At 49.2% G+C, this 53,605-nt stretch overlaps 3 protein-coding genes across 11 annotated transcripts; 1 reads left to right on the plus strand and 2 right to left on the minus strand.

Annotated features, from left to right (window-relative positions):
• Positions 1-9,645: 9,645 nt before the first annotated feature.
• On the minus strand, positions 9,646-28,567 carry Lrrc74b (leucine rich repeat containing 74B). Its single transcript, XM_052740043.1, has 9 exons — positions 28,432-28,567; positions 27,632-27,774; positions 27,202-27,334; positions 26,186-26,392; positions 21,115-21,224; positions 20,148-20,263; positions 16,309-16,387; positions 14,383-14,478; positions 9,646-11,243 (listed from the first exon to the last, which is right to left on the minus strand). Exons 1-9 carry the CDS (start codon positions 28,565-28,567, stop codon positions 11,067-11,069), a joined length of 1,197 nt encoding a protein of 398 aa, XP_052596003.1. The 3' UTR covers positions 9,646-11,066.
• Positions 28,568-28,950: 383 nt separating this feature from the next.
• P2rx6 (purinergic receptor P2X 6) lies at positions 28,951-38,832 on the plus strand. Of its 6 annotated transcripts, XM_052740054.1 has the most exons (12): positions 28,951-29,535; positions 30,133-30,283; positions 32,258-32,329; positions 34,660-34,735; positions 34,926-35,023; positions 35,101-35,177; positions 35,258-35,399; positions 35,486-35,595; positions 38,129-38,222; positions 38,292-38,357; positions 38,497-38,574; positions 38,686-38,832. In XM_052740054.1, the coding sequence occupies exons 1-12, from the start codon at positions 29,396-29,398 to the stop codon at positions 38,719-38,721; spliced, it is 1,140 nt and encodes a 379-aa protein (XP_052596014.1). In that variant the 5' UTR covers positions 28,951-29,395; the 3' UTR covers positions 38,722-38,832. The 6 variants fall into 6 exon arrangements, 5 of the variants coding, with proteins under 5 accessions (XP_052596014.1, XP_052596013.1, XP_052596012.1 ...); XM_052740053.1 differs by having other exon boundaries at positions 38,129-38,357; XM_052740052.1 differs by having other exon boundaries at positions 38,497-38,795.
• A 1,772-nt stretch (positions 38,833-40,604) lies between these two features.
• On the minus strand, positions 40,605-44,438 carry Slc7a4 (solute carrier family 7 member 4). 4 transcript variants are annotated; one of them, XM_052740049.1, is made up of 5 exons: positions 44,318-44,438; positions 42,595-43,614; positions 41,587-42,227; positions 41,184-41,292; positions 40,605-41,086 (listed from the first exon to the last, which is right to left on the minus strand). In XM_052740049.1, exons 2-5 carry the CDS (start codon positions 43,574-43,576, stop codon positions 40,911-40,913), a joined length of 1,908 nt encoding a protein of 635 aa, XP_052596009.1. In that variant the 5' UTR covers positions 43,577-43,614; positions 44,318-44,438; the 3' UTR covers positions 40,605-40,910. The 4 variants fall into 4 exon arrangements, with proteins under 4 accessions (XP_052596009.1, XP_052596008.1, XP_052596007.1 ...); XM_052740048.1 differs by having other exon boundaries at positions 42,595-43,617; positions 44,318-44,424; XM_052740047.1 differs by lacking the exon at positions 44,318-44,438 and adding an exon at positions 44,118-44,311.
• Positions 44,439-53,605: the final 9,167 nt, after the last annotated feature.

A 53,605-nucleotide genomic window follows, 5' to 3' on the forward strand; every position in this document is an offset into this window, starting at 1 on the left:
GCTGTGGCTTGCTCCTTTATCTCTCTGATCTTTCACATTTACGCTGATATCTGACTCCGAGTTTTTGTTATTAAGATCAATTAGGATTTGCGATACTTTATCCTGGTATATAGATAAGGTATATTGTATATATAAAGAAAATGGAGTAGAAATGCACTGATGTGTGGGGAAAAAAAACTATAATAGTAAACTCAGACAAAGAATATATTGGAATCAAAAGAGGACCAACCCTTGGGAATGTGCCCAGGTAGAGACCTTCCCTCTTGAGCAGACAGCAGTTAACAAGAGCTGGGAAGACAGCCAGGCTGGCACACACAGGAGCAGGGAGAGGGCACCAGGAATGTTCTCCGGGAGCAGTGCTACCAGCTTTCTGGGTTCCATAGTCCTTGGATACATAGATGCCTATGGTCCCTGTGCCCCTTCGCTAGCCCTCCCATAAGACCAAGAGGAAATGCTTCATTCTTAAATTCATGAAAATGCTTCATTCTTAAATTCAAAACAATGCATTTATTCCGATTCCCTTGTTCAGTTAGAAGGAACAAGAATCCTCTCTGCATGCCTGTTGGCCTCACTGTCACCCAACATTGCCTGTCTAACAAGAGCTGTGACACACCTTGACTATGCACAGAACACTCCTTGCTCTCTAAGGAAAAAACAGCTGTGGGGGGAAAGAGGGCTTTAGCTTCCTAGTCTTCCATGCAGTTTTAATATTGTGCCCCATTTTTATAATTTAAGATACCCTATTTTTTCCTTTTTTGAAACAGGGTTATCATTGTCCAGGCTAGCATCAAACTCACTATGTAGCCAAAGGTGACCTTGAACTCCTGATCTACCTGCCTTTAGCTCCCTAGTTGTGGGATTACAGATACATGCCACCATGTCCAGCTAAAATTTCAAATATTTTTAAACATGGAAAGTAGTGCTTCTCTAAGTCCACATTGAAACTGACAAAGAATGTGAGGAGAGATGGCTCAGTGGTTAAGGGTACTAGAGCTGCTTTTGCAGAGGACCTGGGGTCTGCTCCTTGCACCCATGTGGTAGCTCACAACCATCTGTAACTCCAGTTCCAGGGCATCCAACACCCTCTTCTGAACTTCATGGAACCGGGCCAATACACATATACATAAACATCAAAACAAAAAACATTTCAAGCCGGGCGGCGGTGATACATGCCTTTGATCCCAGCACTTGGGAGGCAGAGCCAAGAGGATCTCTGTGAGTTCAAGGCCAGCCTGGTCTACAGAGCAAGATCCAAGACAGGCACCAAAACTACACAGTGAAACCCTTTCTCAAAAAACCAAAACAGAAAAACGAAAAACGAAACAAAACAAAAACATTTCAAACAAAGAACTTGGGACACAGAGATTAACAGGGTTCATTTGCTACTTAAAGACTATTTCTTCGGGGACAAGATAAGCTGCAATTATGTTTCCTCATAAGTGAGATTTTTTTACCTGCTCACAGGATCATACATTCACCTCAGAGAAAACCTTGGCCAGGTACCAATGTCTAGCATTTTCCACATCACTTGCCAACAGAAGCTGCCTTGAAGTCTTCACCTTCCCAGTGTCTCACTGAGAAAATTCATTTTCTCAAATCCACAGGCTTGGTAATTATAGACCAGAAGGTCTCAAGTGCAAGTGCTTCATGCCTCAGCCCCAAATGCTGGGATTCTATGTGTGGACCACCACACCCAACTCCTGCCTACAACCTCTTTAGGGGTGTGATTTTCATATGTAGAGACTTACTGTATCCATTCAGCTGGAATCTGCTTGTTTTATACTTTTCTGTTAAGCTCAACTTAAAAAATATGTCACCCGGTCTAAAACAACAACAACAAAAATATGTCTTTCATCTACCAGTGGTGGTGCACACCTTTAATCCCACCCAGCACTTGGGAGGCAGAGGCAGGTGGATCTCTGAGTTTGAGGCCAGCCTGGTCTACAGATCAAGTTCCAGGACAGCCAATGCTACACAGAGAAACCCTGTCTCCTCTCACCCCCCAAAAAACAAAAAGAAAAAGGAAAAATGGTAAATCTCTCTGGTGAACAATAGAGTAATGGGGAAATGAAACCATAGCTGAACTCACACCATCCATGGACTCTTTCCCCATCACTCACTTCTGTGTGCCTGGGACTGTCTCCAACTGATGGGCTAATGAAGAACTGGCCAATAGCGAGGCAGGAGAAAGGATAGGCGGGGCTGGCAGGCAGGAGGATATATAGAAGGAGAAATCTGGGAGAAAGATCTAGGAATGAGAGAGCAGGAGGAGGACTCCAGGGGCCAGCCACCCAGCTACACAGCCACACAGCCACACAGCCACCCACAGAGTAAGAGTAAGATTTACAGAAATAAGAAAACGGGAAAAGTCCAGAGGCAAAAGATAGTTGGAATAAGTTAAGAAAAGCTGACTAGGCCTGGTAGTGGTGGCACATACCTTTAATCCCAGCACTCAGGAAGTAGAGGCAGGTGAATCTCTGAGTTTAAGGCCAGCCTGGTCTACAGAGTAAGTTCCAGGACAGGCTCCAAAAGCTACATAAAGAAACCCTGTCTTGAAAAAACAATCAAAACAAAAAAAGCTGGCAGGGTTTTTTTGAAACTAAGAAACTAAGCCAAGCTAAGGCAGGGCAATCATAATTAAGAATAAGCCTCCGTGTGTGAATTTATTTGGGAGTTGGGTGGTGAGCCCCCCAAAAAGAAACAACAATGGTCATGGACTCTAACCTTCTGCAGAGGTAAGCCCCAATAAACTCTTTTTTCTATAAGTTACCTTGTTCATTATTGTTACACAATAATAGAAAAAGAGCCAAGACACCGTGTGACACATAAACCACACATGCAACTCGTCGGGTTTGTTTTTTTGAGAAAGGGTCTTGCTATGTAGCTCAGGCTGGCCGCAAACACATTATCTTCCCATATCAGCGTCCCAAATCCTGGGATCACAGGCAGAAGCCACCTCATCTAGTACACAAAAGCAGTTTATGGCTTACGGTTGTCAAGTCAGCTCAGCTCCCTGACACATACAGGTCATTCCACAGGAACACAGTTTCTACTCACTCCTACACCAAAGGGAAGCATTTAAAACTCCCACACACACGGGCAAAGACCGAGGATGTAACTCGGTTCATAAAATGTGTGACTCATGCAGAAAGCCTGGCATTTGGTCCCCAGCAGCACAAGATTGGGCATGGTGGCACAGGCCTGTAATCCCAGAACTGAGGAGGTAGAAGCAGGAAGACCATAAGTTCAGTCATCCTCAGGGCCAGAGAGATGGCTCAGCATCTAAGAGTGCCGACTTCCAAGCCTGACATGAGTTCTATCCTTGGCACCCACATTGCAGAGCTAGAGAATCGACTCCCAAAAGTTGTCCTCTCTTCTGACCCACATGCACACCGTGGCACACTGCTCATACACGCAGATACATAGATAGATAGATACATACATACATACATACATAATAGATAGATAGGTACATACATACATACATACATGATAGATAAATAGGTACATACATACATACATGATAGGTAGATAGATAGATAGATAGATAGATAGATAGATACATACATACATACATACATACATGATAGATAAATAGGTACATAGATAGATAGATAGATAGATACATACATACATACATACATACATGATAGATAAATAGGTACATAGATAGATAGATAGATAGATACATACATACATACATACATACATACATACATACATACATGATAGATAAATAGGTACATAGATAGATAGATAGATAGATAGATAGATAGATAGATAGATGATGGATAGATATAACCAAATCATCCTTAGCTACATAGCCAATTAGAGACCAGCATGGGCAACATAATACCATGTATCAAAAAAGAAAATACCATAAAGTGAGACTGTTCAGTTATTCTGTTTGTTTGTTTGTTTGTTTAGACAGGGTTTTTCTGTGTAGCCCTGGCAGAACTGAGAAAAGGTACCAAGCCAGGTGGCTAAACATATATAAGAATTATGGGTTAATTTAAGCATAAGAGCTAGTCAGTAAGAAGCCTGAGCTAATGGCTGTGCAGTTATAATTAATATAAGCCTCTGTGTGTTTACTTGGGGGATGTGAGTGGGAGACATTTGTCCCAACCACTGGCCAGCCGGGACACAGGAAAACTTCCAAACTATAGTTGCCCAAATGCCTATGGTTTCTACTCCTGTTACAATGCCATCTGCTTCCAAACATGCACCTGCAGCCTCATGGGGTGTGCCCTATGATCAGTTGACCGAGGAAGAGAAGACTAGGGCCTGGTTTACTGACAGTTCTGTACATCATGAAAGCACTACCCAGAAGTGGACAGCTGCAGCATTACAGCCCTTTGTGAGACAACCCTGAAAGACACTGGCAAAGGGAAATCTTCACATGGTCATGCATTTTGCTTAGAAGAAGAAATGGCCAGATATGTGACTGTTCACTGATTCATGGGTTTTAGCCAACAGACTGGTCAGGGGCTTGGAAAGAGCATGATTGGAAAATTGGTGAGGAAGATTTTTGGAGAAGTATGTGGCTAGATCCTTTCTAAAGGGGTGAAGTATGTGAAGATACTTGTGTCCCATGTAAATGCTCATCAAAAGGTGACTTCAGCTGTGCCCTGCCTGCAGGGCTTCGACAGGTTCTCGACCACCCTAAGGACGGAATGATAGGGACAGGAGATACAAGGAAATACACCAAGTCTAGATTCTGATCAAGGTGCAACTTTATTTTTCTCCAAGAAAGTTTATATAGTTCCTGCAGGGTGGGGGGAGCAAGAAGCTGTCATCTGCATAAGGTGGGGCAAGCTAACAGGATGTTTGTATAGGATGTTTACAAGGTGAAAGGGTCAAGGGCTCTGCCTCAATGTCCTGTTGCTAGGCAACCTGACTGTAAGATGATCTAGTTGCCTGTCCTTAGAGATTCTGTCCTTGTCCCTGACACAGCTGAGGAGGAGTTCATTAATCAAGTAGGTGGGATGACCCGTTCTGTGGACAGTCAGTTTCTTTCCCCAGTCATCCCTGTCACTGACCAATGGGCCCATGAACAAAGTGGCCATGGTGGCAGAGATGGGGTTATGCCTGGGCTCAACAACATGGACTTCCACTCAGCAAAACCAATCTGACTGTTCTGCTGCTGAGTATCAGTCTGCCAGAGATCAACACAGTCCTTAATATGGCACCATTCCCCAGAGTGACCTGCCAGCAGTCTGTGGCAGACTACATTGGACCACTTCCTTTGTGGGAAGGGCAATGCTTTGTCCTTACTGGAGTAGATACTTATTCTGGTTATGGATTTGCCCTTCTACATAATGCTTCTGCCAAATCACCACCCATGTGCCAGTGGTCATGTCAGAGGAGCAGCGATGGCAATTGCCTTCAGGGGATCGGCCCTCCAGGAAACAAAACCGTGGTCAGTAATCTCGGACAGGCAAGGCCCTGAGAGCCTCGGCCCAGAATGTCTCTTGCTACTGTTGTGTCTGTGCGGGTTTGCTGCTGCCATTTTTCTCTGGTATCTGGCACGGTGTGAATGGGTGTGGGGAGATCCTCACTGTCCTTAATGCAATATGATCATCTCTTGGAAATAACCCATTCTACTGGGAATTTTTACCTGTGGATTATTATGAAGATGATTTCCTCATAAGCTGTAATGTTTAACCAAAGCAATGATTTTATACAATAATAGTGTCAATTAAAATAGGATTTTGAGGCCAGGCAGCGGTGGTGCATGCCTTTAATCCCAGCACTCGGGAGGCAGAGCCAGACAGATCTCTGTGAGTTTGAGGCCTGCCTGGTCTACAGAGCAAGATCCAGGACAGGCACCAAAAATACATGGGGAAACCCTGTCTTGAAAAACTAAAACCAAAAAAGAAAAACAACTGAATCCCAGAAGCCCAGCTAACTTAAATTATTTTAATCTTAATGTTGGGAGATGTGTTCACAGGTTTCAGAGTGCATCATAGCTGAAACAAAGCTTTGAAAATAACTTAAAGTTAGACTAAGATTTTTTGTTTGTTTGTTTTTTTGTTGTTTTTATTTTGTTTTTTCGAGACAGGGTTTCTCTGTGTAGCTTTGCGCCTTTCCTGGATCTCGCGCTGTAGACCAGGCTGGCCTCGAACTCACAGACATCTGCCTGCCTCTGCCTCCCGAGTGCTGGGATTAAAGGCGAGCGCCACCACCGCCCGGCAGACTAAGATGTTTTTGCCCAATAGCTTTGAGGTAAAAAAACCCAAGAAGACAATCTGAAGTTTTAGAAAGACATGTAGCTGAGTGAGGGACTCATTAAGGTCAGGGATCAAAAACAAAGCAGTCCAATTATTATTAGCTGATGTGCCTTTCTCGTTAGGATAGGATGATGTTAATTCCTTCTACCCATTTCTACTCTCAGCTTCCTGATCATAAAAAACTGTTAATTAGTGGGTGTGTACCCTAAAGATTTAAAGTAGAGCTGACTGACTGTTTTTATATATAAAAGTTTAGATTTGTGATTCTTCAAAGATTTCTTATAAGACTGCCTTTTGAGATAAATAATAAAATGATTGGTCCTTTCTTTGTAACTGCAATATGCAGCCTGCCAGCAAAAGAACTGGCTGAGAAAAATGCCTTGCTTGCTCACACTCTGTTAATGTATAACAAGTTGCTTGGACATGACTGTATGTGGGTTCTTGGGACAACTTGTTTTTCACCTGTAATACCTAAAATGTTTAATCATGTAAGGGGTATGGAAAACGTGCTGTTTTTACTTGTATTCATTGTAATCATTCACTTGAAAGATAGAATGTAACCACATTATAATTTTTATATTGCTTGAAAGATTCTACTGGGGTATATAAGATGTAAGGGAAAAAATAAAGTGAGTTAGAAGAAAGACATCAAGAATGACAGAAGGAAACACCAAGAAAATTGTAGAGGAAAAAAATAAGAGGAAGAAGAACAAAGACGAAGACAGAAGGAAACCATCAAGAGAGAGAGTGTGTCTTTCCCCTTACTCCCTCAGATAAAAAAGTCTTAGCTCACCGACTCCATGGATCCCCATCAGCCCTGCACTGCGGGAGGCTGATCCTCATGGCAGCTGTACTTGTAGAATGTCTTATTCATAGACATGATTCCACACAGCAGTGCTTCTGACCAATGAGCTCACTTCACAGCTCATGGAATCCAGTGGTCTTACCACGTCCCCCACCATCCTGAAGCAGCTGGCCTAATAGAACAGTGGAAGGGCCTTTTGAAAACACAGTTACAGCACCAATTAGATGGTAGCAGCCTGGAGAGCTGGGGCAGGCTCTCCTTAAGGCACTATATGCTTTGAATCAGCATCCAATATATGGTACAGTTTCTCCCCTAGCCAAGATCCACAGGTCCAAGAATCAAGGGGTGGAAGAGGAAATGGTTCCACTCACTATCACCCTTAGTGACCCACTAGGAACATTTTTTGCTTCCTGTTCCTGAAACCTTAAGTTCTGCTGGCCTAGAAGTTTTAGTTCTAGATGGAGAAGCTCTCCTGTCAGGAGACACAGCAAACATTCCATTGGATTGGAAGCTGACTTCCCCTGGCCACTGTGGGCTTCTGATGCCCTTAAGCCAACAGGCTAAGAAAGACACACCAATATTAAGAGGGGTGACTGATCCAGATTACCAAGGGGAAATTGGATTGCTTCCCCCAATGGAGGAGGATAGATTATGTCTGCAGTGCAGGAGATCCTTTAGGGTCTCTTGGTGCTACCATGTCCTGTGATTAAAGTGAATGGGAAACTACAACAGCCTGATCCAGGAAGGATGACAAAGGGCACAGACCCTTCAGGAATGAAGGTATGGTTTCCTCCAGGAAAAGTCAAGACCTGCTGAGGATGGAGGAAATGCAGAATGGGTAGTGGAAGAAGGTGGTTAGAAATACCAGCTAAGGCCACGTGACCATTTGCAGAGACAAATTAAAACTTACATGAGTATTTCTGTCATATTTTGTATGTGTTTGTACAGATATCTGTGTCTTCTTTCCTTGATTTCTTTATCATGTAATGTAACATCAATTGAGATAATATCAGTGGCTATCATATTTAAGTTATAAAACACTGAGAGACTGTCCCTCAAGGAACATTGCCACCTATTCTAAAATATATAATGCGTTTGTGGCTATACATGGAATAGTTATAGTATGTTAGGCATAATTATGTTTTCATTTGGAAATTAAGTATGACACAAGGAGATATGAGTGTGTGTCAAGTTGACAAGGAGTAGACTTGTAATGGCTAATCTTGGTTGCCATCTTGACTACATCTGATATCAACTAAAACTCAAGCAGATGGGCACACCCATGGGGGTGTTTTCCTTGACTGGATCATTTGAGGTGGGAAGACTCACCCTTGGATCAATTGAAGTTGGAAGAACTACTGTAAATGTAGAGCACCCCACAGAAAAGGACTGGGAAGAAGAAGGAAGGGTTTGCTTTTTTGCCTGCTTGACCTCACTCACTCTTTTTTTTTTTTTTTGGTTTTTCGAGACAGGGTTTCTCTGTGTAGCTTTGCGCCTTTCCTGGAACTCGCTTTGGAGACCAGGCTGGCCTCGAACTCACAGAGATCCGCCTGGCTCTGCCTCCCGAGTGCTGGGATTAAAGGCGTGTGCCACCACCGCCCGGCGACCTCACTCACTCTTACTGGCAAGATCCTCTATCTCGTTCCTGAGGCGTTCCTTTGCTAATGTTAGAACTGACTTCTTTGGGATTCTAATGTAGATTGAAGATGGCAGCTGTCTAGGACTTCTCTGGGACTCCAGCCACAGATGGAACTGCTGAGACATCTAGTCTCAGTCCCCTTTGGCCTTTCCATCAGACTTGGTTGGACTATTTGGGCCGTATCCTGTAAGCTACTGTAAATTATCTCATATATATATATATATATATTTCAGTCTATCAGTTCTGTTCCTTTAGAGAACCCTAACACAGGAAAGATTAGGATCTGTGGCCTTGGGGCAGGTGTGTCACTGGGGCAGGCTTTGAGGTTTCAGAAGACTCCAATTCCTAGTGCTGTCTCTGCCTGTGGTTGTGGATCAAGATGTGAACTTTCGGCTTTCCTTCATTCACTCATCATGGACTCTAACCCTCTGAAACCATAAACCAAATTAAATGCTTTTCTTTATTTTCATTACTTTTTAAATTTTTTGATGTGTATAGGTATTTTTGCCTGCCTGTATGTCTATGTACCACATGCATGCAGTGCCCCTTGGGGGCCAGAAGAGGGTGTTGGTTCCCCTGGGACTGAAGTTAAGAGATAGTTGTAAACTGCCATGTGGGTGCTGGGAATTGAACCCTTGTCTTCTGGAAGAGTATTCAGTGCTCTAAGCTGCTGTGCCATCTCTCCAGCCCCAAACAGTTTCTTTTATATGTTGCCTTGTTCATGGTGATTTATCACACCAATAAAAAAGTAACAAACAGAAACCCATATCCTATAGCTGTCAATCCTGGATTCTCTATACCCTAGAGTAGAGTAGCTGTCAATCATCCTGGATTCTCCATACCCTAGAGTCTACCATGTGTGTGGATTGGTATAATCTGGACATTTCACAGAAAGAGAATCATACAATACATGATCTTTGACTAACGTCTCAGCATGTTTAAAGTTCCATCCATGCAGGGACTGTTTTCCTTCAAAAGCAACTTTATTGTGATGTAACTTACTCATTCTTTCAAAGCGATGCATTGACTAGAATGACTTCTACAATATTCACAGTTGTATAACAATCACCCATAATCAACTTTATAACATTAATCACCCCAAAAATTTATTCTGTTGTGGTCAAATAGTATTCCACTGTGTGTGTATACCAATTGTATTTATCCACTGGTATCTTTTGGACATTCTGGATATTATGAATGATGTCGCTAAGAACAGTTTGAGGTGTTTTTAAAATTATCCTCATCACATTTTTTATTAATGTGTGCAGAGGGGCACATTGCCACAGCATATGTGTGGAGGTCATAGGACAACTTGTGGGGACCCATTCTTTCCTTCCACCATGTGGGGTCTGGAGAGCAAGCTCTGCTCATCACTTGGCAGCAAGAATCTTTACCTTCTGAGCTATCACCCTGGCTTCCACTCACAAGTTTTTGTGTGATGTGTTATCACTTCTCTTGAAAACATTCATATTTTAATACATGGTAATTCTGATGAACCTTTTAAGGAACTACCAGAAAACCACATGATTCTGATATTCCCACACAACATTAATTATGTTTATCATCATGAATTGTCCATGTTCTTGGATTACTGGCTCTGAACATTAGCAGAGTTCCAAATCTTAGTTTTTGGGCATTTTGCTTGTTTCCAGTTTTCATCATTACAAATAGCTGGCTTTAGTGAATGTCTTCAGACATGAGTGTTTCTTTTATGCAGGGCTGTGCTGTGTATCCCAGTCTGGTCTTAAGTCACTATGCTCTCTCTGACTCAGTCTTCCAAGGGCCAGAATCATAGGCATGTGCTACCAGCTCTATAGATACCTTTTTTATTTTTCTTTTTTGAGACAGAGTCTTATGTAGCCCAGGCTGGCCTCAAACTGGACTATATTGTGGAGGATGGCCTGGAACTTTTGTTTCTCCTGCTTACACTTTTGGAGTACACTTCTGGAGTGCACAAATAATTGTGCTTCTTTATCTGGTGCCATGGAATCAAACCCAGGGCTTTCTGGATGCTAACCAAGCACTCCACTGAGTTACATACCCGGTAGTCAGCAGCAGTTTTTCTCTGAGGCTCTGGTTATTTCTGTCGAGCAGATCAGTCCGTCAGCTAGACTGAAGCACACAGGTGATTTTACAGTTTGGAACATTAGTAATGGAACATTGCCTTCCAGTGGGTTGTGACTGTTTGCCTTCTTTCAAGAGCTTGGGAATTCCATCTCTCCTTATATTTTGTCTAACAGGGTCACCAGAACATGAACACCTAGATGACAGGGATGTCATTGTCCTTGTGTCCATGTTGTTCATGGGAGGTTTTTTGGTTGAATGAATGAGCCATAGCAAATGAAGCCCAGATTATGGCAGAGGCCATGTGGAATGGGCATCAGTGTAGACATTAGAGTGGCATACTAGAGATGAGACCAGAGCCACTTGGGGCAGATGCTAGCTGGGATGGTGTGGAGGCTGGTGGATAGTCTTTTCTTCTGAAAGTGTTATTCTTTATACAAAGTCCTGGAAGAATTACATTCACTGAGCTAGCAAGGTCATCACACTCTCTGTTCACTTGGACATCCTAAGAAGAGCCATTAGGAGACAGTTATTAGCACTTTCTGAGGATTTGATTATTCTCATTTGCATACCCAGGTCTAAGAGTTCTTTTGGGCATTTTTCTCTCTTGTGGACTACCACGATCTCATGACCCCTTCCCCGTGATCTCATGACCCCTTCCCCACGATCTCATGACCCCCCCCATGATCTCATGACCCTCTCCCATGATCTCATGACCCCTTCCCCATGATCTCATGACCCCCCCATGATCTCATGACCCTCTCCCATGATCTCATGACCCCTTCCCCGTGATCTCATGACCCCTTCCCCATGATCTCATGACCCCCCCACGATCTCATGACCCCTTCCCCGTGATCTCATGATCCCTTCCCCACGATCTCATGACCCCCCCATGATCTCATAACCCCCCATGATCTCATAACCCCCCATGATCTCATGACCCCCCCACAATCTCATGACCCCTCCCCCATAATCTCATGACCCCTTCCCCGTGATCTCATGACCCCCCCTATGATCTCATGACCCCTCCCCTGTGATCTCATGACCCCTTCCCCACGATCTCATGACCCCCCCATGATCTCATAACCCCCTCCCCCATGATCTCATGACCCCTCCCTCACAATTTCATGACCCCTCCCCCACAATCTCATGACCCCCCATGATCTCATGACCCCTCCCCTGTGATCTCATGACCCCTCCTCCATGATCTCACGACCCCTCCCCCCATATTATTAAAGTAGGAAAGTAAAGGAACTCAAGGAGGCCTTTAGTAAAGGAGCTAGAAGGGTCCCTGTGGTAGTTTGAATAAGAATGACCCTCATAGGCTCACGTATTTGAATATGAGATGCCCAGTTGGTTGAACTGTTTGAGGAAGGATTAGGAAGTGTTGTTGTTGTAGGAGGTGTGTCACTGGGGGTGGCAGGGACCCAGGTTCAGCTTGAGTTTTCAAAATCCCACACCATTCCAGGTTAGGTCTCCCTGCCTCACACTTGTAGATAAGGGGGTGAGCTCTCAGCAACTGCCCTGGTGCCATGCCTACCTGCCTGCTGCTGTGCTCCTGCCTGATGGCTGTGGTAGTTTGAATGTAATTTGAATAATCTCATAGGGAATGGCACAATTAGGAGGTATGGCTTTGTTGGAGTGGGTGTGGCCTTGTTGGAGGAAGTGTGTCACTGTGCGGGTGGGCTTTGAGGTTTCCTACACTCAGGACACCACCCAGTGTCTCAGGTGACCTCTGTTGCCTGTAAGATGTAGCCAGCACCATGTCTGCCTGCACACCACCATGCTCTCCATGGTGATGATAATGGACTGAACTGCTGAAACTGTAAGCTGCTACCGCAATCAAATGTTTTCCTTGTAACAGTTGCTGTGGTCATGGTGTCTCTTCACAGCAACAGAAACCCTACTAGGACACTGGTCATGGACTCACTCTCTGAAACCATGAGTCCAAAATTAAATGTTTTCTTTTATAAGTTGCCTTAGTCATGGTGTTTTGTAAGAAATGGGAAAGTAGCTAAGACATGTGTGTTCTGTTTCTTGATCTGGCTCAGTTACATGAGTATTTATTTGATAGCTGTGTTAAATCTATGTGCAGCTTTCAATCCAGTTTTTGTTGTTTTTTTGTTTTTGTTTATGTTTTGAGACAAGGTCTCATGTAGTGTAGTCTGGCCTGAAGCTCACTGTGTACTTGATGCCAGCCTTGAACTTCTGAACTGCCCAATTGCACACACCCCACCAAGTACTGGTTAGAGTCCATGACCATCAGGTGGGGAGCATGGCGGCAGGCAGGCATGGCACTGAGCAGTAGCTAAGAGCGTACATATATATGATCCACAAGCATGAGACAGGGACAGAGAGAGCATGCTGAGAATGCTATGGGTTTTTGAAACCTCAAAGCCCACCCCCAATGACACACCTCAGCCACACCTCCTAATCCTTCCCAAACAGTTCCACCAGCTGGGGACTCAAACATTCAAACATATGAGTGTATGGGGACCATTCTTATTCAAACCACAACATTCCACTTCCTGGACCTCATAGGCTTGTGGCCATATCATAATGTGAAATGCATTTAGTCCAACTTTAAAAGTTCCCACAGTCGCCGGGCGGTGGTGGCGCACGCCTTTAATCCCAGCACTCAGGAGGCAGAGCCAGGCGGATCTCTGTGAGTTCGAGGCCAGCCTGGGCTACCAAATGAGTTCCAGGAAAGGCGCAAAGCTACACAGAGAAACCCTGTCTCGAGAAAAAAAAAAAAAAAAAAAAAAAAAAAAAAAAAAAAAGTTCCCACAGTCTTTCAGTCTCAAGACTGTTTAAAAACCAGGTGTGGGCCAGGCGGTGGTGGCGCACGCCTTTAATCCCAGCACTTGGGAGGCATAGCCAGGCAGATCTTTGTAAATTCAAGGCCAGCCTGGTCTACAGAGTGAGTTCCAGGAAAGGCGCAAAGCTACACAGAGAAACCCTGTCTCGAAAAAACAAAACAAAACAAAACAACAACAACAAAAACCCAGGTGTGGCAGCATGCCTTTAATCCCAGCACTTGGGAGGCAGAGGCAGGCGGATCTCTGTGAGTATACACACAAGTATATAAGATTAGCCTGGTCTATGTACCAACTTCCAGGACAGTCAGCGCTACATAGAGATATTCCATCTCAAAATAAAATAAAATAAAAGACTGTTTAAAAGTCCAGAGTCTTTCAGAGACTCAAGGCAATCTCTTACTTGTAACCCCATGTAACATAAAATTTTAAATTATATACGTCCAACATACAATGACACAGAGTTAGAGTGGCTTTATGGCCCACAGTCTGGGATTGAAATGCCAAGTCTACCAGGCAGTGTATCTGCGTGGGATAAGAGAGCTGATTTCCGCCAGGTGGTGGTGGCGCACACCTTTGATCCCAGCACTCAGGAGGCAGAGGCAGGCAGATCTCTGTGAGTCCGAGACCAGCCTGAGTTTCAGGACAGGTTCCAAAGCTACAGACAAACCTCGTCTCAAAAGAGAGTTAGATAGATAGATAGATAGATAGATAGATAGATAGATAGATAGATAGAGCTGACTCCCACATCATCCCTCTAAGGTGGAGATGTCAGTAGCCCACAGAGCTCCTGGCAGATCACAGATGAGGCTCAGAAGAAGCTCTTACAGAGAGGTCCAGTAGTTCCAGGGCAGACGATCTGTTGTTCCGGATGGACTTAAGGAGGCTGACATATCCTTCACTTTGAATGGGATTCTTGGAAATCTGAGAAAGATGAACACACTCGGATACTAGAGCCTCTTATGAGGACCCATGCCCATAGTCTCAGCACTCAGGAGGTGGAAGCAGGAGGATTAGCAGTTCAAGACTACTTATCAAGGTAAGAGCCCACTAAGGGACTAAAGAGATAGTTCAATGGCTAAGACACTGACTTCTTTTCCAGAGGACCTAAGTTCAATTCCCAGCACCCACATAGTGTCTCTCATCTGTCTGCAACACTAGTCTCAGGGGATCTGACACCCTCTTCTGGCTCCCGAAGGCACCAGGCATACATGTGGTACACAGACATACATGCAAGCAAAACACTTAAAATTTTTTTTTTTTTTTTTTTGGTTTTTCGAGACAGGGTTTCTCTGTGTAGCTTTGCGCCTTTCCTGGAACTCGCTTTGGAGACCAGGCTGGCCTCGAACTCACAGAGATCCGCCTGGCTCTGCCTCCCGAGTGCTGGGATTAAAGGCGTGCGCCACCACCGCCCGGCTAAAACAAAACACAAAAAACAAAAGTGCTGGAGAGGTGGCTCACAACTGCTTGTAACTCTAGTTCCAGGGGATCTGGTGCCCTGCTACATTTATACACCCAGGCACACACACACATAAAAAATAAAAGCAAGGCCGGGCGGGTAGTGGCTCACGCCTTTAATCCCAGCACTCGGGAGGCAGAGCCAGGCGGATCTCTGTGAGTTTGAGGCCAGCCTGGGCTACCAAGTGAGTTCCAGGACAGGCACAAAGCTACACAGAGAAACCCTGTCTCGAAAAACCAAAAAAAAAAAATAAAAACAAGCCGGGCGGTGGTGGTGCATGTCTTTAATTCCAGCACTCGGGAGGCAGAGCCAGGTGGATCTCTGTGAGTTCGAGGCCAGCCTGGTCTACAGAGCAAGATCCAGGACAGGCACGAAAACTACACGGAGAAACCCTGTCTCAAAAAACCAAACCAAAACAAATCTAACAAGACAACAACGGCGAAAAGAAGGTCCATAGCAGGGCATGCTTCTGATTGAGAAAACCACCAGCTGTTGCAAGGGCTGGTGAAGTAGGTCAATAGAGCCCAGGCAGAAGAAATAAGAATTGGGAAGACCCAGCAGGGAGCTCTGCAGGTGTGGAGGTGAGCTGCGGGGGGCCCCAGTCCCCTAAGAAGCGGGTAGTTCATCCAGGTGGGATTCTGAGACTCACTGTGACTTGGAGATAGTCTAACAGGTGGCTGGAAACGTGGACTCAAGCTTGAAATAGGTCTTGGTTCCTCTGTCACAGGAGGTGGGATTGCTAATGAGTGGGAAGCTAAGGGCCAGGCAGAGCCAGGTGCACTCCATCCCCCAAGTTGGAGATACACCCGCACTCCCCAACCCCCTCCCTGTACGTGTTGGTACAGCTGAGACCTGCTCACCTCACTGGCTCCTTCCCATCTGCCTTTGCTGGCACCCCGTCTCGTGCCCCCCCCCCCCCTGCAAACCTGAGGAAATGACCCTCTGGACACAAAAAAACCCTCAGGCGTGTCTAAACTGTGGCCAGTCAGTACCCCTGAGTTGACCCTGGGGACAGCAGAAGTCCAGGGGAGAAGACAGAAGGAAACTGGGGGATGCGCTGGCTGCTCTCCCGCAGTGGAACTCCTGTAAGCAGGAGAAAGGAGGGCAAGGAGTTGTCACAGCCACTGGTAAAGGGTGGAGAGGAAGAGTCAGGGGTGGGAAGTGGTCACAAGAGGCTAAGATGGTGAGACGCCCATGTGCTGTCTCTGCAGCCAGGGGCTGGCAGGAGAAAGGGCTGTATGAGGAGATACAGGACCAGTCTGTGCTGGAGCCTCCCCAGCCAGGCTCGAACGTACAGTAAGAATCCGCAGTGTCTGGTTGACCTGCAGACCCAGTCCCAGGCTCAGGGCCCCTGTCACGGAGATTCGGTTGTTTCTGCAACAAGAGCGACATACGTATCATAGTTAATCAGCCTAGGTACCCACTGATACATGGATGGATAGGTCAAAGGCAGTGTGTATCTACAATAGAAAGAAGCACCGTGTCATTTGAAGCAAATGGGTGGAACAGGAAGGATTATGTTAGGCGAAATAAACCAGACAGAATGCCCGAGAACAAGTTTTCTCTCCTACACAAACACTAACAACAACAGCCTGGAAAATATACTAGTAGTTATCAGAGATCGGGAAGCATATGAAGAGGAGAAAAGTGAAAACAAATAAATAAATGGAGGCTAACCGGGTCAGCGCACTCTGCAGGCATGTATGGACCCTTCACATCTAACCCCACTAACAATGTTAATAAGAAAATGACATCTGTATTACAGCTCTCCATTTTGCAGGGCTCGGTCCGGAGTTTCGTCTGGCAGATTGGGCTTCTCAGCACAGCCCCCCACTCATGCCCAGGCCCCAGTCAATGTCTAAAACATGGGTATGCTGCTGCCTCATGGGTGGCAGGCACACTTGAAGTGCCCCCCCCCCCGCCCCGTGGAGATGAGGGGGTGCCAGCTCCTGGGCTCTTTAAGCTCGGAAGATGCTCCCGTGTGTCTTGTGCCCACAACGTCTGCCCTGGAGCCTGCTCCTTCCTCCCCTCCAAATCGCCCATCTCTGAAGCCAAGCCTGCATACCTAATGCTGACTTCCTCTTCTTTTTTTAAGGTTTATTTATTTATTACGTATACAGTGTTCTGCCTGCATGTATCCCTGAAGGACAGAAGAGGGCATCATATCTCATTACGGATGGTTGTGAGCCACCATGTGGGTGCTGGGAATTGAACTCAGGAACTCTGGAAGAGCAGCCGGGGCTCTTAACCTCTGAGCCATCTCTCCAGCCCCTCCCCCCCCCCTTTTTTTTTTTTTTTTTTTTTTTGGTTTTTCGAGACAGGGTTTCTCTGTGTAGCTTTGCGCCTCTCCTGGAACTCACTTGGTAGTCCAGGCTGGCCTCGAACTCACAGAGATCCGCCTGGCTCTGCCTCCCGAGTGCTGGGATTAAAGGCGTGCGCCACCACCGCCCGGCTCCCCCCCCTTTTTTTAAGATAGAGTCTGCTGGGTGGTGTTGGTGCATGCCTTTAATCCCAGCACTTGGGAGGCAGAGGCAGGTGGATCTCTGAATTCAAGGCTAGCCTGGTCTACAGAGAGAGAGAGAGAGAGAGAGAGAGAGAGAGAGAGAGAGAGAGAGAGAGAGAGAGAGTGAGTGAGTTCTAGGATAGCCAGAGCTACATGGAAAAACCCTGTCTCAAAGGAAAAAGAAAAAAAGACAGTTGTATGCATTCCAGTCAAGCCTGTAACTCTTATATAGCTGAGGATGACCTTGAACTTTTGATTTTTCCTGCCTCTACCTCCTAAGTGCTGGTTGACAGGTATAGAAAACATTGCAATTTCAGACTGGAAAAGCCGTTGAGTGCTATGGCCAGAGTTTTCCAGATAGTTCTTGAGGATGCTTGAAAGACAGTAATGCTGAAACGCCAGCAGCAGTGAAGCCCCAGATCACATTTCAGAAAGGAGCAAAGACTTTATCATTAATTGTACTATTTTGGCTAAAAACCCATGTGTGCTGATCAGCTGGGGCTGAAGAATCAGCTGCGATTATAATAGATCAGCACCACTGAGGTGAGACCTATGCATCTCAGGGACAAAAGGGAAGTGTCCCCCAGGGTCGGCACCAGAAGCGAATCCAAGGAGACCAGACTACATCTCATGTGGATGAAGAGGGCAGAACCTGGCAGTGTCCGAAGTAGAGCCCACGCAGAACTGGCTCTGAAAGCCCGGACGACGGATGGCCGAGGAGGCCATGGAGAGCAACTGGGGCATGCTCCTGGTCGTATGAGGGGAGGCCCGAAGGCGCCACTGATGAAGGGAGGCCTCGGTTGCCATGGAGACCCCAGATATTTGGAATGTCAGGACTGGGATGTCCAAGATGCGGGTGTGCTGTGGAGTCTAGGAAGACAGCTGCGTACTTCAGGTGGTGGGGTGCAGAGATGGGGCCCGGAGACGATGTGTCTCAGATGGCGGACATGGCTACAGCTTGGATTCACACTGCCACATTTTACTTTTGCTCAGGTGTGATTGTCTCTACTTCCCCAGTGCTTCCCACTTGGAATAAGAGTGTTTACGTATGTAGCCTGCTTTTGATTTGATAAGACTCTAGTAACAGACTCCGGACTTTTAAAGTCTTTTTTAAAATTACTTTTGAGTGCAAGTACCTGAGGAGTTCAGAAAGAAGCTACCCAGTGCCCCTGAAGCTGGAGTTGTAGACAGTTGTAAGCCATCTGATTCGCGTGCTGAGAACCAAACCTGGGTCCTCTGAAAGAGCAGTACATGTTTTGAATATCCAAGAGACTGTGTTTGTAAGGAGACTTTGGACTTTTTTGTTTGTTTCGTTTTGTTGTTGTTTTGTTAGTATTTTTTGGGTTTTTTTGTTTGTTTGTTTTGTTTTGTTTTGTTTTTGAGACAGGATTTCTCTCTGTAGCTTTGGCTGTCCTAAAACTCACTTTGTAGACCAGATTGGCTTCCAACTCAGAGATCTGCCTGCCTCTGCATCCTGAGTGCTGGGGTTAAAAGCATGTGCTACCACCACCTGACTGAGACTTTGGACTTTCAAAGAGATCTTAGGTGTTTAAAGTGTTGGAATTTTTTAAAACTATGTATATGAGCATTTTGCCTGCATATGCCTATATATGCACACCACGTGTTGCCTGGTGCCCATGGAGATCAGAAGAGGGCATCAGATCCTCTGGAACTAGAATTATGGATTATTGTGAGCTACCATGTGGGTGCTGGGAAACAAATCTGGGTCCTCTGCAAGAGCAACATATGCCCTTAATCACTGAGACCTCTCTCCAGCAACCTGAAGTGTTGAATTTTTTTTTTTTTTTTTTTTTGAGACAGGGTTTCTCTGTGTAGTTTTTGGTGCCTGTCTAGGAACTTGCTCTGTAGACCAGGCTGGCCTTGAACTCACAGAGATCCTCCTGGCTCTGCCTCCCGAGTGCTGGGGTTAAAGGTGTTCGCCACCACCGCCTGGCAAGTGTTGGAATTTTTAAGGACTATATTTTACATTGTAAAATAAACATGCCTTGGGGGACCAAGGATGGGAAATTACAGCTTAAAGTGTTTGTGTGTCAAGTTAACAAAGGATGGGTGTGCTGACCAGTTTTTATTGTCAGTTTGGCACAATCTAGAATTACCTGGAAGAGAGTCTCAGTGAGTAGGAATTATCTAGGTCAGGTTGGCCTACAGCATGTCTTTGGGGGTTGTCTTGATTGTTACTTGATGCAGGAAGTAACCTGGATGTGGGTGGCACCACAGGTAAGCTGTAAAATGGGAGAAGCTGTGAAGACAGCAGCAAGCAGCAGCGTGGAAAATGCTCTGCTCTCAGCTCTTGACTGTGCGTGTGAGGGAGTCCCCTGAAATGCTGACACCTAACTGCTCTGTAAGCTGCATCAACCTTCCTCTAAAGTAGCTTTTGGTCACTGTGTCCGTCACAGCCACAGAAGTGAACCATAAGACAGCACTCCTGATTTACCACAGCCTTCCGGCATGCTGGGCAAGGATTCCACCAGCTTAGCCCCACCCCAGCCCCCAGCAGCAGCCTGAATGAGGACAGAGCTGTAGGATTGAGACTCAAGCCACACAGTAGGAGCAGCATGAACAGCATCTAGATCACTGTGTGACCCCGAGGGCAGCACCCTTGTTTCTCACCTCATGTTTAGTTCTTCCAACACGTTGTTGGCCTTGAGGGCCTCACCTATCGCAGAGGCTCCGGAGTCTCCAAAGCCATTGTGAGAGATGTCTAGGACTTTCAAGAATATATTTGCCTAGGACACAGAGAGCAAAGCTGAGTTCACATCTGATGGTGCAGAAAGGCACAGTTCCAGGGCTACAGCCTCAGCGCCCAGGAGAGCCTGAGCAATGATAAAAGACACAGGTCCTGGGAGAGAGTTAGCATGAGTTCTCAGGCAGCAGTGACCACTAGGGCCAAACAACTTGAAGAGCAGCAGAGGATGATGGGTAGAGCTACGGACAATTCTCAGAGATGATCAATCCACACCTATGGGGAAATTCCCAAGGCAGGTAAACTGGGGCACAGAGAAACTGCATGGGCCCAGTGACCTGGTGGCAGGGTGCTGTATGAAGCCTGCCCAAGAGACTGTGATCAGGGAAGGGTGAGTGCTCTAACCTGACCCTTTCTGGGTCAGGACTACCCCCACCCACCAACTGCAGTCAGCCCTGTAAGAGGGCATGGCCGTGCCTGTCATTTCTAAGGTCACTGTCACTGTGGACAATGAAGATGCTCAAAATACCCTGGAAGGGCTTGAAACATGCGTTTCCTGGGTCTGTGAACTTTCAGGGAAGCATGAACGGGGAGGGTGTGCCGGCACCAGGAAGAGCATCTCTGTGTTAATAATGTCACCAGACTGCACAGATGTCCCCCACCAGCTGATGTCTGGAGGAGGCAGCTGACATTTATCTAGTCATGAAATGACATGAGACTCAGTCCTTTGTCATTTAATGGGGGCAGGAAATCAGGCCACCCAAGATCACCGTGAAAGCTGTGCTGAAAAGGGCCGCAGCCCAGGTCTGAAGAGCTGTGTCGTTAAGAAGGGCTCAGGGACAACTTCGGAAGGACAGGCGGGCTCTGGGGACTGAGCGGGCAGCTGTCTCATACCTCCAGACCCTTGGCAAAGGCAATGGCTCCCAGGCCTCGAAGGTGATTCCAACTGAGGTTAAGCTCCGTGAGGCCTGTGTTTTCTGCCAAGGCAGGTCCAAGTATCTCTCCTGAGGAGCACAAAGAGATTTTTATGGCAAAATAAAATGCTACGTTCAAAAAAATGACCTGATGCTCACCATGTGTCAGAACTTCTGTTGGGTAGGAGGGTCACAAAATTCAGTGTATGCCTGGATTACCTGCAAGAAACGTGTGTGTGTGTGTGTGTGTGTGTGTGTGTGTGTGTGTGTGTGTGTGTGTACACTGGAACAGGGTCTTGTCCTACAACACAGACAGGTCTAAAACTCACTCTGTCACCCAGACTGGCCTTGAACTCCAGATCCTCTTCTTGTCACCTCCATTGTGTTGACAACACGGACAAGAGCCGCCATGCCCAGCAAGGAATCACATGCAATTGGGAAGATACGAAATCAAAGTAATGAGATCCCAACTATTCTAATCTACAGACAGAAAGGGTAGAGAAGCAGTGGTAGTGTTGGTGGGGTCTGGAAGTAAGGACTGAGCAGATAACCTAGAACTGAGGAATCCACATGTATGCACACACAATGGACAACAGAGATGCACACTCGATGGACAACAGAGATGCACAGTGAAGCTGGGTTGGTGCTGGAGCTGGAGGAGAGGCAGGAGAAAGCAGATGCAGTGACTAGGAAGTAAGGACACTTGGGAGTCCTTGAGTGCCAAGCTGGGTTCGCAGGAGCTGCTGTAAGAGCTGAGGCTGGGCCTGGAGAGATGGCTCAGAGGTTAAGAGCACTGGCTGCTCTTCCAGAGGTTCTGAGTTCAATTCCCAGCAACCACATGGTGGCTCACAACCATCTATAATGAGATCTGGTGCCCTCTTCTGGCCTGCAGGCATACATGTAGGCAGAACACTGTATACATAACAAATAAATAAATCTTTAAAAAAAAAAAAAAAAAGAGCTGAGGCTGGCTGAGCACTCTGGCAAGGTTCTCATTGGCTGGTGGGCACCGGCAGAGACAGAGCCCTCCAAGTCTGGCGTAGCTGTGGTGGAAAAGAGGAGGAGCAGTAGCAAAAGGAAGTGGGTGGAACTCTGACAATACCTAGCATGTCCAGTGGGCGGGGCACACCCTGCAGTCAGGTCTCCATTCTGTTAGCATTGATGGGTGTGACCCCTCCCAGTTCTCCACAGCCCCAGCTCCACCCGCATCCCATTGCGGTTCTCCATGGTACCCCCCTTATCCACCTGGCCAACTGCGTCTCAGCCTCATTAGCTGGGTGTGCAGACTCGGGAAACCACACCTGTCTCTCCAGCCTGCGTGGGCCCCTCAGAGCCCGTATCCACTGTCCTTCCACCTTCCCGTACTCTTCTAGCCTTGTGACCCCCTGCAGCCTCCCGACCCTGCCTGGTTGATCTCTGTGCCTGGACTGGAATCCCTCAAGGATCCAAATTTGGCCTCTTCTCATTATCTTGGTGGCTGGAGCACAAAAGCTGGTTTGAAGTGCTCACAGGGTCTAGGTGTGGTGGTCCACTCCCATAACCCCAGCATGGAGGACACTGAGGCAGGAGGATCCTTAGTTCAAGGCTAGTCCGAACACTGTAGTGAATTCCAAGCCACCCTGGGCTGCATAATGAGACCTGGTCTCAAAAACCAAACCAAAGTGAACTAAATCAAACCAAGGAAATACATGGTGTTTGTGTGCGCGCTCGCACGTACATGAGTGTGTGTGTGTGTGTGTGTGTGTGTGTGTGTGCGCGCGCGCGTGCGTGCGAAGCCTGAGTGCTCCCAGCCACCTGCTTGGCTAGCACCTGCAGCAGCAAGCATATTAGTACCTTGGAGAGTATCCTGTGCCACAGCTAAGGTTCTGGGCACTGTCTCATCCAGGGCAGGATCTGATACCTCTAGTTTCTCAGATGCAGGATCCCCCCACTTCTCCTGGACACTGCTAAATCTGGGAGAGGACAGCAGGTGTCCTCCCATCTCTGCTGAAGAGCTGGAGGGTAAGGCGCACTCTTCTACTTCTGTGACTCAACCATCCTGTGAGGCACAGACCTGCAGGCAGGCCCTCCACCGTCGTAGATCATGCATGACTGAGATTCAAGCCCTTCACCCCTGCACATCCTGCAGTCCCCTCTTGGAGAAACAAATCAGACTGACTCTGCCCTTCCTCCCTCCCCCCCCCCCCCAGCCCTACTGTCTCTTTGTCACTTGTCTGCTGTAGTCTATGACTTCTATGATAACCCGCCCCTAAGGTCCTCGCTGCTTTAAAGGCTTGGTCCCTCGGGCTGGAGAGATGACTTAGCTCTGGCTGCTCTGGTAGAGGATCCAGATTGGCTCCCAGCACCCACATGGCAGCCCACAGCCGACTGTAACTCCAGTTTCATGGATCTGATGCTATCTGTCTTCTGTCCTCTGGGCACTCACACATGTAGTACAGAGACATGCATGCAGGCAAACACTCATACACACAAAATAAAATAAAGTCTATTCTAAGAAGCTTGGTCGCCAAGATTGGGATGTGGCAGATGACATTATCTAAAGGTCTTAGGCCCCTTGGGGTTCCCTTGAGGGAACTGTATGACTCTAGTCTCTTTCTTTTACCTCTTTCTTTCAGACCATGAGTTGAGTGACTTTTTTCTAATGCTTGCTCAGCCACAGGCCCAATCCACCAAAGGTTGGAATCTCCAAACTATGAATTCAAATGGATTGTTTCCCTTTGTGAGATGGTTATCAGAGGTGTTCGTTGCAGTAAACTATAAACTCAGATGCATTGTCTCCCTTTGTGAGACAGTTATGGGAGGTATTAGTTACATGACAGCCAGCTGGCTCCTAAGTTCTCAAGTTGCAGAGACTGCTGCAGTTTGTCAGAGTCTGAGATGAGCCTCTCCTTTACTTCCACTGACTTCCCACAGTAATTTTCTTAGAAAACAATTGGCTTCAGCAGTTAAACTCCAGAGCTGAGGTTAGCGCCACTGCACTCAATTATCTAAGCAGCTTGGGACAGACCAGAAATTCCAAAACTCCTGGTTATTCAATTGTCCTGAGACAACTACAATGTCCACTACAATGCAGATACATGGGCGTCTAAGAATTTGTGTCAGGTGCTGGAGAAGTGTCTGAGCAGCTCAGTGAACCAGCTGCTCTTCCAGAGGACCTGAGTTCAGTTCCCAGCACTGATATTGGGTGGCTCACAGCCATCTGTAACTCCTACTGCAGAGGATGGGATTGCTATGAGCCACAGGAATATGAAGTAGAAATTCAGCTGTATAGGGTAAAGCTATACTTGGAAGAATCAAGGAATTCTTCCAGAGGAACCCAAATCTCAAGGAGTATTTGGTGTTATTTGGTTCTTAATATATCAGCTGTTTCCTGCTGTGAATTTCATGTGTGTTCTCATACTCACAATGTATTTATCTGAAATACCTCTCAAGCACCCTAGGCTAAAACGGCAGACAGAATAAGCTTTTCAGACCAACCTCTGATCTGAATTAAGGTAAATACCCTTACAGAGACACTGCCTGTCCCCTAGGCCTAAGAGACAGGCAGAAATTAGGTGCATAGCTTTGTTTCTATTGCAAATGAAGCACAGACCCTCCTTTCTCTCACAGCCCAAGTGGCTTTCCAGAGTGATTGACTCAGTACAGTGAAGTCATGAGGCAGGTTTCCTAGCTAGGAGCAGAGTGGCCCCGCCTGACCAGAAAGCAGGGCAGAGTTTTGCAGATTGTAGGTGTACTGAGCCGATCTCAAGAGTGCGGGAGGAAGGCACAAAAATGGACGGAGAAAAGAGGATGAAGAGGAGAACAAGATGGAAAGAGCTTAGATAGAACCAGAGCAATGAGAGGAGAGGAGAGGGGACAGAGGGGAGCTGAGCATGAGGACAGAATTGAAGCTGTGTAGATAGAATTTTATCTCAGAAGAATAAAGTGGACGGACCAAAGAGCTCCGTGTACTTCGATTCTTTTCCCTCAGATTATTGGTGCTGTTAGTAGCAGCTCTTCTAGACCCCTGGGAAGAAAACTAAAGAGGCTGGACCCCAGTAGTTTCCGATGTGGGATGTCCTCTTCTAGACTACACAGGCACTCACACATGTACAACACACTCACACACATTTACATAAATGTTTAAAGAGAAGAATCTGCTTCAGCCATTCCAGGGGACAGAAACCCCTAAAGCGTGGCCCAGGTGACCCTTCCATGCAGCCACGCTGCCCCCAAGTTTCTAGGCTCAACTGATCTTCTAGGTAATCGAGTCTATAGGTATACCTAGCTTCAGTCTGTGTAACTGATTGGCACATTTGGAGATGGCATAGGTGGGTATTCATATTCCTGGCAAAGCGTATGGCCCACGTACAGGCCCCGGCGAGACCGTGACTGGGTCAAGTAGCCGATCCCTGTCCTTCACAGCACTTAGCATCCCCACCGCCACAGCACTGGTGACTGAACCCAAGATCTCACACGCACGAGACAAGCACCCTACCATTGAGCTGTATCGCAAGCCTTTCACAGAAGCACTTGGGTGAAACCTTCATTCTTTCAGCTGTGGTCTGCAGGCCACGCAGACTCTGCTTGCTTTCCAAACCACAGCCTGGTCATTCATCCCTGGGTCGCCCGCCCAACCACACCAGTCTCTACCAATCTAGGAAACAAGCCTGCGTGCTCACAGTCCGTTAGCATGCTCTTGCCATGGCTGACTCCTTTCCACCCCACACACCCACACATGTTCAGTTTAAACATCCACCCCTCTATAGTGGGTGGTCCATCCTTTTCTAGACCCATACGTTGTTTCTTTTGGAAGGCCACTAATTGCTGAGAATGGTCTTGTCAGTGTATGTTTCTTGAAGTCAGGAACTTTGCTTTGTTGGTAGGTAGATTCCCACAGCCTGGAATTAAGCATTCTGTGAGGTTGGAGGGGAAGAATAACCAAGAGAGGGATGGTGAACAGACACCAGCACAGGGCTATTTCTGGCAGGAGCTGGGTGTGGCCCTGCCCATCCCTCTCCCCTGCCACCAGTGGGCACTCATGACCCATGACTGCCCAGACCCAGTATTACCTGCCAGGTCATTGAGCTGATTATAGCTGAGGTCTAGGGACTTCAGGCCCGTGGGAAGCAGCAGAAGGGCGGCCAGGTGCTGGGTGGCCTTTTCCTCCAGCCTGTTCCCTCCCAGTCGCATCTTCTGCACAGCTGGGTTTAAGGCAAGGGCGGCACAGAGAGCCTGGAGCCCTGCAGCTCCAATCTGGTTCTCTGACAGGTCCACATCTGAGGGCAGCACCACTGCTTGGTCAGTGGGAACTGCGGCCAGGCACCACCCTCTCGCATTCCCTGCAGGCCTGAGGCCAAGGAAGGGGCTTCGCAATCTGATTATCTAGGGTGGCATGGTGGCAGCTTTGCCGCCTATTGGCTGGGTCACTTTGGGTCTCTGGTCTCCCCATGCCATGACTGTCTGTCTGTGAAGAACGCTGTGGGAGAGGGCCAGCCACCCTGTTGATGGTTGCTGTCTTGTAACAACATCACCTGCCACAGAAGCCTGTCTGTCCTACTCTAGGGAGAAGCATACATGTCAGTGTGAGCTCAGATGTCCACTCGGGTTCACTTCTGTTACCCTTTGATGGTGACCACAGCCCAGAGAGCTAAGCGGTGCTGCTGTGGCTATTTTACCGAGGAAAACATGGCCATGCTGCTTGCCTGGGTCAGCTTCATTGCCAGACTCTCATCTGCAAGCAGCCCCATCCAACCCCCACCTTGCCCTTCCAGTTCTCAGTCTACCGAGACGCTGCTTCTCTGTGCCTCTCTCATCCAGCACTCAGGTACTGGGAGTCTACCCTGTGCACGGCTGAGGTGCTCACCCGGGGAGTGATAGCCGTGAGATGGGTCAGGCAAAGAGCAGCATTGGCTCCACCAGTGAAGAAACTCCCAGAAAGTCACCCCACACGCCTCACCCTGTGATGAGGACCCTCATCTCCTAGCAACACCCGCAGTAAGAAGGCCTAGTGAGGAAGCCACTTCCCTGAGGAAAGGGGCCCCAAGCGTGCTTGCTGCTCAGACTCAGAAACTCAGCATCCACCTACCAGAGATAATGCTGTTCTTACACAGGACATGGGCCAGAGCCTCTGCCCCAGCCCCACAGAGCCCATTGTCCCGAAGATCCAGACGCTTGATGTAGAGATTAGAGGTCAACGTGGAAGCCAGAGCCCAGGCCCCCTGGAACAGAGCAGAGAGGTACAAGGGGCAGAGGGACACAGGGCCCTGAGGGGTCTGGTCCTTCCCAGATGCAGCTGGCCAGAGCTCCCATCTTCTCCAGGGAACATCTGCTTCTCCCTCTAAGTGCCAATCAGATCTCATTTCCTGGAGCCCTCGTCCTGTCTCTCAGGCATGGGAGACAGGACAGGCAAGGCTGGGGGAAGGCTGTGAGTTTGTGAGATGGACTCAAGGACAAGATGGCCACTGTCTCCCACATCCTTCCTGCCCAGCCTGGTTCCAGCGTCCCCTGACAGATACCTGAGGCCCCAGGCCCCGGTGTCGAAGGTTCAATTCGGAGGCACTCCCTTGGCGCAGAAGACAAGAAGCCGGTACAACACTGTGGGCCTGGCAAGACTCCAGATAGAGGGTAGGCAGGACGGGTTCTCCAAGCCCCTGGGTGCCTAACAGTAGACAGGGACAAAGGAGGAGCTCTCCATTGGCTCAGCCCCACCCCTTCCCGCCCTCCCGCCAGGATTCCTCCAGTGCCAGCAGCTACTAGCTCGTTCCACACTTTCTCTGTCACAGAGCTAGTCAGAACCAATGGGAGCACTTGCCTAGCGTTAAAGGGTATGCTGGCCCCACCGCCTCGTGTCCAAGCATCACAGATCACATTTTCTCCCACAAAGTTGGTCTCCAACTTGCTAGCGGAGAAGAGCCTTGAACCCAAGGCTTCAAGCATGCTAGGCAAGAGCTACATTCTCAGCCCACAGGTCATAATGTTTACAAATACCTTATGGTGTTTAATAATTCTAAATTAATTTTAAAATAATTCTAAACAGTTCTAAATTCAATATATCCATTAGCTAAGTTTTTTCCTATAGGTTAGAACACCCGGCCCTGAACCCTTCCAGGTGGAACGCCACTGTCAGGGTGTTTCATTTACAGGTTATTACGCAAGACAGATCTAAGCGTTGGGCCTCCCCATGCCTCCAGGAGGGTAAGGGACTTGATGCTGACAATGGGGGTGCAGCCCCACTGAAGGGCGCGGTCCCGTGCCAGCCGGACTCTCACCACCTGCCGGGGAGTCCAACTGGGACCCCACGCGGAGGATGAGGCACCTTCTGTTTCCAGAGCAAAGTGTGACTCTTCGGTCCAGAAGTTCTCGGCCTCCAGGGCCTCTGCCTGACGCGCGGTGGCCGCTGCTTCTCCCTTCTGATTTTCATTCTTCGCAGACTCCTTGCAGGGACCGTTCATGTTTACCCTCACCTTCCAGTGGGGGCACAGCTCACTGCCTGGAGCGCCTCCCAGGGATGTGGGCGGTCCCGCTGACTTCATCGACCAATCGAATTTGATTTTCGGGCAACAGGTGGTCACTGAGGCCAGTAATGGTGCTGCCCTCCCACCCCACGGTCTCCCGGGGAACCGGGTGTTGTTTGTGGCTGCAGAAGCACCACGACCTTGGCACGCTCTTCACCAGGGCTGACTACCGCACCTACTGCTGCCATGCACAGGGGTAGTCATCTCCTCCATGTTCCTGTCACGGACTTTTCCAGTCTGACTCCAGAGTTTGTATTTGGGGGCAGGAGGCGGCTCCAGGGAGGACCTAAGGACCCTGTTAGAGTCTAGCAAAGGTTATTCTCTGAAGCCACAACTGTGCTGTCCTGCCTGAGGGTCTCAGTTTCCTCTCAACTAGTCTTTGCTATGCTGCTGCTCCAGCGGGGACATCTCAAACCTAACTTGACCGGTTGCACTTTAGAATATACAAGTTTGGGCTCAGAGCCCTCCTCTGGGCTTCTGTTACCTCACATTGGTCACTGCCCACCCTATAAAGAAGTGACGTGGATGGGCAGGGACAGGATTACTCCTCTCTGTATGCATAGGGTCCAACCCAAGGACTTTGGATGGGGTGGGAGGCCTAGGTCAGCTGGGGTTTGGGACTGAGCCAGGAGCCAGATCCTGCTGAATGGAGATGTCCCTTTAACACTGGCCTGGATCCCATGCATGGCTGTTCTGCCTCCTGTTCAGCTGCGGCTGAAGCTGCCCTGCTGACTCACGCACTAGTGACCAGCAGGAACGGGGAACATGGCTTCTGCCGCGGCGGCAGCACTCGTGGGCTGGGGGTTTCTGGATTACAAAACCGAGAAGTATGTGATGACCAGAAACTGCCGGGTGGGTGTCTCTCAGAGGCTGCTGCAGCTGGGAGTGGTGGTCTACGTGATAGGGTAAGAGCTGTCTTATCAGGCTGTCTTATCAGGCTAGCTGCACAGACTGCTGTGGGCCTCGCTGGCTGAGGGCTAGAAGCTGGCTCTTTAGAAGTCCAGCGGGTGGGAGAGTGGGATTGGGGGTGGTGAGAGGTGGTCAGTAGGAGGATTTTAGTCCAGTCAGAAGACAGCAGCAGCCATGTGCTCACATAAGGGACATTGCTCCCAGGTACACCTTGCTCTCTGTGTACATCTGCAGTACTCCTGCCCAGAGACACCCCGGTGGGGCAGGAGGCAGTAAATCTTGGCATCTGTGAGCAATGGAGCACTAAGGCTCCCAGAGAGACCACTAGCTGCATGTCTGAAGTGTCTTGAAGGAGGGAGCAGGGTTTGCTGAGTGTATGGGAGGCATTGGCATGTGAAAAGTGGCCATGGTGGACAGCTCCATCCGAGGCTCCACCTGCTCAGGGGTCTAGAGCAAGAGGTGCAGATGCAGAGAAGGTTGAGGCCCTCCACACTGATCTAAGGAGCCTCTGGAGTATACTAAGACAGCCTAGAGTTATAGGCCCCGCCACTCCTCATCTCCTCGCATTACACTGTCCATCACCTTCTCCCTAGGTGGGCCCTCTTGGCCAAAAAAGGCTACCAGGAATGGGACGTGGACCCCCACATTTCTGTCATCACTAAACTCAAAGGGGTTTCTGTAACCCAGATTAAGGAACTAGAGAACCGGCTATGGGATGTGGCTGACTTTGTGAAGCCATCACAGGTAGGTCCCCACTGTAGGAGGCTGGAGTCCTTCGGCCACTGACAGCGGCCTCCTGCTGCTATGCATGAGAGACCCAGGATGCCTGTGATACCAGGGGGTGGGAGAAGGGCTTGGGGAAGGGAAAGGGCCTCTCAGAAGAGTGCGGAGTCAATCCGAGCAAACGGCTTTCAGGGACGTGTAGCTTCCCGAGTCAGGAAGCCTGTGCCTGTGGAACTTTCTTTTAAAAGGAAGGTTAGAGATACAGCTCAGAGGCAGAGTGCTTGCCTGGCAGGCATAACTCACTGGGTTCAATCCCTAGTACCATCAAGAAAAGAAAAGAAGAGAAAACAGAAAAGAAAAACACCCTCCCCATCCACCACCCACACAAAGATAAACCTGAAAAGGATTGAAGTACCTTGGGCTCAAGATTTATGCTTGGAAGTGAAAGGTAGGGGCACAGGAGTTCAGGGGTTGAACATTCTGAAGTCCCCTTGTTACCATTAGGGATCTTGGATCAGGTTCATTTTTTCCATTGATGAAAGAATTAAAAGGATAAAAATTAATTAAAAGAATCAAAAGGTTGGAGAGGTGGCTCAGCTGTTAAGAGCACTGGCTGCTCTTGCAGAGGTGTTGGGTTCTGTTCCCAACGCTCACATGGTGCCTCGCAACTTTCAGTCACTCCTGTTCTGGGGGAGTTCCAGTGCCTTCTTCTGGCCTCTGAGGGCACCAGGCACACAAACAGCACACATACTTTCATATACATTGTTAAATAAAACTGCTCAACAAAAGAATTAAAAGGCAGAAAATAAGTCACAGTCACAGCAAATAAGTCTTATTAAAAGTGAATGTGCACCCCCCCCCCACCGCCACCGAGTCAGGCTTCCCAGCAGAGGGAAGGGGATCTAGAAACCAAAGTCCATTCTCCCTTGGAGGGATGCTGGCCTTACATGTTTGTGGTGGTGCAGGATCGGTCCCTGTTTCTGGATTTTGGATGATCAACTTAAAAGAAGGAGCTGATAGGCCCATAGGTACAGACAAGCTGAGACAAGCTCAGGACCAGCCTTGAACGTAACTGGTCTAGACCATTCATCCAGAAGGGCATCTATTGGTGAAATTATTAAGGCCACTCCATGTAGTTAAAAGGCACTACAGGCATCCTTCTGGCAGGAAAAAAAAATAAGCTCAGCAGGCCTTCGTCTTGGATAGGTGTGGTGAGGAAGGAGCTGGGAGTTTGCCGTCTTGTGGCTGAGGCACGGTCCCTTTTCCTGTCTTTGCCTGTCAGGGTGCAATCTGACCCCTCCCACCCAGTCACTCTTCTTCCCTTCTCCCTCCACCCAGCTGATCTGGCTCCGACTGCCAGCTGCTGCGTGACATTTCCTGAGGAGACATAAACAAAAGTCTGTATACCTCACCTAGCACACCAGCAATGGGCCAATTTCATTCCAAATTAGTTCCGTGAACCAATGAGTTCACCTGTAGGCATATTAAGCATGGGTGCATGGGTGCATGGGTGACTACCTGGCCTTGACCATTTTTGGCTCCAGGTGGCGCCAGCTTTCTGCGCAAGCACTCCCTTGCCGGCTGTCCACTGTGAGCAGCAGTCCCCCTCTGTCCATACTGTCTATCTTCAGTGCCTAGGGTCAGGAGGTTCTGGGAAATTCTGCTTGAGTGCATGAGAATTTGAAAGGGAACTTGTTTGGAAGACACGGATGGCGGCTTGACCCTTCCTTGGGCTCAGGAAAGGCCGTAAACACAGCCCGCTTTACGTGCCTCGCTGGTCATCGCTTTCTGCAGCACAAAGTTGGCGCCAAGAAGTCCCACGAAGTCCAGGCTACCAGGCTGAGCTATACCTCAGCGGTAGAGCGCTGGCCTAGCATGCCTGCGATCTGGGGTTCCATTCCCAGCCCTGAGAGTAGCAAACAGCAAACAGACTGTCAGCTTCTAGCCCCTGGCTGTGGAGTTCAGTCGAGGCCAACCTCCAGCCTTGCCTTCTAGGGAGAGAATGTGTTCTTCCTGGTGACCAATTTCCTCGTGACACCAGCTCAAGTCCAGGGCAGATGCCCAGAGGTAAGTCTGTCCAGAGCCTCTAACACACCCCACTCCTCTCGCCAGCCCTGTCTCCTTTCTCCTTCCCATGTGGATCAGGACTCAGTCTGAGCTTGGTGTGTCTATATCAGGCAATTCGCTAAATCTTTCTAGAAGTCATTCCATCAAGTCTTTACATCTGTTTCCACCAGAAATACTGTAATTCCCATCAAATAGGTGATTGGTGCTTCCCAAGCTTCAGTCACTTGCTCAAAGGTACCCCAAGTGTGGGCTACGGCACCAGACCTCTGAGTGGAGGCAGTTTCCAGTCTCTTTCCCATGATGGTCCCACCTCTGGGTTACAGCCAAGCACACACTCAGGTGGGCATTAAGAGCAGGGGGCAATCTGGGAGAGCACCCCCCTTCTCTTCACCAGCCTTATTAGTGTATCCTGAGTCAGCTTTCATCTGGGGGACAAGCTAGCACACTTCTGCCTCTGCATTCAGGTAATTGATGATCTCTGGGTGGTTTTCAGCCCAACTGTGTTCATGTTTGAGCCTTCTGCCTTATCTGCAGAATGGAGATAAGGAATGGAGGCATCGCGCCCCCCCCCCCCCCAATCTCACCTTTTCCATTTGTGAATATTCCAGACAATCTTTCAAAGAGCACACTAGCTCTCACAACCACGGCTTTTGTGTGAAAGTTAGGACCCAGTCCATATATAAGCACCACATTCAAGTCCAACCTTTGCCCGGCTGGACTCCAGGCTCTGGTATTTGGTGACATTACCATTTCAGGGGATGTCATATGCCCATAGCTTACCCCTATCCACAAACGAGGTGATGTATGCACACAAAGGGCGACTCTCCCTCGGGGAACCCAGACAACACCTCAGCTCCTGATGCTTAGAGGATGTTGGTTCTAGGTTTACCACACAGACAACTCCAAAACTTCACCAAACCAACACATCCACTTCTTAGAAAGCACAAGCCTTTCCCTCTTCCCTTGTTTGGGGCTTCTGGCTCTTCCAGGGAACCTCCCATGACTGGGAAATAACTCACCAGATCTGACCAGTTGTCTGAGGACAACCAGAGTTCCTGCTCTTCTTGGAATATTAGTGGCCTGGTCCCTCCAAGCACATGCTCAATAGAGTGTCATATCCCTCTGCAAACCTTTCTTGAGCACATCCCCCATACAGGTGAGGCCCTGGGCTGGGCTGGCAGAACTCCACCTCCCTGTATCTCAAGTTGCAGCCATGGTCCAGCCAAGGCAGCAGGTTCCATGGTGCTCACAAGGCAGAGGCTGCGGTGGGGAGACTTAGGGAAGTACATGGACAAAATCTTAAAGGAGCTGGTGATCTGGGTCAGTGTGGCTGCAACAGGATGCCAGGGCAGAGGAAGCTTCATGGGCAGAGGCCCAGGCTATGTGAGGGGGTGAGGTGTCTCTGGGGATTCCTGCTGCTCAGTGTGGCTGGAGCATAGATTAGGGCTGGGTCACAAAAATGACGGCCCAAGATCTCATGGACCCTCTGAGTCCTGCTAAGAAGCTGGACTTGATGTATGAGCAGAAGGTAGCTGGAGGGAGTGCATGGTAAAGACCCGCCCCCCACCCCCCCAGCCTCTCATCACCTGGGCTGCCGGTTGGAGGCACTCACATCTCACCATGGAGTCTGGTTGAAGGAGCTGGAGACAGTCAGACAGGTTGGGACAGCAAAGCAGAGAAAGCTTGTACTCCGACCTCGGCTAAGTCCTACGTCTCCTTCTGGCTTTTCAGTCCCTCAGCCATTCTTGCTTCCATGGTACTGTGTCATCCTGGAGTTCCTCATGAACTGAATACCCATAAGGATTCTGAAGCTCAAGGCTGCCTTCCTCTCTTAGGTTGGGGACCCCCAGGAACCTACCGTTAGCTCCTAGTGCACCTCCATGACTCTTTGGCCTTGCATAGACACAGAGTCCGTGTTTGGCAGAAAAGACTGGCCCTAGCAGGTATGGGGGCCTTCCCTCCCTGTACAGGCCCCTGCTCTCCAATGGCTACAACTACCTCATATTGGGCATCACTAGTCTGTCCTTCTGTGGTTCTTTAGTACCACCCCCTGCTCTATTATCCCAGTTGGACGGCAGCGCTGGACCTCAGTGCACTATCAGGGACGGAGTTGTCGGGAGAGCGGGAGTCTTGTTCTGCCCTTGGAACCCCGTCTCACAGGAGGCTGATGGCTCCTTCCTCCCAGCCTACAGTTTGTACCTTCCCTGTGCTTCCAAACCCAGGGTATCCTGGGAGGAATCCCAGGGGTCTTGTCATCGTAGTCTGTGATGTTGAGCCACAAAGAGGAGGCGTCCCTGTGCTGTTGGTGACTAGAGTCTCTCTTACCTCAGCACCCTTCCGTTCCTCTGGCTAACTGCTGGGAAGACAAGGACTGCCCTGAAGGAGAGACAGGAACGTACAGCCATGGTAACTGTGGGCTTGGTCCTCTGGCACCACTGCTAGAACAAAGGGAGGAGAGGGAATACTGTGTGCCCCCAAAGCAGGCCCTGTGGTCCTTGTCTGTACCCCACCTCACTCTGCCAACAAGCCCGTGCCCCACACCCTCCTCAGGACCCATGGAGACTTGAGGCCTTGGAGCTCATTTTGTGTTTTCAAGGCATAAAAACGGGTCGGTGTGTGATGTTCAACGGAACCCACAGAACCTGTGAGATCTGGAGCTGGTGCCCGGTGGAGAGTGTTGCTGTGCCCAGGCAAGTCTCCTTTCTCTCCCAGGGCAGGGCGGGCCCTCGGATAAGCAAAATGCTGCCAGTACACCATCTGTCCTCAGGAAGCCCCTGCTAGTTCAGGCCAAGAACTTCACACTTTTCATCAAAAACACTGTCACCTTCAGCAAGTTCAACTTCTCCAAGTAAGCATGGGCAGGACTTGGCTGAGCCCAGATGCCCCATGCCTCTTGGGTCATCTGATCCCTGTCACTGTCCTTTCTAGAACCAACGCCTTAGATACCTGGGACAGCACCTATTTCAAGCATTGTCGCTATGATCCTCATTCCAGCCCATACTGCCCAGTGTTCCGCATCGGGGACCTTGTGGCCATGGCTGGAGGGGACTTCGAGGACCTGGCATTGCTGGTGAGTCATTTGGGACAAAGTTCCTGCTGCTCAGGGTTAGGGCCTCAAGCCCATGTGCCAGTGCAACAGAAGTGTGCTGTGTGCAGGGTGGCGCTGTGGGCATCAGCATCCACTGGGACTGCAACCTGGACACCAGGGGCTCTGGCTGCTGTCCCCAGTACTCCTTCCAGCTGCAGCAGAGAGGGTACAACTTCAGGTATGGTCCCAACTGCCATAGTCCTGGTTTGCTGTTCCTGGTCTAGTACTCTCTCCATCTGTCTCCCTGCACCCAGCAAAACAGAGCACATCCAACTTAGACCTCAGGATCTCTGCTGTGTGTACAAGGGTCCTGTGGGTGTCCCCAGATCTCAGGATCTCTGCTGTGTATACAAGGGTCCTGTGGGTGTCCCCAGACCTCAGGATCTCTGCTGTGTGTACAAGGGTCCTGTGGGTGTCCCCAGACCTCAGGATCTCTGCTGTGTGTACAAAGGTCCTGTGGGTGTTCCCAGACCTCAGGATCTCTGCTGTGTGTACAAAGGTCCTGTGGGTGTTCCCAGACCTCAGGATCTCTGCTGTGTGTACAAGGGTCCTGTGGGTGTCCCCAGACCTCAGGATCTCTGCTGTGTGTACAAGGGTCCTGTGGGTGTCCCCAGACCTCAGGCTCTCTGCTGTGTGTTCAAGGGTCCTGTGGGTGTTCCCAGACCTCAGGCTCTCTGCTGTGTGTACAAGGGTCCTGTGGGTGTTCCCAGACCTCAGGATCTCTGCTGTGTGTACAAGGGTCCTGTGGGTGTTCCCAGACCTCAGGATCTCTGCTGTGTACAAGGGTCCTGTGGGTGTTCCCAGACCTCAGGCTCTCTGCTGTGTGTACAAGGGTCCTGTGGGTGTCCCCAGACCTCAGGATCTCTGCTGTGTGTACAAGGGTCCTGTGGGTGTCCCCAGACCTCAGGATCTCTGCTGTGTGTACAAGGGTCCTGTGGGTGTTCCCTGTCCCCAGACCTCAGGCTCTCTGCTGTGTGTACAAGGGTCCTGTGGGTGTTCCCAGACCTCAGGCTCTCTGCTGTGTGTACAAGGGTCCTGTGGGTGTCCCCAGACCTCAGGATCTCTGCTGTGTGTACAAGGGTCCTGTGGGTGTCCCCAGACCTCAGGATCTCTGCTGTGTGTATAAGGGTCCTGTGGGTGTTCCCTGTCCCCAGACCTCAGGCTCTCTGCTGTGTGTACAAGGGTCCTGTGGGTGTTCCCAGACCTCAGGATCTCTGCTGTGTGTACAAGGGTCCTGTGGGTGTCCCCAGACCTCAGGATCTCTGCTGTGTGTACAAGGGTCCTGTGGGTGTCCCCAGACCTCAGGATCTCTGCTGTGTACAAGGGTCCTGTGGGTGTTCCCTGTCCCCAGACCTCAGGATCTCTGCTGTGTGTACAAGGGTCCTGTGGGTGTCCCCTGTCCCCAGCTCCATCCCCTCTTCCCTCACTCAACTGTCAGTACAGGCTCCCCACTGCAGATCTTGGTGCAGCCTCTCCCAGATGGTCCTGCTTCTCCAGAGCACAGACACCTCTCATCTTTAATTTCCCTATAGGACTTCACCTAAAAATTACCCCCCAAAAAATCTGTGGAAAAATTCAGACCAGCGGCACAAATATTTATACACCCCTGACCCGGGTTTGCTGGGCCCGCTTTTCTTCCCCGGTAGTGCTAGCGGCCGGACCCAGGGCCTCAGAACTATTCGAAAGTAAATACCAGGCCTTGGATACTCACCCTTCCCAACGCTGTTGAGGAATGTTTCCGCATGACCACTGTCCCATTGCCACAGACAACTCTGGACATTGGGTAGATGGTCACAGAACATGATGTAATCCCTAATCCTAGCCCTCAGGAGGCAGAGAAAGGAGGATGAGGGTCAGAGTCATCCTCGGCTTTATAGCAAGTCTGAGGCAGCCTGGGGAACGAGGAGGAGGGGAGGAAGGAGAGGAGGGGAGGGGAGGGAGGAAACAGAGGGGGAGGGGAGAAGGAAGAAGAGGAAGAGGGGGAGGGGAGGAAAGAGAGGAGGAGGGGGAGAGAAGGAAGAAGAGGAGGAGGGGGGAGGAGGAAGGAAGGAGAGGAGGAGGGGGAGGGGAGGAAGGAAGGAAGTTAGGAAAAAGGTGTTGGTAGATTAAATCTAACATTTTATATTTCCCCCACTGTGTTAGTAATGTTCCCAAATCTGCATTTTCCAATTCCAGAGTCACTAAGAGATCTTAAATTGCAGGTATTGTCATGTTTTTAGTTCCCCAAGTAGGATCTTGGGCTCCTCCTGCCCCTTAATAGCATTTCATCGCACATAGTAGCAGGCGCACAGGTGCGTCTAAGGACAGCGCCCCTCGACGGAACTCATTGTGCTTGGCTCCCCGCCTTTTACAACCTTGTGGGGTGCGCCTCTGTGCCCACTGCTCCTGCTGGCAACCTTCTCTCTGCTGAGTGCGTTCTCGAGCCCTGCCATAGCGCCTGGGTCACTTCCTCCCCCGGTTCTGTGCGGAAAGGAACTGCTGCCTCAGAATTCCCCAGCCCTCACCTCCACCCCCTCCTTCTCCCATCCCCGGGCCCTCCTTGGCCCTCCTCCCGTCGGGCCCTCCTCCCGTCGGGCCCTCCCCAGGGTCTGGGACGCTTTCCCCCTCCTTAACGCCTACATGGAGCCTAAGACTTGGGCTGGTAGAGTCCGTGGGTAATCCGGCCTGAAATGCAGCATGCAAACCAATGGCGTCTTCTCTGCTATCCCCAGGACAGCCAATCACTGGTGGGAAGCCTCGGGTGTGGAGGCCCGGAGCCTGCTCAAGCTCTATGGGATCCGCTTTGACATTCTTGTCACTGGGAAGGTAAAGTTTAGACCAGGGGAGGTTTGGGAGGACAGCCCCAGCCGCAGAGGCTCAGCCCAGGTCTCTCAGGCAGGGAAGTTTGCACTCATCCCGACGGCCGTCACAGTGGGCACAGGAGCAGCTTGGCTGGGCATGGTAAGTCTGAACCTAAGGTCCACGATGGCCGCAGTAACCACCCGCCAGGGCCTGGGGCACCCACCAGACCTGCATATTGTGTCCTGGGTGAGGGCTTGGCTGGAGGAATCTAGAACATGGTAGGTCCTGCCTTTTCCAGGTCACCTTCCTCTGTGACCTGCTGCTACTGTATGTGGATAGAGAAGCCGGTTTCTACTGGAGGACCAAGTATGAAGAAGTGAGTGGTGGGCCTGCTTGTGTCCCAGAGCTGAAGTCACTCTGCCTGAACACTGGGTTCTGCCACACTTTGGGGGACGTTACCTTGATCCCTAAGCTGTTATCTTTGTAGGCAAAAGCTCCAAAGACAACCATCAACACTGCATAGACCGAGCTGGCGTCCACACCTGCAAATCCTGCTGCCCAGTGTCTCAGTAGTGACTTGCACCTGCCCCGTGTCTGTCGCTGATGGGATCCAGACATCCAGGCACCAGTGGTCTTGTCTGGGTGGTTGTCATCCACTGGCCTATCCATTCCTGACGCTTATAGCCGCTCCCTGTGGGTTAAAGTTCAGGGGTCGGAACTCCTTCCTGGGTCCAGCCTGAGAGGGGAGAAGGCAATGTGGCAGAAACATTGATTTCCTGGTTCCTCGGGCTTCTCTGTCTTCTGGGTGACTCTGCCATGCGGTTCCAGCCCCCTTGACCTGACCACCAGGTTTCTCAGGGGCCTAGGTGAGATGAGAGGTGGCACATCTAGGATTTCCTGCCAACCTCAATGTACACTGAAGCACCTGCCTTCCAGAGGCCCTAAGTCTGGCCCCAGCCAGAGTGCCGGAGTTTTGAGGTATGATCTCCATGAAGGACACTGAGGGTAGCTGGTTCTGGATCTGTATTCATGTGGGGCTTTGATTCCCCCCTGATTAGAGACTTCCTCCATGCCCCAAAGCCCACAGAAAGGATGGCAGGGATAGGGCCACAGAAACATAGCTGTTTCTTGGTCCAAGTGTGGGGCATAATTTATGGAGTTTGCACCCCTGGGAAGAAAGAGGCAGCTTTGTTATGGACCACAGTGACCAGGGGAGTCCCAGGGCTGAGGCTGAAACTGCACCAACATCTAGGATCACCTGACCTCCAGATCCCCCAAAAAGCCTTGGGAGTCCTGATGTCTCTCAGCCCTCAGGGCTCTGGCCTCCAAACACAGGGTGGGAAGGCCTGCTTACTCCAGGTGGGTCACGTGGACCCAGTAGTCCTTGGGGATGGACCCAAAGAACCGTGATATCACTGCTGAAGTAAAGCTTGCCAAAGCAAGCAGCTTCCTGTGTAGTCTTTAAAGGGAGGAATGAGAAGAGGGAGATATCTACCTTAGACAGAGGGAGGTGCAGAGTGGACCTAGGACTTTCTCCCTCTCTGAACTGTAGCCCCACAGCTGCCTAGTAGTGGACACAGGGCCAAGCACATGTGCATCCATGCACACTCAAGTGTGCCACTCATGTACTACTCCAAGCCCGCCTCTCATGAACACTGTTGCCCTGGAGATTAACAAGTAGTAGGGGCCCCAAAGACTTCATCTGAAAACATCCCAGAGTATACAGAGACAGTAAAAGAGTAAGCTGTGGCCAGGAGCCTGGATTTGGAAACAGTGATCAAGTTAGTCTGTACACAGTGTGCACTCCAAGGGTAGCCGTATGGGCCATGCAGGAATGTGCTGGGGGGAGTGTCTTGTGGGTGTATACCCGTGTTCAGTGCATTTCAATGTCCCTAGGCAGTCCTTGGGCACATGCTTTGATCCCCAGGAGCCCAGGAAAATCAAGAGAGGCTGACACCCAATGCCTTTTTTAGTTGCTTTCTCCGAGTCCAGGTTACCCTGCTAGAGGACATGTCAGAGATTTGGGGATACAGACCACTAGTGGAATCCTTGCCTAACAACCTCAAGGTCCTAACTTCCATCTCAAGCACCACTCACACACACACACACACACACACACACACACACACACATGCGCGCGCGCACACACACACATACATGCACGCACACACATGCACACACACACACACACACGCACGCATGCATGCACATGCACACACGTACACACACACCCTTACGGAGGACATGTGAGGAATCTGACCCTGTCTTCCCACATGCCCCTCTTCACATTATGCATGTACTTTTCGTAGACCTCTGTGTCTCTGCTGTGGACTGGAGACAATTGTTTGGTTCTTCAGGCAAGTAAGAACTCAGTGCCACAAAGAATGCCACAGCGCACACGACAGCTGATTATAACACTAGCTGATTAGTTATTATTAGGGGTCCCAGGTGCTGGGGCCTCTTCCCTGCCCACTCTGCCCCACCTGCCCAGGTATCCAGAGTTGATCATAATCAGGAAAGCACTGGGCAGTGAGTATACACCAGCACTGGCCAAGGCCTATCCCATTATCAGTTCCTGGGAACTGACAACCGGCCCAGCCCAGTCCGGGAAGGCTTCAGACCCAAGCTTCCTTGGGCAGATAGCTGCCAATCCTGGCCTCCGGATGTGGGCGATGTGGGGCCCTCTCTGAGGCAGCCTCACAGGCTGGCCAGCTACTCCGGGCACCCTGCCTCCTGGCCTGGGGCCTGGCTAGCAGGTTGCACGGCTTGCACTGTTTCCTCCAGGCTGCCACTGGGGAACACCACGTAGTGTGCGGTCGTCAGCTCCAGTGGCTCCCTCTGGTTCTCCTTGCTGTGCCAGATGCCATAGCCAAAATACACGACAAGTCCTGCAGGAGTGGGCGTGAGCCTGAGGGGCAGGTCCCAGCCCCACCTGCCCTCCCTGTCCTCCCACGGTGGGCCTGTCCAAGCCCAGGCCCCACTCACCAACCAGCAGCCAGAAGATGAAGCGCAGCCACGTCAGGTAGCTCAGCTTCAGCATGAGGCAAATGTTGAGAAGGATGCTGAGGGCTGGAGTCAGGGGCACCAAAGGGATCTGAGGGTGCAAGGGTGGAGCTGAGCTTGGCTGCAGGATAGATATACCAGGCCAGAGCCCGACTGTGTGGAAGTTCCACAGGACCCTTCTTTGTCTCTGAAGATTTGGAGCCCGGTGTACCCTCGCCATGCAGAATGTTGGAGAAAGTGGGAATGGATAAACCTGCCTCCCCAGCCCCATGAGCCCTTTTGAATGGCTCAGGTAGCATGAGAGACTGGGGTAAAGGGAACAGGTTGGCCTGAGAAGGAACAGTATTGGTGAGGCACAAGGTGGGGGATGGGGATGGGGGTGTACCTGAAAAGTGTCTTGCTTCTTTTGCTGCTGGTGAGCCCCCAGGACCAGAAGGCTGAACAGAAAGACAGAACCACTGACGACCAGCAGCAGAATGTAGCCCCACCGTGGGAGGTGCAGGTCTGAGTTTCCAAAGACCAGCACACATGCCAGGGAGATAGCTGAGGCTACCAAGATGCCAAGCGCCCAGGCCACAGCAGTTCCAGGGCTGCATCCATTCAGGAACCCCAGGAAAGGCTTCAGGGCTGGTCGCAGCTGCCCAGTCTCAGACATCGAGGTCTGTTCAGCACTCACTAGCTGTATGTGGTCTGAGAAGGAGTCGTACTTCTTAGTTGTGGGACCAGGGCTGGCGAGGCATGGGGAGCTGGGTGGAGAAGCTTTCTGGAAACGCAGCACAATGATGCTAGTGGCTACAAAGGTATAGGCCAGCAGGGTGCCGATGGATAGGAACTGGACCAGCGCCTCCAGGTCCATCAGCAGTGCCAGGACAGACATGAGGACCCCAAACACCAGGATTCCTACTACAGGCACCTGTGTCCGGGGGTGCACACGGGCAAACACCTGGAAGAAGAGCCCGTCGGCGGCCATGGCATAGACAATGCGAGGCAGGGAGAAGAGGTTGCTGAGCAGGACCGTATTCATGGCTGCAGCAGAGCATAGGGAGCTGTCAGCATGGCAGATAAGCCCAGCAGGGCTGCTACTAGGCTCTCAGATAGAGTGTGCATTGAGGGTATTAGCTTCTCACCTCCCACCGAGGAATGGGCCACTCCCCTTTAGGTCTAGGCCCATTAAAGAGAGCTGGCAGTCTGACTGGGAAGGACCTGTGAGCGTGTGCTCCCAAAATGATATTCTATGTACAATTTGTGGGGAGACGGTCTGCCAACAAGTCTCTGAAAACCAGTGTTTTCGTGAGCTCATTATACACCGGGGCCTGGGCAGAAGTATTTTGAGAGGTTTGGGGCAAGGCCCACTACCCTGTCCCCTCCCACCCTGCCCAGAAGGGTCCCTTACCACAGATGGAACCAACTGCTACAATGAAGCCAGCCCAGCTGTAGCCACGCCTGTAGAAGGCATCAGCAAGCGCCGAGTCAGGATCCAGACTGTGCCAAGGTACCATGAGGGTCAACACAGTGGAGACCAGAATGTAGGCGCCAGCTGCTAGGCCAAGGGAGATGGCGATGGCCATGGGCACAGCCCATCGAGGGTTTTTGGCCTCCTCACTGGAGGCGGCAATGACATCAAAACCCACAAAGGCGTAGAAGCAGGTGGCCGTGCCTGCCAGGATGCCAGAGAAGCCGAAGGGTGCAAAACCACCCTCTTCTGGGCTCCAGTTGTGAGGGCGGGCCAGGATGAAACCCAGGACGATGATAAAAAGGATGACAGTCATACTTATGGCTGAGAATGTGTGGTTCAGCCAGGAGGAGACTCGGGCTCCACAGGAGACAAAGGCAGAAGCCACAAGTAAAATGCCAGCGGCCAGAAAATCTGGATAACGGGCCAGGAAGGGCATCTGCCAGACACCCACGTGAGACTCTGTGAAGTTACGAATGCTGTGGTTAAAGATGGCATCCAAATAGCCACTCCAGGCACGGGCCACAGCTGCACCTCCAATGAGGTATTCCAGAAGCACATTCCAGCCTATGAGGAATGCCCATATTTCACCCATGGACACGTAGGTGAACAAGTATGCAGAGCCAGTACGGGGCACACGGGCTCCAAATTCTGCATAGCACAGGGCTGCCAGCAAGGAGGCTACCGCAGCCACCAAAAAGGACAGGAGCACAGCAGGGCCAGCCATGTCCTTGGCCACTGTACCTGTGAGCACATAGAGCCCAGACCCCACCATGCCACCCACACCCAGTAGGGTCAAGTCCAGTGTGGACAGGCAGCGTCGCAGTGACGTCTCCATGCTAGACTCTTCCAGTGGCTTCAGACGGTTCAATTTCTGGCAGAAGCGTGCCAGGCGGGCAGTGCTGGGCAGTCCCGGGGCCATGGCAGACGACTGAGGAGTCCCGAGCCAGCTTCTGGAAACTGCTGGGGACAGACGGCAGGAATAACCAGCCAGCCTCCGTTCTTTCACAGACTGTCCACCCAGTTCTCGCCTCTCCCTAGGATCCCAGGACACCTGCACCGTGGACCTACCTTAGAAGGCTTAAATGAGAGTATGTGTGTGTAGGGGGGCGGGGTGGTGTCAGGGACCGTGGGCAGGAGGGATTGACATCATGGAGGTCCTTCCTGTCAGCCTCAGGCAGTGGAAATGGCAGGGTGGTGCAGACCTGGAGCGGACCTGCGAACCCTGCAGGTGCTTCTGAGGGTGAGTGGGAGGTTGCTTAAGAACATTAGCCAGGAGTGGAACAGGTTCCACAAGCAAGGAGGAATGGGAGGCTTCCTTGGAGCAGGGCCAGGATGGCAGGACCCGGAACAGGAGCAGTTCCTGCAGCCCTGAGCGAGGTCAACGAGGACGCCTGGACTCTGAGAAAAGCGATCACCACCACCCCACCCCACCCTCCCAACAGGTTGGAGGATCAGCTCACCTGAGGACAGGAGGCTAGGGCTGCAAAGGCCCTGAGCCCCGGATGTGGAAGCTGTAGGGCACCTCCCCTCGCCATATGAGCCCCAGCCGCGGCTGGTGGGGCTGGCTGCCTCCGCCATGCCCCTGGCCCCCAGACATTCTAGCCTTCGCTTGTATTTGCATCCCCACAGCTGCTGTCCTGCTAGACCCGCTGCAACCCACCTGCTGTCGCCGCCGCCGCCACCACCGTGCGCACTGCGCCTGCCCCGCTAGTTTACAACGCCTGCGTGCAGAGCCCGCCCCTGGCTCCCAGGCACTGGATAAACCGGAGCCTCACAACTCATCCCCTGTTGGGTTCTGCACAGCGCTCCGCACCTCGTTACGTATCAGAATAACCCTCTTAGCGAGTAGACCAGAGCTGACCAGTCCTAGGGCTCCACCCGTCCTGCTTGCTCCACCACCTGCTGAGCTCCTTCAGTGGGTCCGGGTTGGGGGCTGAACCCACACTGAAGCACGGCAGCAGATACTCTAGCTATCCCACCCCAACACAATCACTCCAGCCAACTGGACATCATCCAGGCCCCCGCCACGGGATCATATGGGGTTTGCAAATGTCCAGCAGAGTGAGATGAAGACAGGAGTCTGGCCAAGTGGCCTTGACAGTCTAAACCTCAGCGGGGTGGCAGAACTACCTTACACCATAGGCAGAGAAGGCAGCCTTTGGGGAGTGTTCTGTGAACGGGCAGACTCTGAAGAGCTATTGCCTGACAGTGTCCCATGAAAAGACAGCTTGCAGCTCTACTGCTGGGATGTCCTCAAATGTCAGTGCATTCTCAAGGGATTCCAACATCAGCTCTCCACTAGTGATAGCCAAGAGTACTCCCTACTTCTCACCAGCATTCCCACCACGATGGTGCCTGGGCTAGCTCCGGCACAAGATCTCCAGAGTCCACTCTGGTTCATTTATGCTTAGGTCTGAGGAGTCTTTTTCTTTCTGTTCTTCTCATTTTGAAAGCAAAAATGCTAGTTAAGCTTGGTGGCCTGTGCCTGTAATGCTGGCACATGGGAGATTGAAGGTAGCTGGGGCAAGAGACCTCTCTCTCTCTCTCTCTCTCTCTCTCTCTCTCTCTCTCTCTCTCTGCACAATGTCTGTCTGGCTGTGGGTCTCTGCATCCACTCCCACCTGCTGCCAAAGAAAGCCTCTCTGTGAAGAAAACTGTACAAAGCACCGACCTATGAGTGTAGCAGAATATCATTAGGGTCATTTCATTGACTTACTTGTTTCTCTCTCTCTCTCTCTCTCTCTCTCTCTCTCTCTATATATATATATATATATATATATATATAGAGAGAGAGAGAGAGAGAGAGAGAGAGTGTGTATGTGTATATACATATAGATGATGAATGGATATAGATTGATAGATACAGAGTATTTATTTGCATAGAGTATTGTGTGTGTGTAGATAGATAGATAGACCATGTGTATATATAGTGAGAATATTGTATATATATATAGTGAGAAAACTGTGGTAAGGTGTTGATTTGTTGACAACAAAACAATAGCCCAGTCCAACCAGGCAAAACCAAAGCAGGCACCTGTTTCTCCCAGAGCTTTATATGTTTAATCTATAATACATATCTAATATATTTAGTATATAATGTATAATAAACATACAAGTATATAATATGTCCTTGATTATATGTGATGAGGATAGAATAGTATATAATATACTCTACTAAAAATCTATGTGTTTTGAACTTGAACAATTGAACAAATGCTCGAGTTTACTGGTGTTAATGGAGTGGGGTCTTAGGACACACCTGGATGACTCGCTCAGATGACGACAAAGTGGTGGGGACACTCCGAACACGCTGGTTTTAGTCAACTCCTTGGGCCACCTGACATCGTCTGAAAGGGCTGCTGCTGTTTGCACAGCCGCTGCCTGAACTTAGGGAGGGAGTGCTCCCTTTGCACAGCTGCTGCCTGAACTTAGGGAGGGAGTGCTCCCTGTCTTGAAATACCTCCACACATGCCTAAAAAAAAGCACTCAGACCAAGAGACTAGGGGGATCCTGTAATAAGAAGCCATCTGCCCACGTTTTCTTGACAACCCTAGAGCTGACGTGCAGTGTTTTGGGGTTCTGGCTTTTATAAGAACGTTCACTTTGCCCCCTTCCTAGGCACCAGCATACAACGGGCACTTGGTGATGCGTTGTGAGTGACACAGCAGTGAGTTCTACGTCTCTAGTGTTTTGGCTGAGCAAGTGCCGGACACAGCGACCTCATGGAGACGCAGTGAGGGTGAAGCACCGGGAGAGACAGGAAGAACGTCTCTCCACCGCTTCTGTAGCCAGGAGTGCTCTGAGATGGACAAAGACGGCACCTGAGAAACAGAGCTACCAGCCAGTATCCCGTGTGTGGACAGACTCAGAACTCCTCAGCAAGATGCTTTTAAATCAGGGCACGAGCAGGTGAAGGCGTTTGCTGCCAACCTTGACTATTTGAGTTCGAGTCCCAAAGCATGATGGAAAGGGAGAACTGACTGCAATAAGTTTCCCTCTGATGTCTACATGTTCACCGTAGCATGTGCATGGATACGCACACACACACACACACACACACACACACACACACACACACACACACACACAAAACACACACACAAACACATGTGGGTGCGTGGGCGTCCAAAGTGAGATTTACCCCAGGAATGCAAGGATGATTTGACATATGAAAATCAGTCTGTGAAATATATCATACTAATAAAATAAATAATCAAGCCCACAAAAACCATCTCAAATGACACAGGAAAAATATTCAAGAAGCCCAGTGTTGGTTTGAATAAGAATGGCCCCCATAGGCTCACATATCTGAATGCATAGTCACCAGGGAAGGGTACTATAGGATTAGGAAGTGTGGCCTTGTTGGAGGAGTGTGTCACAGGGAATGGGCTTTGAGGTTTCAAAAGCCCACACCAGGCCCACTCTCTCTCTCTCTGCCTGTGGCTCAGAATGTAGTTCTCAGCTACTGCTCCAGCACCATATCTGCTTGCATGATGCCATGCCCCCTACCATGATGATAATGGACTAGCCCTTTGAAACTATGAGCTAGCCCAATTAAATGTTTCCTTTATAGAGCTGCCTCGGTCATGGTGTCTCTTCACAGCAACAGAACAGTGACTAAGATACCCGGTCTTTAGACCATGTATAAAAAAAATTACAGCTACTGTACTAAATGTCAAAAGACTGAATACTTTTGTGTAAGATCAGTAACAGCATAAGGGTGTTCACTCTCAACACTTGTAGTGGTGGCTGCAGCCAAGGCAACAGGACAAGTAATGGATGTAAAGGAACCTGGAAAAGAGAGAAGAAAAACTACCCCTCAGTGTATAAAGGCCCAAGGAATCTACAATTTTTTTTAAAGCATCAGAGCCAGGTGTGGTGGCACACACCTTTAGTCCCTACACTCAGGAGGCAGAGGCAGGAGAATCTGTGAGTTTGAGGCCAGCCTGGTCTACAGAGTGAGTTCCAGGACAGCCAGGATGGTTACACAGTGAAATCCTGTCTCAAAAACAAAAACCAAAACAACCAAACAAATTAAACTAAAATAAAAAATAAAAAAAAAGCATTGGAAGTAATAAGTTCAGCAAAGGTGCTGGATACAAGATTAATATACAACAATCAATTGCATTTCTATACACTAGTAGTGGACTATCAGGGGATGAAATTAAAGAAATAATTCTGTTCATATAACATAAAAATGAGATATTTGAAATATATTTTAATTTATTTATTTATTGTGTGTGTACATGTGTGCACATACACACATGCCATGGCATGCATATGGAGGCCAGATAGCTTTGGAAGAGTTTGCTGAGGCAGAGTTCATGGGGTTGTACACACCTGTCACCCCAGCACTTGAGGCGGGAGGAGCAGGAGTTCAAGGTCACCCTGGGGAACAGGAGACCCTTTCTCAGCAAACCAGAAAAGAAAAAAAGAAAAGGAAAGAAGAAAGGAAAAAATTTAAGGTACACATTGCAAACCTCTAAACATTATTAAAAATTTGAAACAACCTTTAAGATGGAAATATATACAATGCTTACAGACTGGACCATTATTTTTCCTATTTAGTGGTGCTAGGAATGAAACCCAGGTTTGCATGGTTCTCAAGATGCATCACTAGCCCAGCTGCAAGATTTTGTATTGCTAAGATGCAGCGCTCCCCAGATGCTCTACAAACCCAGTGCAGTTCCTGTTAAAATCCCAACTGTCCATTCTGCAAAAATTGCCAGACAGATTCCCAAATGAATATAAAAAGACAAGGGACGCAGAATAGACAAAACACCCCTAGAAAATGACAGAATTGGAGAATTCACAGTTCCTGATTTCTGTGAGTCAGGCAATGTAGCTCAGTGGTAGAGTGTTTGTTTGTCTAGCACAAACAAGGCCCTGAGTTTGATCCCAGCACAAAAAAAAAATTCTAATTTTCTTTCTTGCCCATTTTCTTTGCTTCCTTCCTTCCTTCCTTCCTTCCTTCCTTCCTTCCTTCCTTCCTTCCTTCCTTCCTTCTTGTTTAATGTGTGTATGGTGGGGGTGTTTGTGTGTGTGTGGCCAGAATCTCACTTTGTAGTCCAGCCTAACATGAAACATGTTGTATAGATCAGGCTGGCCTCACGGCAATCTGTCTATCTCAGGTGGTTGTGAGTTGCCGTTTAGGTCCTGGGAACTGAACCTGGGTCTCTGCATAAGCAGCAAATGCTCTTAACAGCTGTGCCATCTCTCCAGCCCCAGTTTCTAACATTTATTTGTGAGTTATTTATTTAGAGACAGGGTCTCACAATTTACCCCTGGTTGGCCTGGAACTTGTTGTATAGAACAAGTTGGCCTTGAATTCAAGTGATCTGACTGAATCCTGAGTGCTGGAATTAAAGGCATGCACTGCCACATCTGGCTAACTTCCTGATTTTTAATTTATCTTTAAAAAATAGTTTGTTTATGAGCTTGCATGTTTTGCCTGCATCATGTGTACATGCATGCGCAGCACATGCGTACCTGCAGAGGGCAGCAGAGGGCATTGGAGCCTCTGTAACTGGAGTTACAGATGGCTGGAATTCACCATATGGATGCTGGGAACCAAACCCCAGTCCTCTGAAAGAACAATTAAGTGTTCTTTGCTACTGAGCCAGCTCTCCAGCCCCTAAGCTGCTGATTTTTAGACTGATTTCAAAGTAACAATAATTAAAATGAGTATTAACATATAAGTAGGCATAGACATTAACTGACTAGACTTAAAAATCCAGAAATCAGACTGGTGGGGCATGACTGTAATCCCAGCACTCGGGATGCAGAGGCAGGCAGATGTCTGAATTCGAGGCCAGTCTGGTCTACAGAGAGAGTTCCAGGACAGCTTAGGCTACACAGAGGAATCCTGTCTTTAAAACATAAATAAACAAACAAACAAACAAATAAATAAACAAATAAATTCAGAAATCAAACCTTAGACTCAGGATCAGTTGATTTTTAAAAATAGACTTTAATTATTAAAGCTCACAGAAATAGTGGACAGAAAGTACAGTGAGTTCCCAAAACTCCATGCCCCAGGTACACAGCCTTTCTCACTGCTGGTATCAGGCATCTGAAAGGGCACATTTCCCACAATCAACAACCCCTTGGACACTGTCATCCACGGTCCATGGTTTATGTTAGGCCCCCCTGGGCGTTGCACGTTCCGGGAGTTCTGGCAATGCAGACGTGTGCAGATGTGTACACAACTGCAGCAGCACACAGAATCCTTCCCCAGCTGTTCCATCCCTCTCTGCTCCTCCAGTCATCCTCCCCTTCTTCCTAGTCCCTGGAGACCACTGACATTTAATTGTCTCCACAGCTAATGTCTTTCTTTCTTGTGCTGGGAATTGAAGATCGGGCTTTGCACAGGGAGGGTGAGTGCTCTACCACCCAGCTACACCCTTAGCACTTTAACGATACTGATTTTGTTTTTTCGTTTTTTAAGCCCACGTGTTTCTGGAACTATGTAATGCAGGGTCAAACCCTTGCTTATCTTCCTGCCTCAGCCTCCCAGGTGCTAGAATTTCAGTCATGAACCACCATGCCCAACATGCCCTTGGATGTTTAAAACAGGATCTCACTCACTGTACAGCCTGGGCTGGCCTGGAACTCATCATCCTCCTGCCTCAGCCTTCTTAAGGGTGGGATTACAGGTGGGCAACACCATACCCAGCTTGCCTCTACAGTTATTCCTTCCTTAGATTAGCAAATTATTGAAAATAAATAGTAGGGATAGAGAGATTGCTCAGTGGTGAAGAATGTGTCCTATTCTTGTAAAGGATCCAGTTCAGTTCCAACACTCAGGTGGGTGGTGCAAAATGGCGTTTCTCCAGTTCCAGGGGATCTAATGCCCCTCTTCTGGCCGCCTCAGGTACTGCACTCACATGCACGCCTCCAACATTAACACAAAAATTTTATTCTATTTTATTTGTTTATTATCTTTGTTTTTTTGAGACAGGGTTTCTCAAAAAATGGTATCCTTGGATTTCCTTGAACTCATTCTGTAGACCAGACTGGCCTTGAAGTCAAAGATCTGCCTGCTTCTGACTCCTGAGTGCTGGGATTAAAGGCATGAGCCACCCACCACTGCTTGGCAACACAAAAAAAATTTTTTTTAAAAATTTAAAGAAAAACAATTACACAATATCGAGCTTTTTAGATTAGTTTTCTGACTTAGTAATGTGTATTTATGATTCTTCCATAGCTTTGTGACTTGATCGTTCATCTATTTATTTGGTCACCTGCTCAAAGATATCTTTGGTAGATTCCAAGTTTTAGAAATTATGACTAATGCTTTTATAAATATCCATGCAGAGGTTCTTTATTTTACTAAAACAGAAGGCTTCTGCGGCACTCAGTCACCATTGAGGAAGCATAAAGACTTACCGTATACCCCACGCCTTTAATCCCAGCACTTGGGAGGCAGAGGCAAATGGAGCTCTGTGAGTTTAAGGCCAGCCTGGTCTACAAAGCGACATCCAGGACTACATAGTGAGACCCTGTCTCAAAAAAGAAAAGAAAGAGAGAGAGAGAGAGAGAGAGAGAGAGAGAGAGAGAGAGAGAGAGAGGAAAGGAAGGCAGTGTGTGAGGGCCTGTGCTCGAGTACTTCCCGCCCCACAGAGAACAAACAACTCCAACAATTAAGACTGGCTTCATACTTCCTCTGTGACTGAAGACAGATTCGAACTCCTGATCCTTCTCCTGTCTCTACCTCCCAAGTGAAACAAAACAAGTTAAAAATCACATAAAAGGTACTGGTCACAAAAGAACACATTTTATGAAGATAATGCAAAGGTAATTAAGAATGAAGACTCAAAATACCTTAAAAAATAAGTTTATTGATCATACTTTAAGAGACTAGTGGGCTGAGCAGCAACTCTGTCCCTGCTTGCACCCCCAGATAAAATACTTTCAACAAAGAAAAAAATCATTAAAAGAGCTGGGTGTGGTGGTGCATGCTTTTAGTCTCAGCACTTGGGAGACAGAGGCAGGGAGATCTCTGTGAGTTCACGACCAGCCTGATCTACAGAGCGAGATCCAGGACAGCCAGGACTGTTACATAGAGAAACCTTGTCTCAAAAAACAAACAAACAAAATCATTAAAGAGAGGGCCAAAGACACTGGCCAGTAGTTAAAAGCACTTGCTGCTCTAGCAAAGGACCATGATTGATTCCTAGAACCCATCCAACACCTGCTTCTGGCCTTCGAGGACACACACACACACACACACACACACACACACACACACACACACACACACACATACTCGAATGCACACAAGCACACAATAACAATACTGCTGTGGGATGGTCTGTATGTCAAATTGCTCTGATTGGTCAATAAATAAAACACTGATTGGCCAGTGGCCAGGCAGGAAGTATAGGCGGGACTAACAGAGAGGAGAAAGGAGAGAACAGGAAGGTGGAAGGGGTCATTGCCAGCCGCCATGATGACAAACAGCATGTGAAGATGCTGGTAAGCCGCGAGCCATGTGGCAAGGTATAGATATATAGAAATGGATTAATTTAAGACATAAGAACAGTTAGCAAGAAGCCTGCCACGGCCATACAGTTTTGTAACCAATATAAGCCTCTGTGTTTACTTTGGGTCTGAGCGGCTGTGGGACTGGCGGGTGAGAGAGATTTGTCCTGACTGTGGGCCAGGCAAGAAAACTAGCTACACATTACATTTTTTTTCTTTTTCTTTTTCCAGAGCTGAGGACCGAACCCAGGGCCTTACGCTTGCTAGGCAAGTGCTCTACCACTGGGCTAAGCCCCCAGCCCACATTTTAAGACATTTAAGATGATCGAAGAGAGCAGGTTGTGAAGTGCTCGCCCAGCATGGAGGAGGTCTGGGGTTCAATGCTCACCACAGCATAAACTGGGGATGGTGGTGCACGTCTGTGATCACAGTGCTTGGGAATTAGAGACAAGAGGATGAAAAGTTCCAGGTCACCCCTGGCCACAGAGTGGGTACACTGAATGCCAGAGAGCCTGGAATACAGGGGACTCTGTCTCCAAGACAAAAACAAAAGCCCCAGTGCAGGTGAGATGGCCCACCGGGTAGAATCACTGGCTCTGTAGGCTCAACAATCTGAATTTGACACTCAGGTCCCACGGAGAAGAGAGAGCGCCAGTCACCTCATAACTCTTCACAGCTTCCTATTTTTTATCAAATGGAATAAAAAAACAATTGCCCCTTAGGGGATCTTCATTTGTTGACAGGCTTCCTATATCACATAAACTGGTATCATTTTATTTGCCTTTTTCCTATTAATCTGTCTTACATCAATTGCATCAGTCTGTATAGTTTATGGGGGGCACTCTCCTTCAGGCTCACCCCATGTCTTGAAGCGTGGCTATGACCAGGGCTGAGAGCCCTGTTCCTCATCAGCTGAGCAGCTTGTTAGACCGGTCCAAGGCAATGACCCACAGGAATCTAACTGTGTCCCTATGTTCAATGATGCCAATTCTCTGAGGAGTTTTCTTGATTATCTCAATCTTAACATGCCTCATTAACAAGGAGCATCTTGCTTCCTTAGGATATCTTGAGAGAAATCCTTTTTTTTCTGTTTTTGGTGTTTTGATTTTTTTGTTTTCTCAAATCGGAGCTCATGTGTCTCTGGCTGGTCTTGACCTGTTTAATATAACTCAGTGAGGCCCTGAACTATCGATTCTCTTGCCCCCACCTCCCAATGGCTACAATTATGCATTCATATCATCATAGCCAGCTTAAGATTTGATTTTTGGATCTTAAAAAGGATGCCATAGCCGGTGGTGCTGGTGCATGCCTTTAAAACCAGCATGGAGATGGCCGAGGCAGAAGGATCTCTGTGAATTGAGGCTCTCTTGGTCTACATAGCAAGTTCCAGGCAGCCAGAGCTTAACATAGTGAGACCCTGTCTCAAACAAACAAACAAACAGATCCCACCACTTCAGCAGCCTCT

This window comes from Peromyscus californicus, unplaced genomic scaffold (genome assembly GCF_007827085.1).
Source record: "Peromyscus californicus insignis strain IS unplaced genomic scaffold, ASM782708v3 Scaffold_16__1_contigs__length_79575227, whole genome shotgun sequence".
NCBI classification, from domain to species: Eukaryota; Metazoa; Chordata; class Mammalia; order Rodentia; family Cricetidae; genus Peromyscus; species Peromyscus californicus.

What these genes read in the sequence shown, in the direction of transcription:
- Lrrc74b (XM_052740043.1), bottom strand. Translation starts at nt 28,567, where the DNA reads ATGAACGGTCCCTGCAAGGAGTCTGCGAAGAATGAAAATCAGAAGGGA. An exon ending in TCAGCTCAATGACCTGGCAG is followed by an intron (nt 21,225 to 26,185) that starts GTAATACTGGGT and finishes TGTGCTCCTCAG; the next exon opens with GAGAGATACTTGGACCTGCC. An exon ending in AGACACTGCGGATTCTTACT is followed by an intron (nt 14,479 to 16,308) that starts GTACGTTCGAGC and finishes CATCTTTCTCAG; the next exon opens with ATTTCCAAGAATCCCATTCA.
- P2rx6 (XM_052740050.1), top strand. Translation starts at nt 29,396, where the DNA reads ATGGCTTCTGCCGCGGCGGCAGCACTCGTGGGCTGGGGGTTTCTGGAT. An exon ending in GTGGTGGTCTACGTGATAGG is followed by an intron (nt 29,536 to 30,132) that starts GTAAGAGCTGTC and finishes CCTTCTCCCTAG; the next exon opens with GTGGGCCCTCTTGGCCAAAA. An exon ending in GAGCAGCTTGGCTGGGCATG is followed by an intron (nt 38,358 to 38,496) that starts GTAAGTCTGAAC and finishes TGCCTTTTCCAG; the next exon opens with GTCACCTTCCTCTGTGACCT.
- Slc7a4 (XM_052740046.1), bottom strand. Translation starts at nt 44,235, where the DNA reads ATGGCGGAGGCAGCCAGCCCCACCAGCCGCGGCTGGGGCTCATATGGC. An exon ending in CCCTAGCCTCCTGTCCTCAG is followed by an intron (nt 43,618 to 44,117) that starts GTGAGCTGATCC and finishes GTCTGTCCCCAG; the next exon opens with CAGTTTCCAGAAGCTGGCTC. An exon ending in AGAAGCAAGACACTTTTCAG is followed by an intron (nt 41,293 to 41,586) that starts GTACACCCCCAT and finishes TTGCACCCTCAG; the next exon opens with ATCCCTTTGGTGCCCCTGAC.